The 68923-nt window shown below is 44.9% G+C and overlaps 4 long non-coding RNA genes across 7 annotated transcripts; 1 reads left to right on the forward strand and 3 right to left on the reverse strand.

Annotated features, from left to right (window-relative positions):
* Window positions 1–22261: 22261 nt before the first annotated feature.
* On the reverse strand, window positions 22262–22901 carry LOC140582338 (uncharacterized). The gene is made up of 3 exons (XR_011985270.1): window positions 22807–22901; window positions 22500–22597; window positions 22262–22433 (listed from the first exon to the last, which is right to left on the reverse strand). It is a non-coding gene; the product is annotated as an uncharacterized lncRNA (long non-coding RNA).
* A 2774-nt stretch (window positions 22902–25675) lies between these two features.
* LOC140582268 (uncharacterized) lies at window positions 25676–27034 on the reverse strand. The gene is made up of 2 exons (XR_011985198.1): window positions 26891–27034; window positions 25676–26491 (listed from the first exon to the last, which is right to left on the reverse strand). It is a non-coding gene; the product is annotated as an uncharacterized lncRNA (long non-coding RNA).
* Window positions 27035–27288: 254 nt separating this feature from the next.
* LOC140582267 (uncharacterized) lies at window positions 27289–42768 on the forward strand. 4 transcript variants are annotated; one of them, XR_011985196.1, is made up of 10 exons: window positions 27289–27711; window positions 27918–28016; window positions 28909–29140; window positions 32100–32578; window positions 36682–36794; window positions 36905–37069; window positions 37160–37352; window positions 37521–37591; window positions 37902–38018; window positions 42637–42768. It is a non-coding gene; the product is annotated as an uncharacterized lncRNA (long non-coding RNA). The 4 variants fall into 4 exon arrangements; XR_011985194.1 differs by having other exon boundaries at window positions 28909–32578; XR_011985197.1 differs by having other exon boundaries at window positions 28909–32578; window positions 37165–37352.
* A 10380-nt stretch (window positions 42769–53148) lies between these two features.
* LOC140582269 (uncharacterized) lies at window positions 53149–54764 on the reverse strand. Its single transcript, XR_011985199.1, has 2 exons — window positions 54564–54764; window positions 53149–53491 (listed from the first exon to the last, which is right to left on the reverse strand). It is a non-coding gene; the product is annotated as an uncharacterized lncRNA (long non-coding RNA).
* Between the last annotated feature and the right edge of the window lie 14159 nt (window positions 54765–68923).

Genomic DNA, 68923 nt, shown 5'->3' on the forward strand with positions numbered 1-68923 from the left:
CTCCTAGTAGGTGGTAGCCTACTGGATCTAAGCTGAATCTTCAGAGTAGCAACAACAAGTCTGTGGTCAGAATTCACAAACTGGGCACTTCTGTAGACCCTGCAGTTCTGCAGGAGCCTCCAGCGTCTGCCCACAAGGACGTGATCGATCTCCTTCGCTGCATCACCAGTATTGGAGTACCAAGTCCAATGATGCGGCTCAGGGCGTAGGAACCAGGATCCAGTGACCCGCAGCCCCTAACGTTTCGCAGAGTCAAGGAACATGGAGTCACTTTCACCCCGGTCTCCAGACCCATGGGGACCGATACAATCCTCATAGCCAGCCCTGTCAGTACCAGTGGTCGCATTGAAGTCACCCATGACCAAAGGAGTGTCACCTCGTGGGCACCCTTCAACCACCCAGCAAAACTGCGAGTAAAATGTCTCCCTTAACGAGAGATCACTCACTGCAGTCGGAGCATACACTGCAACAACAGACAAGACACCCTATGAGTGCCTTAGCCTGAGTCTCATAATACGCTCACGAGTATTGCTCACTGAAGGACAGAAAAACTAAGCAATTAGCAAACAGCAGTGCTGTGCTCACGAACTACTTAACTTTCTCATAACCCTTAATCTTATCCTATGTTATCTTCTGTCATACAATCTTATCATAACCTTAACTTATCCTATCTTAGTCTTAAAATATGTTATATATCATACAACCATATCTTAACCTTATCATAACTTATCCTATCTTAGTCTTAACTGATATGTAATGTTATACAATCTTATCTTAACCTTATGTTAACTGATCCATTTTTTTTTTAATATTCCCTCCACCACCCCCCCTCTGCGGAGGACTGCTTTATTTAAAATTCATCTAATCCTATGTTATACAATCTTAACCTTATCGTAACCTATCGTATGTTAATCTTACTCAAGTTTATCATAACCTTATCACAACTTAACATCTTAATCTTATACTGTGTTATCTTATCCTATCTTACTTATCGTATGCTATACAATCCTATCATTCTTATACTATGGTATCTTATATCATATAATCTTATCTTAACCTTATGGTAATTTATCCTGTCTTAGTCTTAACTTATATGCTATTTTATGTTATACAATCTTAACTTGACCTATCTTAACCTTATCCTATATAATCTTAACTTATCCTATGTTACCTTATGCTACAGAACTTGATCTTAACCTTAACATTTCCTATCCTAATACTGATAGCCCATCTCCACAGCAAACTCCTGAACCCCAGGGATGGCACTTAGCTGCTCCAGTGCATCAATAGGAAAGATGAACTCATCTTCATCAATCCTACGCCTCTTGGTTGCATCGGTACCCTCATTATCACCACATAAGTGGTGAGCTTCGCAGTTTTGATTCATCTCCTGCTTTGAGATGTTAATTGCATTTAAATATTGGTTCCAAAACTGCTGACACCAGTAATAAGTAAAGCACTTGGCGTCATGGGACATTTTAGAGTCGTTGGTTAGATAATACAGATACAACCGATTGAATCTTTCCAAGTGAGATGAGGCGGCTGCAGCCTGTGCTGGAGCCTGATGCAGAGGGGTGAGATGAACCATGGCTGGAGCTGAAAGTGGATCTGGAGGTGGGCTTTCAGGTGTGACTACACATGGTGACAAAGGAGAAGAGCCCATAAAAAGAGATGGGGATGGAGAGGAAATAAAAGAGGATGGGACTGGCGACGGAAACAAAAATGAAGAGGAGGAGAAGGTTGGTGAGCAGGGCTCAGGCTCTGACCCCTTCTGTTTTTTAGACCTCCTTCTTCGTCCTGACTGGCCTCCCGCCGTATTTTTACGGCGTCTTCTGCCCTGCTGACCCCTGCTGGTTGCCACTGGGATGGAAGCAGATCCAGTGGCGGCAGACATGGTCAGGTAGCTGGATGCCGACGGCCCAGTGCGGCATTTCGTCCAACGGGCAGCATTACTGCTACAGGTTCGTCCTTTGAGATTATAAAGACAGGGGACAGCATATTTAATTAAGATGAATCCTTATGTCACTGTACAACAAAACTACGTCACATACATCACAGATATCAGACTTGGCAGTCGGTATTGCACATTGAAAAAAATTCTGCCATCTTATTGGATACAGGAAACACATGCTTGGGAGACTTATGCGCTGGTCTTGGATTGGGCCGTCTGCGTTTCAGCAGGGGAACTTGACCTATAAAATCACGCCACACGTTTGTGCACAGATTCCCTGATATGCAGAACAATAGCGAAAAACAACACTGGAAGGTTCATGTGCACCAAATATAGCAGCCCACTCAATCCAAATGCTGGCATCAACAATAACTATTAAATCAAATAATTTATACATCTTATACAAAATTCCATAAATTGCATTATTTCTTCACTCTCAAGGTAACCAAAACTACGATTTCCGCTTTTTCTGATTACTACCATGTTTCCCCGAAAATAAGCCCTACCATGACTTTTCAGGATGCTCCTAATATAAGCCCTACTCCAAAAATAAGCCCTAGTTACTGTCCCATGTACTGTACTGTAACCAGGGGCGCCGTAAGGGGGAGGAAAGCTAGGACGATTCCAAGGGCCCCTGAGTGACAGGGGCCCTAAAAAATTAGGAAAATAACTGGATTGGTTTGGACTGGGGGGCCTAATATGATATGCTTTCATGGGGCCCAAAATCTCTAGCAACGCCCCTGACTGTAACTAGAATGAGATGCGATTATACTACGAGAAGGCTACATGGACAAGGGGTGCCCATTTAAGGACAGCGCTTTTGCTAGACAGGAGAGATTGGGGCCACTGGCTCTATAGGAAATTGAGTTGCGAGATATTCAGGATGGAATTTGGAGCTTGGAGATTTACGATGACATCCCCTGAAAATTAGCCCTAACGCGTCTTTTGGAGCAAAAATTAATATAAGACCCTGTCTTATTTTCGGGGAAACACGGTATATGGGGGCATATTCACCTGCTACTTTTTTCTCTGATGTTTAAACATAGCACAGCCACAGATTTTACTGATTGCATTATATAATACAATAGACATGCAGAAAGAGCCCCGTATCTTTACCGTTTCATGATAACAAATCACTGTTGGCTAAAGGTGAATTATTTTATTTTTTAGTATCACAAGACACGTACTTCCAAAACAAGATAATTATCACAGAACACAAGATTCAACAAGACTAGCCAACCACATTCTGACTTTCATTCGTTGAGTGCTGAGCTATTCTGGGCATCATTTTGCCATCCTTACCTTGGCTAACGGAACCGGGGATGTCTTCCGGGGAAAGCCGGACACTGACTGCTCCATTTGGCAGGAGCCAGTCAATTCTTTGGAGGCACACGGTAGTTTGGATGAGGGACATCTTTCGCGTCTTCTATCTTGCTGGGAAACTGCAAGTCTGGGCTGCTTTGAATGTTCAAATCAAAACTCTAAATGGAATTACAATTGTTATGATTCTGTTGCTAATTAAGGTACGGTGGCCGATTGGTGTCAGCGCGCTGCAAAGTCTTCAAACACTTTAATCAAATGACAAAACACACAATCTACATTTACAAAGGTGCTGAAACTTAGAAACACCACAAATTTATAAGACACGTTTTAAAACAGATAAGCGCTCAGGTAAGCGCTGCAAAACCGCTCACAACACAGTTGTGAAGTTTCCGGGTGACAAAGAAACAAGACGGACCAATTATGGCTGGGCTGTATATCGAATGTTTACGGAATATCGATATATTATCAAAACAAGATATAGAATGACACCATACAGTTTGTGTCTGTATAATTAATGTTTACACATATACTGTATATCATTGGGTCGTTTGTTAAAATCCCAGAAATTCATGTTAAACTCCCAGAATTCATAGCGATAATTAAGGGACCCATTCAATTAGTGGGGAATGGCGAAGAGTTATTCTTATCTCTTATGTGGTTTTAATTTTAAAACGGAATATATAGCACACTTTGAAAATTTAGCGCATTGCTATTCTCCCAGAAAATCTAGGTATATATCGATACACCTATTGAGATGTTCTGTTTTGTCGTACAGGTATCGATTTTAATTAATAGCTTAAGTGCAGGTTCCTGCAGCGCTTTATTTTGTGCTGTTTAACCCCGGACTGCCAATTGACTCTGAACGTGAAGTTGCTCCGAGCTCCCCAACGTCCCTCTTACTATGTTTTACTGGATTCTTTTCATCCAGCACAATTATTTTATTCATCTTTGTTCTTCTTTACTTTTGGTGTATATTTTTGTATTTTATATTATATTTACTTGTGATTTTATCCTTAACATGGCGTCGACAGGCTTTCTCCAAAGACATCTCATTGTATTCGCACAGTGACAGTAACGCTGTCTTATCTTGCGAGAGGAAGTAGCATAAGGCTGCGCTGCTAACGTTAGCATTAGCAAACCTAGCTGCCTAGCAGTGTTGGTAGTAAAGCGTTAGTATAATTCCACTACTTTTGTCTGTAAGGAATAATGTAACTAATTACCATTTACGCAAAGTAGTTAAATTTAAAAGGACTCTTTACCTTTGTCTTGCATGAAAATATTAACGGACAAAGACAGTATGTTCCCCTAATTTCCTGTTTCTGATGGAACGCCATATCCGACCTTACCATGGCGCAATGAATGGCTGATATTATAGGTACGGTGATAGATACAATTAGACAGTTGTATTGTCTGGCACTGTCATAGCTGCAACACTAAAGTAATATAACTACCCAGAGAGCACATGCACATGCATTGGCACTATGTCTCCGCGATGCTTGAAAATCCATCGGCAAACATCTCTGTGATGTAGAAACACTGCTACCGAACATTTGATTCCATATTCCCCCGATGTCTGCGCCATGTATTTCAACAATGATGCGATGTTGATGTGATCACTATGCAGCCTTTAGCCCGCTGTTATTTTCCTTTATTAGGTTATTATACAGGGCAGCTCAGGCGGGGGAGCAGGCGCTGATGCAGCCCGGTGCAGCACCCACCACACGTCGGAACTGCTCGCGATCCCAGCCGGCGACCCCCCAGGCAGCGATCTAGACACGCTCGATCCAGTCTCACCCTTAATATAATTACTTTTATATGCAGTAATTGGTAACTAGTCATTTTCAGTAACTTGCACGAGACTGCCAGTTGGCTGAATCCGAAATAGTTGTAGTGCTACGAGGCTGGATTGTTACAGGGACTGTGTTAAATGCAAATGCTGTTCTGATTGCGTTAAAATCAAACGTTTTTGCTCAGATTTCATGAATTTGGTGGTGTGCTCTTTATACTATGCCAAGTTTTCCTAAAAGCAGATTTTTTAAAAGGCAAAGAGCAGCGCATTGAATTGTAATGCCTGTATCTTGAAACGTAGCGTGTTGCCAGACTCTCCGATGCACAGCTCTATGGTCCATACAGAGGAGATGAGGAACATGCAGTTTGCAAAGTCACCAAATTACCTTTTGTTAGGTGGCTACGTTTACATGCTTTAATGCAATTAAGATGTTTTCATGTAAACAGATTAATCAGGGAGCTCATTTATAAATGTGACTGAAAAATATGAGAAGCATTCATACACATATTTATAGGAAGATTTTGGGATTTATAAAGAAAACGTTTTGTGAAAAAAACGCACATATCCCTGGGGAACCCAGACCACCTTATAATTATAGGAAAAATATGTCCATTGCCTAAAATTATCATACAGACCCAGTGAACTCAAAAACAGGTGTTTTGTAAAAATAAACGAGCTTGAAGGAGATGCTGTTTCGACAGGATCCTGTAGAGGGCACTGTGTATGCTAAATCGAAGGCTCCAGGAATGTATTCGGCATTTATAATAATAAACAATAATAATTCAAATATTTGTGTACACACGGCATTTGGCTCTGAAATTACACAGTTCTTTAACCTTCGTCCTCTGTAAGTATTATAATGTACTATACACTGTACAGTTAAAAAAAAAAAAAAACTGGCAATGCACCGAGACTGAAAATGCACAAAGATCGCAGAGTGAGATGATTGCACAGGTTTACCTGAGCTGTGTGCTGGGCCTGGTTGTGCAAGAGGCAGAGATTGTTAAAATAGGAACAATGACATAGGATTACGGGAAATACAGACAGCTGTAACTGAAAACACCACAATGTACAACTAACAGTCAGCATTTGTTTTATCATTTTAAATGAATGACATTATATATACCAAAATATTTATTCTGTACAAGGTTAGAGGTGTGCGTACGGACAAGTCAATGTAGGCCGCGACATGTGTGCCCCACATATAATAGGTATAACTAGACCCCTGTCTAAATATGTCACACGCGGCATCATTACGGCGTACAGTATTTAGCTTTGTTTGAGGACGTTGTGTGTGGCCAAATATGAAGAGAGGGAGTATTTATAGATCACGATGATTATTTTCCCAGTGATGATTTGTGGCTTATCAGCTGTTTCAGAGCCAAGAGTGATTCTGATGGGATTGAGTGATGAATTGGCCCTGGAACATACCAGCAGGAACCGGCAGACAGATCAGGGATATCCCAGCTCATTCTGAGCTCCATTAATCCTTAGGCTGTGGCTGGTTGACTGTCAAGACAGTGTTTTAAGTTTCTCTAGTGTGGATGTATGGGCCAACATTACAGTGCAATTTGCAACAATGCCCGGCTCTCCTAATGCTGTCCGTGCTCTTGTCTGCACTCAAACACATTGCAATGAATGATTAATGAGCTTTTTACTTTCTGGTGGGCTGGGCCGGTGGCTCCCTGTCCGGTGTCCTCTGGTGGGACCCCTCATGGGGGGGGGGGGGGGGGGCTGTTGTCCTGGTGCTGAAATATATGGGATTGAAATACTGCCCACATCTTTACAAAAGCAGTTTCAATCTCTGATGCTAGAACTACTAAGCCTGCGCAGATTTGTTCAGGCCTTCAGCTCCATTGTCCTCCTGCTTTTGTTGTGCAAACACACTAATTACCTGTGAACCCTGACACATTTGCATTTATTTACTCAGACTCCTAGTTCAAATACAAGGGAGCCCAAACCTATGTGTGTAATATGGAAACCTTCACAAAAGCCTGCCATATCTATACAAAATATCTCACACACTGACTGACCTGCAAATATGAAAGACACACATTCACAAAATATATGGAGAGACAAGTCTGTTTTATTTATAAAAAAATAGAGTGAAAATAGAATGAAAAGTTGCTAATATAATGAAATGAATAGAATGAAAACATGCTAAGACATCAGTCTCCAATGTATGTTTGTACACAAATGTCATAAGCTGAGTGAAGTCATGGTCCATTGTTGATAACATGCTCATACACATACAGAAAGAAGTAATGTCATTTCATTTTGATTGGCTGTCACTGAATTATAAAACCAAAAGTGAATTTTGTTTTTGTGTGATCTCTCCAGCTTTGCATGTTCTCTCCTCTGGCTGTTCATGTAAAAAAAATGTAAAAAAAAAAAAAATTATCAGTCCCTCAGTTCCAGGTTAATCTCTGTCTGTTTCAAAGTCTGTGTTTGCAGCGTTTGCAGACCCAGTGACTATCTTCCCTGCATTTGGCGCAGGTGAATTTGTGACACTTTACGCAGGCAAACCAGCTGCGATTTCTGCTGCAGCTCTCTTGTACTTGGCATTGAGTTGTCTGTACAGGTCCTCGCACAGCAGCAGCAAACACTGCAGCAGCGTTCCTCTCTGTCTCCATTGCCTTTTGCTGCATGAATCTGCAACGGAGTTCCTAGGCTAGAAGCGCAATCAGAAGGCAATTGGCACTTTTGCAGCGTTCCATTGACATGGCAAGTGATGACAGACCAATACTGTAATCAAGGGGCTTTTTTTGGCTTTTCAGTGGTATGGACAGCTGAAAAGCCAGCCAATTAGCACATCCATTTCAATGTGAGGGCAATTGGCACTTTTGCCAGCATTCCATTGTCATGGCAATGATGGCAGTATGGCAGACTGTATGCAATTAGGCCGGCTTTTCACAACATATAAATGCTGTAGGAGTGGCCAAAAGGTGTGACGCTGTCCATTATGACTGTGTATGTGAGGGAGTGGCATTGCTGTTTGCATAACTACAGCACAGTGCTGTGCATAAAAGCAGAGCGACCGAGGCGGGAGAATCATTTCTCCTTCGCATTTCTGAAGACGCACATCAGGATGGCCTCCGCATCACTGCCACGCAGGAAGAGCCTCTCAGCGCCTCTGGCTTTGACCCTGCTGCAGGAAATGGACGCAGCAGACTCTGACGGAGGCCAGGTTTCATTTGCCCGGCAGCTCACAGATGACTCATCGGAAGAGTCCGAAACGGAGATGGAACAAGAACCCGACATGCCTCCACGGAAGATGCGCCGTGGTACCGGGAAGCCCAGTCCGAGCCAGACGGCAAAAGGCGGCACTGTGTGGGTAGAGGAGGACATTGGAAGCGGAACGCCCAGTGCATCAGCACATCGCTCGCGCTTCACTGCGCACACTGGACCCACAGAGTCTGCTAAGGTTTGTCATCGCCAAAGCACATGTGATATTTATATAAACCCATGTATTATTTATATAAACCCATTTAGAGTGAGGTTCATGTAAATTTACCAGTCTCTATTTGTTTATCTTCCGACAGCGTAAAATTACAAGTGTGCTCCAAAGCTTCCTCTGCCTGTTAGACGTGGGAATGCTGCAGACCATCACAGAGTGTACGGTCCGTCACGCCCGCAGAACAGAGCCGGACTGGAAGCTGACAATTAATGAACTGATGGCATTCATTTCTATTCTGTTTGTGAGAGCAATCATGTGTCCCGTTGGCGCCATTGTGGATTGCTGGTCGGAAAACTTTCTAGTGCCAGTAATCAAAGAGACAATGTCCCGAGATAGATTCCTTTCAATTATGCAGCACCTTCGATTTGATGACAAGGACACGCGGGCAGAACGGGTGAAAACAGACAGATTTGCTGCGATCTCTGACATCTGGACACGCTTCACTAAGAACTGTGCTGAGAGATTCACTCCAGGAGAACACATGACCATAGATGAGCAGCTGTTCCCGACCAAGGTTCGTTGTCCATTCACACAGTATATCGCATCAAAGCCGGAGAAATGTGGGATCAAGTTCTGGATGGCGACGGATTTGGAAACCAAATACGTCTGCAACGTGTCCCCTTACTTGGGAAAGGACCCCAGTCGTCAGAAGGGGGACAGGCTGGCAGAGAACGTGGTCATGAGTCTGATGGAGCCATTTCTGGACGACGGGAGAAATGTCATAACGGACAATTTCTTCACCTCACTGTCGCTGTCACACAGACTGCTTCAGCGCAACACGACTCTACTGGACACGGTGAATAAAGTTCGCCGTGAACTTCCTCCATCGGTGCGCATGTATTCAGTATGAGCAGCAACACGCAGGTGGCCAGTAGCTGTATTTTACAACATGCTGGACCTGGCGGCGGTGAATGCCTACGTTCTGTACAAGGCATGCACAGGGTGGAAAGGCAAAAGAAGATTGTTTCTGAGTCTTCTAGCCAAGGAACTCCGTTGCCGATTCATGCAGCAAAAGGCAATGGAGACAGAGAGGAACGCTGCTGCAGTGTTTGCTGCTGCTGTGCGAGGACCTGTACGGACAACTCAGTGCCAAGTACAAGAGAGCTGCAGCAGAAATCGCAGCTGGTTTGCCTGCGTAAAGTGTCACAAATTCACCTGCGCCAAATGCAGGGAAGATAGTCACTGGGTCTGCAAACGCTGCAAACACAGACTTTGAAACAGACAGAGATTAACCTGCAACTGAGGGACTGATAATTTTTATTTTTTTTTTACATTTTTTTTTACATGAACAGCCAGAGGAGAGAACATGCAAAGCTGGAGAGATCACACAAAAACAAAATTCACTTTTGGTTTTATAATTCAGTGACAGCCAATCAAAATGAAATGACATTACTTCTTTCTGTATGTGTATGAGCTTGTTATCAACCATGGACCATGACTTCACTCAGCTTATGACATTTGTGTACAAACATACATTGGAGACTGATGTCGTAGCATGTTTTCATTCTTTTCATTTCATTCTATTAGCAACTTTTCATTCTATTTTCACTCTATTTTTTATAAATAAAATAGACTTGTCTTTCCATATATTTTGTGAATGTGTGTCTTTCATATTTGCAGGTCAGTCAGTGTGTGAGATATTTTGTATAGATATGGCAGGCTTTTGTGAAGGTTTCCATGTTACACACATAGGTTTGGGCTGCCATGGATTTGAACTAGGAGTCTGAGTAAATAAATGCAAATGTGTCAGGGTTCACAGGTAATTAGTGTGTTTGCACAACAAAAGTAGGAGGACAATGGAGCTGAAGGCCTGAACAAATCTGCGCAGGCTTAGTAGTTCTAGGGAATTTACGCAGATTTGTGCAGGTTTAGTAGTTCTAGCATCAGAGATTGAAACTGCTTTTGTAAAGAGATGGGCAGTATTTCAATCCCACCAGGAAAACTGCCCCCCCCCGCATGAGGGGTCCCAACAGACAGGGACGGATTACAGACCGGGCCAGCGGGGCCGCTGCCCAGGGGCCCTTGGGGTGCAGGGGGCCCGTGGGGCCCCTAGCCCAAAACAATTTGCAACGCTTATCAACAATGTATTTTCGTTTGTCTATTTTAGAGGGCCTACATTCTTTGATCCTCTGCCTACAAGGGCCCCTGACCCTATAGGGCCTCTGATGGAAACATGGAGGGAGGGCGTTTGGCTGCCAAGGGCCCTTGAATTGTGGTGGTGGTGCTGGTGGGGGGGGTCGGTGCTTTCAGGGGGCCCCCGGCCCTGCTATAGGAACTTTAAAGGGAAATGGGTGCATGGGAGCCTACTTTTAGAAGGCCCTCTTAGGCCCTCCTATTATGGTCCTGGCTTCTGGCTACCAGGGGGTCCTAGGGAGGATGGGGGCTTTGGGGGCTTTTAGAGGGCCCTCTGATTATGAGGGCCCAGCTAGGTGGCCCTAGGGAGGAGGGTGTAGTGTACCTTTAGAGGGCCATCTGATTACAAGGACCCCTACCATGGGGCCCCTGGCTTCTGGGGGGAGGGGGGCGTGTTAACAGCCTTACAGAAGGCCCTCTGACTAGGGAGTGGTAGCATGGTGGGATGGAGGCGGTTAACCTGCCCGCTGAGTGGCCCCCAGACCAGTGTAGCAGTGTAAGAGTTTGACCAGTGATCTGTAGTGGAGGCTAAACGCAAGTAAACACGGTTTACCCACCTCTGAAATTTCAGAATTAGAGTTTACCCACTTCTCAATTGATTTAAATGCACATCATAGTATAGTTTATGCACAAAATGTGATCACAGAATTCGTAGTTCACCCACCTCATATTTTACCACTACACCCTTGATCTCTCCGTTCTGTAAGGGGATATGGTACACAGGTGGATTCTGGCATGGTTCAGCTGGACACGGTACACATGTAGTCATTTACGTAGCAACTAGCCATCCCAGACAATGCTGGCGTTTTTTTTTTTTTTTTTTTTGAGGGGGGGGCCCTCGTGAACGTTTTGCCCAGGGGCCCACACAACCCATAATCCATCCCTGCCACCAGAGAACACCAGACGGGGAGCCACCGGCCCAGCCCACAACCCCCAGCCCTATCGCGAGCCGGGCCCAGAACCAAGAAGGTCTGGAAGGACACCCGCGCTCCCCCCCCCCACAGGCCCCCATCGCACCCCGCTCAGTGTGTGTACAAGGTTTGTACATGTTGGTGTGTGTGAATGAGTGTGTGAACTGAAGTGTGTGCAAACTAAAAACTGTGGTGCATAAAAAGTGGGGGGGTGGTCAGGGCAGGAGCTCCACCGCTGGCTGAATCCCATGCGCCCCATCCCAGGTGTATCAGGGCTGGATTGGCTGTATGGAGAACCGAGGTGCATTAAAATTGGGTGGTTGGGTGGCGGCACATTGGCCAATGGTAGGGTCTGTGGGCCAGGCCATGTGGCATAACCCAGCCCTTCGGCCCCCACCGCCCTGAACCGCCCCCCAGACCCTAGTGTATTGTGATGTGAGTGTAGGAGACAGGGGCACAACCGGGGCACGCGAGGCATGGGCCCCCTCTTAGGGGCCGGGTCCCCAACCGACCCCTCATCGATTCCTGTCCCTGTCCCCACCCGGCAAGCAGGGCGGTGGGACGAAGACCCGCCACGTGCAACGGGGCCCCAGACGGGCCCCCAGTACCAAGACACCCCACACACCCCGGCGGGCAGGAAGCCACTCCGTTTGGACAGGGAACCCGCGACCCCCCTGCTCCCGGGCAACCCACCCCAGCCCCTCTCCCCCCACCCCCCATCACAGTGCCCTCCAGCCCCCGGGACATTCCCATCTCTGGACCACCCCGGCAGCCCCCCCCCTCGGAAGCCAGCACGTCACCCCAGCTACCGAGCCTCGGCCCCGGACCAGCCCACACCAGCGCGGCGGTGCAGACGAGCCTGATGGCCCCCCCATCCCACATCCCCCTGAGTACACCCCCACCCAATGCCACCCCCCCAGGTCAGACCCGCACCCACTCAGGGACAGCGACCCCTGCCGGTGGGACACCAGAGACCCGCATTAGCCAGGACGCCCGGCCCCGGCCCCGAGGCCGGAGTGGCGAAGCCCCACTGCCCCCAATAGCACTGTGATGAAATTAATTATTGGGGTCCAAGTGTGTTCAAATTCTGTCAGTCGATGTTTTCTACAGGCAGACATTCTCTCCATAGAAATGTGATCTAGCAGTAGATTTTTAAATTGCATTTTGGTTAATTTCTCTTTTGACTTCCAGTTCACGAGGATCGTTTATTTGGCGATGGTTAGGACAGTGAGGAGCATGTGCGATGTTTCTTTTTTGCCCATATGAATTTTAGTGAGATCACCCAGCAGACAAAGTGAGGGGGGGGGCAGGGATGGTATCCTCCAAGTATATCGATAGTTCTGCACAAATCTTTAGCCAAAATTTGTTAACAGGTGCTCAGTACCACATAGTGTGCAAATAATTATCTGGAGAGTCATTCGTGCAGATTGTGCATCTGTCAGTATCCCTGATACCCATCTGGAACAGCCTTTGTCCTGTGTAGTGTGTTCTATGAGGAATGTTATACTGTATCAGCTGAACGCTGGCATTCTGAGTCATTCCAAATGTGTTTGTGTCCAAAAGTTAGAGTCTGTGTTGAGCAGTAAATATTTCTCCCATTTGTGGGTCGGGAGGGTGAAAGTAAGCTCAGACTCTGACAAGCTACATAAATTCTGGAGAGCAGTTTTTGGGATGGAAGTTAGAAAGTCTGTTATTGTTAGTGGCGGCTCTAAGTCTGTTACCCTGATGTTACATCCAGCCTGAATTATGGATTTAAGTTGAAGATATTCTGCATATTTGTTTTTGTCTATGCCATAAAGTTCGACCATTTTGTCAGATGATATGAAATTACTATCTTGAATATGTTCCATGTATCTTATTCCATTATCGTACCATGCTTTAAAGTTTATTGTTTTTTAATTTCGTAAAATATCAGGATTGTTCCAGATGGGTGTAAATCTTCATGGGATCAGTACAGATCTTTTTAATTTAAGAAATTCCCACCAGACTGTCAATGATGAGCTAATATTGTTGCTCTTAAAGCAGCAATGTTACTTAATGGTGGGGCTGATACAGGGCAAATCCTGGATTTGGACGTTATTAAATAATGTCTGTTCAGTGTCCAGCCAGATATGGTCTACTGGATGTTGTTTGATCCATTTTAGTATATATTGTTTTCTACTGGCAAGATAATAATTGTAGAAATTGGGAAGCTCAAGGTCACCTCGATTTTTGGCTTTTTGTATTGTTCTTTGAGTTATTCATGGTGGCTTAGATTTACATAAAAAATTAGGAATTATGGAGTCCAATTATTTAAACCAGGCATGGAGAGGATAAGTCGGAACCATTGAGAATATATAGTTAATTTTTGGTAAGAACATCATTTTAATTGTTGCTACTCTACCCATAAGTGAAATGGGTAGAGTACTCCACCTAGTGAGATCATCTTCTATTGTTTTAATATGGGAGTGTGATTTAACCGTATTAAATCAGACAGCTTGGCGGATATGTTAATGCCCAGGTATTTATTGTTCCCAGATTTTAGTGGAACCATTGGGTTGAACTGGAAGTCTTTAACTACAGAAAGTACAGTCGATTTATTCCAGTTAATAAAGTGGTCTGAGATGGATGAGAATTCATAGTCAAGAGTCCAGGTTTACAGGTTCTTCCATCTTACAGCAGGAGGGTCATGCTGTTCTGGATCTCTGTGCTTGACTGTGTGCCCCCCTCCCCCTTCTTTTGCCTCAGTTAGTACCGTGCATTCGGCCCCCTCAGCTTTCTGAGGTTTGCCCCCTCTAGGGGCCAGTCCATAGAATTACAGCAGGCTTACTCCTGTCAGAAATGGGTGCTGTACTTTGTTGAGCACAAGAGGCATCCTTCATGGAGAGATCATCCACATAAATCTGCTGATGGAGGCTCCTGAGTCTTTGGGAGAAGCTTATTTCCTGTGCTGGGGTTGTATTGTGTCTCATAACCACACTGTGAAGACTAAAACTTACCAGTATGTTGTTCTATCTGTACTTAGAATAAGGATCCTCAAGGGAGTTTTTGACGAAGCCAGACATCAAGGCTAACCGTGCATTTCGTATCTGGCTGGGCAGCGGTTCAATCACAACGGCAGTGAGGTGCAGCTGAAGAAGTATGTGAGATGTTGCCACCACTGTGTCTCAGCAAGTTGCCTGAGTCAGACGCCAGAGTCCGCATGAGAGCATCACAACCTCTAGACCATGGATGTCAAACTCCAGCCCTGGAGGGCCGGAGCCCTGTGTAGCTTAGTTCTTTCCCTGTTTCACCATAAACGATTCAGCTCAAGAGCTGTGTGGTAATTAGTACAAGGAGTTGAATCAGGTGTGTTAAATGAGGGTGAACCAAAAATTGTGCAGGACTGGAGTTTGACACCCCTGCTCTAGACCTTTCAAACTGGTCTATGTTGATTTTTAGTCAATGTAGGATATTCCTCTAACAAGTCGCTGGATGTGCTTGTGGTGACTAACCATTTCACTAAGTTGTCACAGGCCTATCTTTGTCCCATCTAGTCAGCTAAGACTGAGGTACATCAATTTACTAACAGCTTTTTCTGTGTCTGGCTTCCCTGAATGTCTTCACTCAGAAAAGGGCAAAAACTTTGAGAGTAGCTTGATCACTGAGGTGTGTTAACTTACTGGTGTTAAAAAATCACCATTTCACCCAATTGGAAATGGGAATGTGGAATGATTTAATCGTATGCTTGGAAACATGACCAGGGCTCTCCCACCAAAAGCCAAGCAACAATGGCCACAATTGTTGAGATCACTCATGTTCTTGTACAATGCCGTGGTACATGAGATGACTGGCTAGGCTCTGATCCAGCTGATGTTCTGCAGAAGATGTTTGGACTAAATAAGATCGGGAAAACTGAAATGCATTTCCATGTTAGTGCATGAAGTCATTCCTGTCTGCATTTTTTGTTGTTTGTTAAAATGCCACCACCCCCTCCCCCCCGCACCACAAATTGTGAAGAAGGCCACTTAAGATCTCCCTCCTACCCTCTCCAGGTCCACCGTGCAGCACCACCCCCAACAGAACATCCAAGAATGTAGTACTTAGCGTATTTCCTGGAAATGTATCACTGAGCTTTAACCTGGCTCAACTCAGTGGGGGACAAGAATTTTATTGCCGTAGTGCTGTTGCAGCCCCTGAACACGCAGGCATCACTATCGTAAAATGATCTTGTACGACACCCGAAGACAAGGATGTGCTCTTTGTACTAGTTATATGCTCTGTCAGAACTCCTGGGGAATCTTTCAGAAGGTGAGTGGGGACTGAATCTAACAGACATGTGATTTTGTTTTGTTTTGATTATAAGTTTTATTTAATTGTTTACTAATCTTGTGAGAAACAGAGAAGTGCAGAGAAAACCAGAGCATACCCGTATATGTTAAAGTTTTACAGTATCTTAGCTAAAATGTTTTGCATGTATGCATATAATCACTCTCAGGAATTCATAGTTTGAAATGAATGCATAACAGCATCCACTGTCATTCTTATGACAGTAAAAACTGTCAGTATGAGTATGTAGGGTACGTGGGAGATGTGGTCGTGCAACAGGAAGTCAGAGTTATTCTCCAGAAAGCACATTCTATTGAGCCATCAAGTCAAAAGCTATGAACTGTTTCAGATAAGAAACAGTGTGTGGTGCAAAGATGATTCTAGGATTCTTCTTCATTTCTGTTATTGCTGTTTTATCAGGTAAGATTCAGTCACTAAGTATGCTGCCTTCATACCAGAATAACTGTTATCTTTCAGTAACAATAATACGTAATACAGACAAATCCAATAACAGCTAAAATGTTTAAACAAAATAAATTTTAATGATTTATCTTGCTGCTTCCAGTTGCCATATATGCAATCTATTGCATAATTGCTACAGATTGAAATGGATAATGTTATGATTTCCATGATTTTCATTAAGAAAGATATTAATGTAGGCATTCATTCATATTTGCATAGTTAGTATTTTAGTAGAGTGTAAAACTATATAGCACAATGGAATACATGCAAAAATATACATTACAATTTATAGGACTTTAATTTTTCATATTTATAATTTATTCTCAGATTCACACCCTACCCCCATCCCACGCCTTCGCCGCTTCATACCCCCAGCATGAACGGGCGGGTCCTTGTACAGCGCCGTCTGGCTGCAGGAACGGACGGCTGTTTGTCTATGCTGGACTACCTCCACCTCCCCATTCCCCTCCCCTGTTGCAAGTCTCGACTTTGGTGTTGTGAGATGTGGTGACTATGTGCTTATTGCTGAGGTGTTTTTTTTCTCTGTTCCTATATTGTACTTCCTACTGGAGTACAGTCTGGGGGCTGTTTTTTTTAATCACCTCCACTCTCCTCGCGTAATCTTGTTTCTCTGAGTTTTCCTATAGTCCCCTGTCTTCCTGACCTGTCTACCCCCTACGTGTGTTGTATATGTATGGTCGGGTTGATAGCCAATATTTCGCTGGTACTTGTGACTAGTGACAAGGTGTATTGCAACAGCAATAAAGGGTTTCATCAATCAATCAATCAATACACTGATAAATTAGTAAAACAAAAAAATTGCTGAGGTCTCTTAATTTTTCCAGAGCTATATATACAGACACATTTATATAAGCATTTAGAAATGGAACAGGAAGCTGAGGTCCTCCTGCTGTAGGTTCAAAAAGCCTTTGTTTTTTAACATTCGCTACCTGCCGACACTTTTCTACTAGAGCTACAACCAAGTAGCCCTTTCGGCTGGTGCTACAGCTTACAGCAGGAGCGCCTCCACTTCTTTTTTGTTTTTCAGATGATATTCAAAGTCCCAACCTGGTGAGCGCCTGCATTTTTATAAGGATTGGTAGTATTTTTCTGACCCAGGGAACAATCCCTTTCTCTTTGTTTTAGTATCATGCAGTCATTTGTTTCATTTATGTCTTTAGAAATGCACAGGATGCAGCAACGGAAAAATTCTTCTATTAGGGTTAAACCACATATACTAGGTTTAAACCACACATGTATTAGGTTTAAACCAGCTGGGCCTCCTAAATCTATTGTTACATTTAAATGGGTAAATTTTCAAAAAGTTAAATTTGTTTTTTTAAGAACACGGCATTACTGTCAAATGAATTACAAAATGCTATTATTTTATATATTGTATTATATGCTTATATACACCTAATATTCTCTTTATGTATTGCTTGTGGTAAACTTAATCTAAATTGTATTTATACTTAGTATAAAATAGTATTTTCTTATAAATGTAATGAACAAACAAATAGATGTTGAATTATTAAAACAAGCTCTCTTGAATGAAGGCAGTATGCAGTCTTTAGTTTTTAGTTAAATTAGGATTTTCATAACAGCTCCTTCTCTTTCACTGGAGAAAGGATCAGAAGAAAAATTGATAAAATGAGAATGAAAACATATGCAGTTCATCTCCTTGGAAAATGACCATGATCGATTTTACCTCAATAAATAAGCCTGGTTTAAATAGAGAACTTAGTCAATTTAACTAGAAAGATAAGCTAACGTTGACTGTACCGGCCTCAGAAGGACAATGGTAAGTAATTCAACTTATAAAGACGTCACCTTGCATTAGTAGTTAAAACACTTAAATGAATAAATGAAGGTTGTAAAATAACACATTTTCAACAGGCTAGACTTCTGCTGGCTACTCACATTTACCAATGCACGACATACAGCACCATGACAGACAAACACAACGAACATGTTGCTCACAGAGAATGAATGATGCAACCAACTGGCTAAGCTGCTTCAAGCGCCGAGGTGGTTAAAATGGTACGGTCCACACTAGGGGTGTCTGAAATCGTTTTACATAAAATTTTCCTACAAGGTGAGGTTATTTTTTAAAATTTTCTTCTTTTTTTTTTTTTACAACAAAAGAAAAATGTTAAGATCCCCCTAAACTGCTATTTTTGTCTATTTGGGGGGGTCTGGGTCTTGATCGGGGGTACTGTACCCCCCAGTACCCCCCGTAATTCAAACCATGGACGTATCTTGATCTTGGAGCTCAGTTTGAATGGTTCTGAATGGTTTCCATGGCTCTTTCTACCATCTGCACTATCCTTATGATCAACCTGGGTTGCATTTCCTCACAGTTTTGTGCAATAACCTCATGCTGCCACCTTGGTGCATTGCCAGTCTTGGTGCATTGCCAGTCTTGGTGCATTGTCAGTGATATATATTTTTTTCTTTGTTTTAACTGCACATTCTGTAGTACATTGTAATACACACAGAGGATGGAAGTTATCATTGACAGTGTCTCACAAAAGGGTTACAAAAAAGAAAAAAACATTTCAAGGCAACATGATGTCATGACCTGCTCGTCCGATCCTCCTGTGTGCCACACCCCCCTCGTTACCTCGTGTTAATTCCGATTGTAATCACCTGTTACCTGATATGTTCAGCCTGTCCTGTGTATTTAGTCCACGTCTGAGTTAGTTTCCCCAGATCCGTCATTGATGTGCGTCACCGTCTGCCTTGTTTGTCCAAATAAACCCGCTTGCTTTTGCATTCTTGCCTACCTGCTTTCATCCTTCCCTGCAAACGTAACACATGAAGATAAGACAGAAGCAGGAATGGGCAATATCTCTGATACATGTATTTAAAATGCATATTTAAAATACAAAATTGTATTTTATAATTTGTATTTGACTTATTCATGAAAATGATTGTCATTTTTATCTAAATACTTTGAAATTAAGTATTTTTTTATTTTGAAAATACAAGAAATACTTTCCCCATGATGACATCATGTGCGCAAAATGTTTGTGTTACACAAGGAGGACGTTTTGGTTTTTAAACATTTTAACCCAGATAGCAAAATCTTTCTGGCCCGGATGTGGCCCACATCACGCATGATCATCTGGCCCACATACCGCATGGAATGACGGCGATTGAGCGGACCGCTCTCGGTTGCCGCATCAGGTTAACATGTGGGCCAGAGTTGGGCCTTATGTTAGCCACAAGTGGCCAGGCTCTGTCTGAGATCTGGCCCGGATCTGGCCCACATACTGCATGGAATGACAGCGATTGAGCGGACCGCTCCCCACACATAGCAAAATTGGTATGGCCCGGATCTGGCCCACACTATGCGCTTACACCCGGCTGAGCCACACAGAACACATGATCCCAGTTGTTTGAGTACAAGAATATGAGACTGTACTCATATTTAAACCCTGCTGATCATACACACATATAATGCACACGATTACATTCCACTGTTCAAATTGTTTTCTACTTGACTGGTTTAGCAACATTTGCACAATTTCTGGATGTCTAAAATACCCATTGCATGCTTTTTTGTGTTTAGTGTTGATATTTGTAATTTATTTATAAAAATTCTTGTACTCAAACAACTGGGATCATGTGTTCTGTGTGGCTCAGTGGGCTAATCCTGTGTGCCTGTAATCACATGATCACCAGTTCAAACCCAGCCTCTGCATGTCTGTGGGTCCTTGAGCAAGGCCCTTAACTCCCAGCTCCCTTCACAGACAACTTACTTACAAAGAGCAAGTTGAGGGAGACATAAAAGGCAATTTCCCCATGGGGGTTAATGAAGTGATGATTTTTATTATTATTTAACATTTATTAAAATGTTGAATTGTGAAATGCGGTTGCTTTTTATTTCCCCTGACATAAGTAAAACAAGGTACTAATACTAAAGAGAGTGTTTTAACTATTTGCATGGGCATTTCTGAGTAGAAAACAAAAAAATTAAGGTAGATCAACTTTATTTGAATGATGAGGTAACTTAATATTTCAATGAATATTAAATTAATATTAAGTAGGTATTACATGACTTGATTAAGGTACACATAGGCTGACATTTGGTGCCCGAGCTGAAACTGTTCTGGGCCAGAACAGGGCCACCAACATGTCTACATCTGGCTTTGTGCTGGCCCATGTGTGGGCCACCTCTGGCAAACCAGATCTGGGCCATCAAGGGGCCGTCATTCATTGCGGTATGTGGGCCGGGTGTAAGCGCATAGTGTGGGCCAGATCCGGGCCATACCAATTTTGCTATGTGTGGGGAGCGATCCGCTCAATCGCTATGTCATTCCATGCAGTATGTGGGCCAGATCCGGGCCAGATCTCAGACAGAGCCTGGCCACTTGTGGCTAACATAAGGCCCAACTCTGGCCCAGATGTTAACCTGATGTGGCAACCGAGAGCGGTCCGCTCAATCGCCGTCATTCCATGCGGTATGTGGGCCAGATGATCATGCGTGATGTGGGCCACATCCAGGCCAGAAAGATTTTGCTATCTGGGAATGAATGGGCATTAGAGCCAATAGCTGATCACTGGTGTTGAAGCCAAAGACTTACAAGCTCCATTTAGGGCTATTCGTGTTTAAAGTTTTTTAAAGAGTGAAGCGCTTAAATGTTGTTTGTCGGTTTCATTTTAAATGTTGTTGTTTGAGTTATTTCCATCTGTGGTGCAAAAAAAGGAAGCAGTATCATCAACTGAATTACAATTAAAGAGTAAGAGAGTCCAGCAGTCCATCGAGAGGTGGGATGGAAGTAGGAGCGACCAGGACAGATCTGACAGTAATGAATGGAATGGCAATGGAAAATGAGAAGATCAGAGGCTGGAGGAAGATACCAACCGTCAGAGGCTTGAGAGTCCACCAAGGGAAGAAGAGGCGTCTCCGGGACGACCAAAGGCAGCCTTGCACTGCCCAGGCATAGAGTCGGGTTGAGCACCACAGCGCTATGGATCCCAGTGTTTAATATGGAAGCCAGTGTTTCTTTACAGAGCCATACCTGCTGTGTACTATGCATTTTGCATTTGCCTGGCCCAGGATGAATAAGACCTCCAAATTCCAATTGGCAATGTGGCCTCTTATTCAAATCTATGTGTCTACTTGCTGACCATGCCCTGCTGTCATTTGACTGTTATGAAAGAAAAATCACACTAAGCCTGGGTAATTTCATCATCTTCATTACAGCGAGATTTGTGAAATTCATATATGAAATAAATGTGCTACAGCTGAAACATTTTGCTCATACATTATTTTGTATTTGCAAAATGTCTTTATTAGAAACTGCTCAGCACATGTCAGTACTATCCCCCACAGGGAAACTGTGTCAGGGTCTGTATATTAATAATCGATTTAATATTTTAAAATCGAATGAATCGCGATTATATAACGAATATACGATGGATAATTAAAAAAAATAAATATAAATCTTAAATTAGTTGCGTCTGCGACGTAAAGTGCGCCCTCACTGCAGTGGCGCAGGGGATTACGTCGCTAATCTTCAATTCGCGCCTGTTTGTTGTCATCTGAATAAACGCAGCAGTGCACAATGGAGGGCAACGAAGAAGGAGAAATTTGCAAGGCACTAGCCAGCATGAAATCAAAGGTTTGGGATTACTTCGGTTTTCACAAAGTAAATGGAAAGATTGACAAGTCCGTTGCAGTTTGCAGACATTGTAAATCTGAGTTAAAATACTTTGGAAATACAACGAACCTTAGCAACCATCTCCGCAGACGTCATGCCATTAATATAGACATACTTGCACCTAAAGCAGCTAGTATTTCTAGCCTGTTGCATTTCTGCACTTTGCTGTATTAAATAACCGCTGAAATATAATAGAATTCCCCACTGTGCTGCCCTCATTTCCCTTAAGCCTCCATAGAGGAAGGATGTGGGACACAGTGCTGAAGAAACTGGCTTTATTAGGAACGTGTTTGGTCCGGATGGCAACGGATTGACTCTGGGGGGGGTGGTCTTAGGCGCTGGGAGGTGCCTCCGGGGGGTCCTGGAGTAGTGCCGATACCGCACCCACAAAAGGTCAAATCTGTGGGGGGGGGGCTATTGTCAGATCTGTTGGGGGTGCCAGTCCGAGAACCTGAAAGTAAAGGGCAAATATAATTACAGAACCTTAAGAAAGGTCTATGTAAGGGCACATACTTACCTGTGGGTGTCGTCGCTGCTCCTTGTGTGTTTCCCCCGGGTTGCTGCCTGGTGTCTGGAACTCCTCTGGGTCCTTCAGGTCTTCACCGCCACCGTTCCCTGCAAAATAAAAGGATTAAAAAATAAAAGGGGAAATTAATAAACTTTAACTAAGGGGATTGGAACGTAAGTGGGACGTTGCGCTCTATGGATATGCCCAGATAGGACCGTGCAGAACTGTGTTTCCAGTTCACTGGGACACAGGATTGGGGCTTTGTAACCCCTTTCAAAAACCTAACCGTAACTCTAAGCCTAACTCTCATCCTCACCATTGCCTTCAGTGTAATGCACGTCACAGCCCATGCCGGCACAACGCCCAGCAAAGTGCTAGCCTAATAGACTAATAGGCCGAGCCCTCGTCATTTACGGCCGCCTCTAGGTGTGGTCTGGTGCTGCGTTATTTATACAGACTGTGGAGGTTACACTGCGGCTAATAGGCCGAGCCCTCGTCATTTACGGCCGCCTCTAGGTGTGGTCTGGTGCTGCGTTATTTATACAGACTGTGGAGGTTACACTGCGGCTAATAGGCCGAGCCCTCGTCATTTACGGCCGCCTCTAGGTGTGGTCTGGTGCTGCGTTATTTATACAGACTGTGGAGGTTACACTGCGGCTAATAGGCCGAGCCCTCGTCATTTACGGCCATCGCTAGGTGTCGTCTGGTGCTGCGTTATTTATACAGACTGTGGAGGTTACACTGCGGCTAATAGGCCGAGCCCTCGTCATTTACGGCCATCGCTAGGTGTCGTCTGGTGTCACGTCATTTATGCAGATTATGGACATTACACTGCGGCTAATAGGCCGAGCCCTCGTCGACCAAAGTTGGCAGCCCTGTGAACCTCTGAAATATATGTAAATAACCAGGAAAACCTTTTCCAGCCACTGAATTAGCTTTCATTAGCTTTTCATTCAGGCCACACACTGGTTTATGTTAAATTTGCTAGACAAAAAATAAAGATCAGGCTAAACAAAGATGCGACTCAGAAATGCCTGAGTGATTAGGTGTCCAAGGCCTGTGAGATACTGGCACCATATCCAAGGTGCCCCATCGCGGGGACCCAGATAAACAGCTTTTGGAAATGGATTCATGCATTTGATCTAACTCAGTACAGAAAATCACCTCCATGCATCCAGACAGGACATCAAGGGCTGTGCTGCATTTCATCGTAAGTTTGTTAAGGTATAGAGGCCTTCATAAATGTCTAGTTTTGCAAGAACAATGAGGTCAATCCTCTTTGAAAGCTGCCAGCTGGGAAAGCATGTTGGATTATTGGACAAGACACAGTAATAATTGCTTAAGTAAGTTGATTTATCGATCTGTTTTATAATAATACACTCGTCCTTTCTGAATAACCCCTCATTCTGCTGAATACAGTGATCTGATGCCCGTTGCTAATGTATGGGCTGCAGCACTTGATACACACTCACAGGATGTTAATTCATTGCATGGAGATTTTAGTTCACTTACATTTACTTCATACTGTGTGTGGTAAGTGCAATAACCTGAGGGAACATGATAATCTACTGAAACATGTCTAGGTCTGATTTAGACATGGAGCCAAGGCAAGAGAAAATGTTATTTACTGATTTTCAAAGTGTTCTCTCATCGGTAACACTTTACCTGAGGGGGCACAAATAATGTTGTATTATGCTGTTACTTCTGTATTAATTAACCACAAACTAAGTCTTAGTGATCAGCTTGATTTTGTCAGTGAATATGGCCGCTTGCACACGCTGCATCTAACTGCTGCTGTCATGGATTTTTAAAGGTCGCCGGGCAGGAAACCGCAACATCACGTTCATCTCAAACGGGAAAGTGCTGAACTTCAGCAGTGCGATGTCTGTTCTTGCAAAATATACGGATGATTTATGGTTCATAATATTTGATTTATTTTTATTATGAAAGAACGCAAATGACTGCTAATTACAAACTGGCATAAACTGTCATTTAACTCCCGTTAAAATGGAGTCATCATGGTATTTTATAAATATCGCACATAAGATGGGCTTTCTTATAATTTAATTCTGAACCTCTTATATTTAGTAATCTATGTTTTGTCTCCACCTTGTGGCCTCCCTGAAAAGTACACATTGTTTCTGGATCGCTTGTTCTGTGAACTGACGTGTCCAGTGGATATAAGAAATATGGCAGCAGCTTGATATACAGACATTAATAATAATAATAATAATAATAATAATTTCCCTTTGGGATAAATAAAGTATTTTTGAATTGAACTGGGATTTTAGTTCCTTCACCTTTCTCTTTCTCAGCTCGTTTTCGTTTACGAAGTTAATGTTGTAGTTTTTATGAACAGTCCGAAAATGCCGCTCCACATTTCCCTTCTTCGGAATAGCAACGGCAGACTGACAGATGAGGCAAACGCACTTTGAATATGACATGGTGGAAGAAAAAACAGTCCTCCCCCCATTCCATATGGAAGTGGTAGGTTTTTGGCTTCTTACTTGGTCCAGCTCCTCCATTCAGTTTTATACCCTTTCTTAAGTTTAGTAGAAATAAATTGGAGGCTAACTAGGTGATGCGGCCGCTTGCTGGAGTTTGGCAGCAGCTGGCGCGGTTGAACGCATCATCCATCCTCGATTTTTTATGCCATACGATCTACCCAGACCTCCTTTGTGATTGACCAGTGAGGGGGGTAAGGGTGCCTGTCCGACAGGGGCGTAACCAGACCTTTCACAGTGGGGTGGGGGTGGCGAGAGTGGGTGGGCACCTGCCCCTTCTGCCCGACAGGGGCGTAACCAGACCTTTCACAGTGGGGTGGGGGTGGCGAGAGTGGGTGGGCACCTGCCCCTTCTGCCCGACGGGGGAGTAACCAGACCTTTCACAGTGGGGTGGGTTATTATTTGATAAATAGAAATTTCATTATTTAATCCAATAAATTAATAATAATTTTATTTACTTTAATCCACTAACCCAGGGCAGTAATGAGATGTAATTATATTTTCCAATGTTTTTACTTTCTGTTATGTCTCCAGTTAAATGGTTATTATATACATTGATTGTCATTGTGTTTGTTATATTCAGCTGCAGCAATAAAGAGAATTTAATTTAATCCACCAGACTGTGGTTTCATTATGTTACTCAGTTATGCTTTGGGTGACGCTGAAGCAGGACATTAATAGGACAGAACAGAAAGCCTTTATTGTCATTTTACAGGGAGGAAATACAGTAAATAGGCATAAATATATAAAATGTACATATACAGGGGAGGGGGAAAGCCCCCCCCCCAAATCAGGATTACATTTAGTTACATTTTAGTCAGAGAGAAAAACTATAGAACTATATTTCATGTTTATTCAGCTCGCTGAACACAGGCATTTATTTTAGTTAAACATACATTTCAGAGTAAAAAGGATTATAAAGGTTAAAAGGCAGAGATTTTACCTTTTTGCCAGGAGAACCAGCAACACGTCACAGCGACACTGAGGAGTTTATATCAACATAAAACCCTGGATAGAGGGGCTCAGTGAATGAGGAGGTGAATCTGTACAGGGGGGTCAGTCCATAAAGGACAGAGTACCAGCCGCCCAGTCCAGATACACTCCTACTCTGCGGGAGCCTGAGGGCCGTATTAGTATGTCAGTCTGTTCATTATTGTGATTGACACAGTATCTTTCAGGACGACACCACAGACTCCATGACTTGTCATTGCCTCCAAGCAGATAGTTAAGTCTCTTTGCACTTAGACAGTCATTCACTCCTTTCCTCTCGATTCCGTTAAGTCACTCCTATCCAGGCTCGATCTCCATCCCACTCAGCCTCCCAGTAACAGCGGCCAGTCAGAATCTCTCTGCAGAGAACTTGGTGGATGCAGTCAAATCTCTCAGGATGATCAGGATATGGCTGCTCCTCTGCCTCCCCTTTCGCCTTCCTGTTCCCCCCTGACAGAGACAGGTATCTGTGTGCTGTGTTGGGGTCCAGCATCAGCTGGCAGGAGTCTGTAGGCAGGAGGAAGAATTATTAATACCATCAGGCAGCCTGTACTTTATGTCTCTGTACAATATAAAAACAGCACAGCTTCCCCGAACGAAACGGGAACTGAAGTTTATGAAATAGCTCAGGAAATGAGCTGGAAGGGAAGAGCCACCAAAATGCGGCGCGAGCTAAACTAACAGCTTGACTACGGGTAAATAAAATTACAAAGCAGTGACATTCATCAGACATATTCACCACAAGCATATTTACCACAAAAGGACACCAGATATTAATACTAAAAGTCAGTGTCTTTCCTTCTAACCGCTAAAGCCGGCGCGTGTGGCTTGAAAATGGTCATCAATAACAGAATAAATATTTAATAATATTACTTAAATAAAGTGATATTTAATAAAAGTTTGGACCTGGATTCCGATACAAACGCCTCCGGAGACGATTCCGGCGCCAGAGTTGCGCTCCATGAGGATCCAGTATTTGCAGCGATTGTCTGACATGGTCTTTAGTCACAGCAAAGCCGCTCTGAATGAATTTCACATGCATCGGCTTATTTCCGTGAAGCGTGTCTTACTGTATCTACTGATCCGGGAGAAACACTGCGGTGTCAAGCGCGGCGGAATAGGTTCTGCGCAAAGGCGACAAACTAATGATAATACCGTCTACAAACCATCAACAAAAGCGGATTAAACTACACAGATCGTGCATCATGAAAAATAGAAAGTTTATATCATTAATTCAGAAAAACAGAAAATTATTACTCAGAAAAACAGGATGATTATTACGTTAATTCGGAAAAGCAGAATTGATTATTTTTCAGATGAATGCAGGGTTCCCGCGGGGTCTTAAAAAGTCTAAAATTCAGAAAGTTAAATTTAAGGCCTTAAAATGTCTTACAAATGCCCAGATTTTCATCCTAGGTCTTAAATTTAATTTAGCCAAGTCTTAAAATTCTTACCTCCGTTCATTCCCAAAAAGCGTTGAAAATAAAATAGTAAATCGCTGTAAAACTAATCCGTTGGTTGTGTTTTCTGGTCTGCACCGGTGTCTGCGTGGTAATAAAACTACAAATCCCATTGCGTGATCACTGCAGCTAGGCAACCATCCAGTTTGAGAAGGGTCTGGCTGCAGAACGTGCACTTTCAGCCCCTGACGTCAGGTGCACGCTCAGCTACAACAGGAAGTGCAGGCGAATCAAGCGCTAACTTAGTTCTTGAGGCCAATGTGAACGGTATGTTGTTTTATTATTTGTATTACTGAATGACATAATTACAAGTTTGTTTCATGCCATACATTATTGCAATGTAAATGTTTTGATGTAGTAACTTTTTTCTCTAATGACTGGAGTGAATTTTTTCAGTTAAAAGGCAACTACTAGCCAGTTGGCTCACGTTATCTTAAATTATAATTAAAATAAACACATTTCTACTTTTACAGAGCTTTTCATGGAGTTACCTTGTGAATGTCTTAGTTTCCAGCATATAGTTTTTAGTTGTTCGTGTGGTCTTGAGGAGAACGTTTCTCGGTCTCCTTATGGTAAGGCAAGTTTTTATTATCATACACAGGAGTTATTTAATATGCTTTATAAAAACAAGATTTTAAAAAGTTAAGCCAAGTCAAAAAAGCAAAATAGAGATGAAAAAAAACTTATTTGAATAAAAATTGCTTAGAAAATCTAAAAAATCTGATTAAAAGTGCAGTATGTCCTGCCCCGCTCGTCTGCACGCACCCTCGTTAACCCCGTGTGGATTCCCCATGTTTATCAGATGTTTCCAGTTGTTTTCATTATCGTTGATGGGTCTGGAACGTAACTTCCGCGATAGGAGGGTTAACACTCCCACATGCTTTAAACACATGTGAACTTATTAAAACACACTTTGTAAACACATATGATATGTGGATGTTGGGCTAAGGATATGAGTGAGAAATTCTGGTATCATTCGAATGTTTCTAGTAATGCATCGTGTTGGTCTTTTACTCATAACGGTCTTAAAATGTCTTAAAAAAGGTCTTAAATTTAACTTACTGAAACCTGCAAGAACCCTGATTATAATCATTACGATATAGTCACATGACCTTTCACCACATGCAGATTCATTTCATTTCCACCACTCCATCTAGGTGCCTAACTTTTTTTTGTCACCGAGTGTATATCTCCAGAGTTGCAGCTCTGACTCTGTTTTACATCTGGCAGCATGCTGCAGCCTGCCCAGTAGCTGCAGTGACTAAATGGCTGCATATCTGATCATATCTGACCCGGCCCTAAAAACACATATGAATGGAATGGAAGTACTCCCTATGTTAACAACAGTATACATACTGTAAGGCTAAATTTATATAAACGTATATACACACACACATACTTACATACATACATATATGCTAAAAGCCCTGGATGAAGGCCCCCAATGTCCACGCTATGTTGCAGATGTGTGTCAACCAGGACAACCCTGCAACATCCAGAGTCTTGAGGAGCTCTGGGCGGATCTCATCCACCCTCGGGGCCCGGCCACCGAGGAGTTTTTTAACCACCTCAGCGACCTCCGCCCCAGAGAGAGGTGTGAAGGCGGAGCCAGAAGAACGTCAGCGTTCGTCTGCTCACTCTCAGTGGCGTAGAGCCGCCGCTCCTGGATGTAGCTGAGGACCGGGTCAGGCAGCAGGTACCGGACACCGCGGCCATGCCACAGCGCGCGGCGGATGTCTCTGGCCAACACGTCGATGGCCACCCACTCGCGCACCACGTGGATGTTGCGGTATTGCAACGGAGCCTTTCCAGCAATTTTAAAAGCCAGATATTCAAATGATGTAATCCCATGAAACTCAACAATTGCTGTTTCAACACAGTCACGGTGTATCACCGCTTGACCACCACCCCTGCCCGTCAGACGGGGTTTATATAGAAAACTATAAACCGGAGGTGTAAGTAGATTTAGGTGCAAGTTATCTTCAGGTTTCCCCCATGTTTCCACATGCAGCAACATGTCCAGATTTTTAGAAACAGTCAGGTCGTTGAGGAAAGTAGTCTTATCCGTCAGCGACCTACAGTTCAGGAGCGCACAGCGGAGAGTTAAGTCAGTATGTAGTCCTTCGTTACGCCAGTCTGGTTCCTGGGAGAGCAGTTCCTGCCGGTGATGCCTGGGAGCAGAGTGTTAAAGATCAGTTCAGCCAACAGGGGGTGTAACGGTCAAAGGAAAGGACTCATAGCTGAAAAATGGGGCCCTTCTTTCACCCTTAGGGCGAGCTCACCGTAGCACTTTGACTGTCTCCAGCCATTCGGCCTGCCTGCTCTCCCAGCTGTCCACCTCAATCCAGCTGTGGTCCTCTACCGCCAGCTTGGCCATTTCCACCCGATGGCTGGCCTCGATCAGGCCCTTCTTGTTGTAGCCATCGCCCACTGGTGATATGATCCCCTTCACAACTTCATAATGTCCTGGGGAAGCCAAGCACAGCACAGGTGTCCTATGTTGGTTCATGCTTTTTAACAAAGTAAGTTGCACATTTAAACTTTGTGGAGCTAAAAGTTAGCATGGCACGCTATGTACCAGTATTTAGTTTGTATGTCATACTTAATGTTCCCATTAAAAATGACAACTTTTTATATAAAAAATCAAGTTGGCATGAACGTTTTGTTAGTAGCTTATGACAGTCAGGTACAGTACATGTTTGTGACTGGGTTGTAGGAGCCACAAGACAGCAGCACCACATTGGTTTTCTTTGGTACCTGCAGAAAATGCATTGGGAAACAATACAAAATTACACTACATGTAGTCACATGCAGTTTTCTGAATGGGCAGAAGGACAGGGTCCAGTGACAGCACCAGTCTGCTAGTGACCTTCCAACTATCAGCCTAAGGTCTTAACCCAGTGAGTGATACACCAAAACAAGCCAGATGCTTCAGCTTCTTACTCCAACTTCTTAGTTTTATAATAATATTTCAGTACTTAATCCAACAATAATCTGTAATACTCCACTGAATATTTCCCTCAACAGAATTCTGAAAGTGATTTCCATAACAGAAATCTGTTTATAGATAAGGACATAATGCACCACACTACTGAGCAACCTTAAATTATGCATTTCAGTTGCGATCCAAATTACAGCACGAGCGACATTTTTGTGATTTTCAAAGTGACTGCTTATCCTATTTCGCAGTTATCGTGAACATGAATCGAACAGACTAAGTTTAATCGCATATCTCAGCGAAAGCTATCCCATATAAACAAAATAAGAGGTCTAACGCTTTACTACCAGAACATCAATCAAAGCGGAAGATAATAGGTCTTGTTCGCTTTTTGCCCAAACGGGATACAAGCCCAAATGAACCGATCATCTCCATTTGTAATCAACACATGTACAGCACTCCGTATATTTAAGCACTCGGGCAACAAAATACCTCATCAAAGCTCCGCGCAGTGTGAGCGCGCTTAACGCTAGCGATGGGACGTTTCCGAGACATTGTACTTGACCAGCAGTTACTATGTGACTGACGACACTGGAAGCTTGGAACACGTGCACGCACTTTTGAACCCAGTTCCAGTAAACCACACCCACAGTCGTGTGACGAAGCTTAACTGCATCTGCAGACGAATCAAAAAGAATATTACTTTAAATGGAAATATGTATTATGGTGTGAGGTTGTTTTTCAGGGGTTGAGCTTGGCCCCTTAGTTCCAGTGAAAGGAACTCTTATTGCAGCATTCAAAGCCATTTTGGACAATTTCATGCTCCCAACTTTGTGGGAACGGTTTGGGGAAGGCCCCTTCCAGTACCAACATGATTGTGCACCTTTGCACAAAGCAAGGTCCATAAGGACATGGGTGAGCAAGTCTGGTGTGGAGGAACTTCACTAGCCTGCACAGAGCCCTGACCTCAACCCAACAGAACACCTTTGGGATGAATTAGAGCAGAGACTGCAAACCAGGCCTTCATGTCCAACATGAGTGCCTGACCTCACAAATGCTCTCCTGGAAGAATGCTAAAAAATTCCCACAAACACACTCCTACACCTTGTGGACAGCCTTCCCAGAAGAGGTGAAGCTCTTATACAGGTAGCTGCAAAGGGTGGGCCAACTCCATGTATATTGACATAACTGTATTTTAATTTAAGCACTAGTGGAAAAAAATAATTTAAGCAGTAGTGGAAAAAACCATCAGTTTCATGTCTACAAAAAAATAATTAAAATCGTGATTTCATAAGTTCAGCAGAGTCCAGCACCATACACTCAAGTGTCAACATAAAACCCAAGTGTTACATTGTGTGTACACGATTTACATTTACTATGTTAGTGCCACCTATGTTGAGACAACATAGAATGTACTTGTTGGCAAAATAGTAAGATAATCTTCACTTTTTAGAACTTGCTGATTAAAGCCTTTATGTACTTAGAATGCCATCAACATCTACTGAATGGGGACAGTTGTCCAAGTCAATGTTCAACTCATTTAGGACTTTATTAAGAGCAATATGGGGATCCCCAACAAATGGGAAGGTAGAAATGGCAAGATGATGAAGTTACAGACGGGCAGAGTGGCAGTGGGGGGGCTGGCCTCAGTCATGCTTCCCTGCATGTTTCTGCAGAGGAGCCGACATAACATCTGCGTTCCTCTGCTCATTCTCAGCGGTGTAGAGGCGCCGCTGCCGGATGTAGCTGAGGACCGGTTGAGGCAGCAGGTTCTGCACAGTCTGACCACACTGCAGCATGCGGCGGATGTCTGCGCTCGACTCCTTGACCGTCGACTCGCACACCATGTGGATGTTGCGGTAATGTGGCCGGAGGAGGTCGGAGCCCCGAATAATGGCCTCCAGATCGGATCCATCGTGGGTGATGCACACCAGTCCAAAGTTGTTGATGATCTCCTCGATGTGCTCGAGCTTCCACAGCCCCGGCACCACAAAGGAGTTCAGCATGTCAGCACCACAGAGAAGCATCAACCGTGGCCCGTCACGAAGACAGGAAGCATCGACAGACATACACATGGATAATTCACTTGGCAGTGGATAACTGAAACTAAATTCCACCAGCTTGTGATCTGAGATTCCAATGAAAGAACCAGATGTACATACATTCTGTACACCGGTGGAACAAACAAGATCCAAGGTATGACCCTTATCATGTGTTGGAAAATCAATATGCTGCACAAAACTGAAAGAATTCAGTACTGAACACAGCTCACTAGCTGATGGACAGTCAGTATCCACATGAATATTAAAATCGCCAAGCAAAATCACAGCGGTAGACATGCCACAAACAAGACTAAGTATCTCATTGAGATCAAGGAAAAAATTAGGGTGAGGCTTCGGAGGTCTGTAGATTAATATGACGTGCAACGGAGCCTTTCCAGCAATTTTACAAGCCAGATATTCAAAGGATGTAATCCCATGAAACTCAACAATTGCTGTTTCAACACAGTCACGGTGTATCACCGCTAGACCACCACCCCTGCCCGTCAGACGGGGTTTACATAGAAAACTATAACCCAGAGGTGTAAGTAGATTTAGGTGCAAGTTATCTTCAGGTTTCTGCCATGTTTCCACAAGCAGCAACATGTCCAGATTTTTAGAAACAGTCAGGTCCATCAGATTGACTTGGGGTCAAAAACAAATCATAGTGAGGCTGAAATAATTGAAGGTGTCGTCAGAGCAATTAGTCCAGGCCTAAACCTCCGCGATATGCTGGAGATTAACAACCAGAGGAGTACGCTCAGTGACAGGATGCTACTCCTCACATCCAGAACTGACACTGTCATTAAGGACATTTTCACCAGTTAACTGGGGACCTCTTGGCAAATGGGGACCAAAAAACACATCCTCATTTGTTTAGCTATACTATCATGTTCAGTATGCTAAAAAACATCACTGGGCAAAAAATTTCACGTGTCCTGAAAAATGACGACAACCTGATTTGTGTACCAAAAGTGTGTGTGCCCCCCCCCCCCCCCCCCAGAGTGTGTAAAACGCAGCGCCCCAACAGGAATTCATGTGAACTGCACTTCCTTATTCTACGCACACATTTTGATCAGGTGATCCAAACAAACCAATAAAAATCTACTTTTTTGATTGGATGATCTAAACCAATGAAATTTTACTTTTGTACCGCAGGAAGCTTTAGGCTAATATTTAGCATTACGTAAATATATATATTTACACATTGCTAGTATGCCATGGTAATGTTATTTCTATCTCGCAGTACATCAATAAATAAAACAGTTTAATATAACTGTAGCATGCCAACCATAAACATTCTGATACAGTACAAAAATAAGGAACAGTATTAGCAAATTTACCTACGCCGATTTATACTTACTTGTAATGTTAGCAATCACTACCATGTAGTCTTCTTAGCAAACCACATTCAGATACAACAGAAAATTAAAAGCAACATATAGCAAATATGACTCTAATAATTCCATGTAACAGGTCACTACGCATACATAATAAGTATGCGTGGCAAATATTGTCATAGTGAAAAATAAGGAGCACTATAACAAATACGACTATGCTAATTCCACACAGGTTGCTAGCAGCGATAGCATGTAGCGTGCTTAGCAAACCACATTCTGATATATTATAAAATCAGGAGCAATATATGGTTAATATTACTATGCTAATTCCATGTATCAATTAAGCCACTAGCATGTACTAAGTACTAAACATTCTGAAAGCAAAGCAAATTTTTAATAATATATTATAAACATTTTGCTTTCAGAATATATATATATATATTTACATATATATATATATGTAATATGTACATGTATATATATGTACATATATGTAATATGTATATATATATATGTACATATATATATATGTACTCACCTAAAGGATTATTAGGAACACCATACTAATACGGTGTTTGACCCCCTTTCGCCTTCAGAACTGCCTTAATTCTATGTGGCATTGATTCAACAAGGTGCTGAAAGCATTCTTTAGAAATGTTGGCCCATATTGATAGGATAGCATCTTGCAGTTGATGGAGATTTGTGGGATGCACATCCAGGGCACGACGCTCCCGTTCCACCACATCCCAAAGATGCTCTATTGGGTTGAGATCTGGCGACTGTGGGGGCCATTTTAGTACAGTGAACTCATTGTCATGTTCAAGAAACCAATTTGAAAGGATTCAAGCTTTGTGACATGGTGCATTATCCTGCTGGAAGTAGCCATCAGAGGATGGGTACATGGAGGTCATAAAGGGATGGACATGGTCAGAAACAATGCTCAGGTAGGCCGTGGCATTTAAACGATGCCCAATTGGCACTAAGGGGCCAAAAGTGTGCCAAGAAAACATCCCCCACACCATTACACCACCACCACCAGCCTGCACAGTGGTAACAAGGCTCTACCATTTGAATGTCTCAACAAAAATCAAGACTCATCAGACCAGGCAACATTTTTCCAGTCTTCAACTGTCCAATTTTGGTGAGCTGGTACCCGGTGGGGTCTTCTGCTGTTGTAGCTCATCCGCCTCAAGGTTGTGCGTGCTGTGGCTTCACAAATGCTTTGCTGCATACCTCGGTTGTAACGAGTGGTTATTTCAGTCAAAGTTGCTCTTCTATCAGCTTGAATCAGTCGGCCCATTCTCCTCTGACCTCTAGCATCAACAAGGCATTTTCGCCCACAGGACTGCCGCATACTGGATGTTTTTCACTTTGCACACCATTCTTTGTAAACCCTAGAAATGGTTGTGCGTGAAAATCCCAGTAACTCAGCAGATTGTGAAATACTCAGACCGGCCCGTCTGGCACCAACAACCATGCCACGCTCAAAATTGCTTAAATCACCTTTCTTTCCCATTCTGACATTCAGTTTGGAGTTCAGGAGATTGTCTTGACCAGGACCACACCCCTAAATGCATTGAAGTAACTGCCATGTGATTGGTTGATTAGATAATTGCATTAATGAGAAATTGAACAGATGTTCCTAATAATCCTTTAGGTGAGTGTATATAGATGGATTAATATCAAATATAATTAAACTACCTGTTTTGAGTGGAAGTCCTATAATTTTAAATAGTTCTTTCGGCCGAAATATATATTACATGTACAAGAACAAGTGCGGAGGAATATTCATGTCAAACTGCGCAGTTAACAAGTGGATTAAGTGGATTTTGCGGCTATAATTTGGAAAGACGTCACTTTCGCGGGAAACATCGGAGGAAGCATTTCGCGCCAACAGGTAAAGTTGTTCCATTTCTTTTCTACATTACAATTTATAAAAATTCTTTTACCGAAAATAATATACATTTTGGAAATAATTCCCGCATTAATTACTTAGTAAGTAAGTAAGTAAAATGTATGGGAATTAGAAGCGTGACAATTGTAGTTTATGTAATGTTCTCTAAATGTCTTAAAAATAAGATGTTGAACAGACTATATATAGGCATATACCTGTCTTAAAAAACAGTGTATATCATAACCGATTATGAAATTCTTATTAACTTTAAATTATAAAGTGTAAGTGAGATACTGGATATGTAGCATATGACATTTAACCAATTTGAAACACTCGGTTCATGTACATGAGCTTCTGGCTTTGTTCATACTTAGATTATATATATATATATATATATATATATATATATATATATATATATATATAACCTATAACATTATGAAGGTGTTTTCCATTATTTTTAGTCTTGGAAAATGGGACTGGGCGATATATCGAATCTTTATCTTATATTCGATATCTTTTTACATACGATTTGGCTTGATAGTGTATCGTTATATCGATTTTATTTATTTATTGTAAATATAGACAATATGATTTGCCCTAAAATGGCAGGACGAACAGAGCAGGCAGTGCAAGAATAAATAACGCAATGATGGCGCAGGCAGTAATTAATGTACTGTGGTGCGCATGCGATGTTCAGCAGAGATGCATTTTTATGTTTTTCAGTTAGGAAACACTACTTAGAATAAATAAAAACCATAATTCATTCTGACTTTCTATCCTGACTTTTAAAAAGTATTTTAGAGATTTTTAAAAAATATTTAAATACATTGAATATCGATACAGTGACCTAAGATGTCAAGATATTGTTTTCAACTATATTGCCCAGCCCTGGATACCGTGTCCTGTCATGCATGATATTTTGAGTTTAATTGAGTGACAATTAATGTCTCTATTAAATGATGGAATAATATTTGTTTTTTATGAATATAATTTAAGTGATAACTGTAATCTGCATTGTTACAGAATGAACTCCATTAGGAGAAAAAGATGTCATCCATTGCAGGATGCCAAGTTGCATATCAGATTAAAGTCTGATAAGGCTGTGATTGAAGAGCGTTTTATTAATGTTTCTAAAGGTATGTATCAGAAATGTAGGCTGCTTATCTAATATTCTTGGGATGTGTAATATCGTGTCTGTTTAGACTGCATTTATAGATGAACATCTTTATCATTGTTTTGCTTGTAGGAAGAGGAGTGTTCAGCACAGTGGTCATTTACAAAGGAGACTTTGTAGTAGAATATAAAGGTGAACTGTTTTCGGGGAGAAAGAGAGTTTTGAACGAAAGAAAGGATATAGTGAGGCTGAAAGTGTTTTTTTCTATGATTTCCAATGGAAAGGGAAGAACTGGTGGTAAGCAGGAACTTGACAATTTTAAGAGTGTTAAAATACTTTTGCTGATATTGGTTCAGGTGTAGTCACCATATTTTGTCTTCTACACAGCATAGATGCATCTCAAGAGGATAAGACTTTAGGGAGGCTTGTCAATGATGAGCACAGAAATCCAAACTGTCGAATGAAAGTCGTAGATGTTGAAGGAAGTCCACATCTCTGTCTCTTTGCCGTTAGAGACATTTTGTCAGGAGAAGAGATTAATTATAATTACGGAGATTCAGATTGGCCTTGGAGAAGACAGGTATTTAGGTTTCCTCTTTTTTGCTTACTTAGGCCTTTTTACAACATTTCATAAATTACTGCTTGCAAGAGTTGCTCACAGTGTGATAATGGGTTGCATAGGAACAAATTAATTTTACTGTTTTATTCTAACTAGCTATAAATTAAAATACAGTATGCTGTTATAAAGGTGGCTGTATCATCCTCACCAAAAGAGAAAATGACAACCAGATAGCCCAGTTGGAGTCTGGCTACATAGAGGTGAATAAAATTTTGTTCAGTTACATATTTCGAATGTTCCTTAGTATTTGTTAAAACTACTTGATAATGATTAACACCAACACTTAACACATTCTCTCGCATGAATAATATGAAAAATATCAATTGTGGGCAATTAATGCCTGTTTGTCTTCTCTGTGTAAAATTTGCTGCTTTAAAATTCTTAATGGCTTAATTCCTGTGAAGAATATAGGCTATATGCAGTCCTGGATTGTTGTATTGAATTGTTAACACTGGAATTTTGTAGCTTTCTTTCTGATATAGTCATTCTTTTTCTGTTTTTCCTTAATAGACAATGGATGACTCGCACGCCACAAAAATTAAGTCACTAATGGACAAACAAATGACCCAGACTAGTGACAATTTTGGTGAACTTATGACTGCGGAGAGAAAAGGGAAGTCCTCTATGGTAATATATCTGTTTTACTTCGGATATCTGTGAAGGACATGTAAGACTATACTGTATAGCTATATAAATTGAGTTGATATTGGTGTGACGGAATTGTTCAAAATGAGGACATAACACACTGATTGGTTTGGACACTCAGAGGAGACGTAGAGATTTTATATGTCCCCATTTTGGAATTTGTCAAGTGTACAAGGGTCCTTATTTTTCACTATCTTGAGTGTGCAAATTTTCTGAACGTAGTTTCTTTTATGCACTACTTGAGTGTTTTCTTCTCAGAATTAGTCTTATACTGTTTACTGTATAAGCAAAGCAAAGACTTGCTAACTAGTTCTGCTTGATTAGTTGCTTGTGTGGTATCATGCTGATGATATGGATTAATATAAGCTTTTCTTTGACATGTCAGGTATCACATAATACATGCCCCCCAAAACACACCTCTTCGCTGGGTTTGCAATAATTCTCTCTGTGTAATAAATTACAGCCAAGTGCAAATATTATGGGGCGCCGTTTGTAAAGTTACGAAACATTTTTGTACTTGCCACTTTTTCAACATTTAGTGCAATTTTCTGACATTTAGCTAGAAGTCAATGGTGTTGTGGATCGTCATATTTTTTGCTGTGTAGATTATTTGCACAATTGTTCATCATATGTAAATATAAATGATATGTCTATATATAAATATTAAATATAAATGTTAAATGTAAACGTAAATATAAAAGTTAAATGTAAATATAAATGTTAAATATAAATGTTAAATGTTAACTTATATCTAAATGTTAAATGTAAAAGTTAAATGTAAATATAAATCTAAATGTTAAATGTAAAAGTTAAATGTAAATATAAATCTAAATGTTAAATGTAAATGTTAAATATAAATATAAATGTTAAATATAAATGTTAACTTATATCTAAATGTTAAATGTAAATGTAAATCTAAATGTTAAATGTAAATGTTAAATGTTAAATATAAATGTTAAATGTAGACTCTAAATGTTGAGAACATATGCAAATTCGCCACGCCCATCTGCATAGAAATGGGCGGTAACGACGAAATTAGCCCGCTAAGTGGTTGCAGGTTAGGGGCGATTGAGGACAATATGGCGAATTCGGCTCACTTAGATGCTATAGAACGCTGCATTACATGGCGTTGCTTCACAGCCGGGAGCAACATCATCTGCACTTTCCACTGTAACTGAATGTTTAATGGGCCGAGAAGGGGATCAGTAGTATCGTATAAATTGGCCTTAAATATTTCCCGCCATGCTTTAGCTGATGGCAGCAGGTCGTAAGATGCTGCTGCTGAACATTTTGTTCGGAAATGGCAAGAAATCGCTTGCAAAACGGCAGGTCCAATCGCGAGGACCATAATCCATTGAGATTATCGTCACTGCTACACTGCTACGCGTCACTCGTTCGCATGTCGTAAATACTGACGCGCGAACGTGCGATATGTTTCATGTGATGTGTTTAGTGATGTTCATCTGGCAAACAGAAAACGGAAGTAAGCAGCAAGGAAATATACTGTTTTTTGTTCTACCCGTTCAGTTAATAACCCAACAAGCTATAACGGGGCTGGTTTGGCACATTCTGCTGAGCTGCTCAGTGATTTTTAGCTCTTGCTAGCTGAGTTCTGGTTATATGCTGAAGACCTTGCAAGTGTTGCCTGTGATGATACACTGTGGGTTCATACAGACCATAAGAAATGTGTGAAAGACGTGTTACCCCATCTGGCCTGCTGTATGTGTAACCATGACCCCCTTCCTCTCTGAGCTGGACAAGAATTCAAATTCATTTGTGAGGGTCAGATTTCCTTTAACCCCCTGGGACCGGCGATCCCGCCGGCGGGATCTGACAGAATTCTCGCGAGACCGTTTAAATAACTCCGCGAGTTTTTGTCATATACACATTTTAAAAATACCCTCAGAAACTTTGGACGGTCTACTTTTCAAATATATATAGGTAGAAACTAAATATATTTTTACAGCTTCGTGATACGAATAGAAAGAACAAGAGTGACTGACTTAAGCGTCTGCGTCTCGAAGCGGCTCTGATCACCCACCCACTTGCAAATCGCGCTATTCGCATGATAATAACATGATAATCCGACAGTTAGTATTGGGTGAAGAAATATGTGAATACGCCCATTGTGACCGAAATAAACAAGAGCACATGTCTGGGTAGTGTTTACACTGATCGGCTACAATATAGCACACGGATACGTCTCTGCCGCTGAAGCTTTGCGCCAGTGTTACCACTTTCAGCAGCGAAGCTCATACCTGTGTTCATAGCTCAGTGGGCTAAGCCTGTGTGCCTGCAATCACGTGGTCGCCGATTCAAACGCAGCGTATTTAGAACGTGAATAGCGATCTTCCGCTGAGAGCGGTCCTACACGCTCCCGACGCAAGTAAAACAAAGAAAGGTGACACGATTTGCTTTTTTTGCCTATTTAACCTAATTTTAAAAACTTTAATACTTCTGACAACGGAAGTTTTGAAAAGAAGACAGATAACGGATTTAGTCAGTGTTTTTTTCATGATTCTACATAATGATTTCAGCGAGATATAAACTGAAATACACGAGAAAGATACGCGGTCGATGATGCCCTCGTCCCCAGAGCGTCAATAATAGTCACTGCATCATATTTATCGCTTTCTATATTTATATAGTCACAGTTTTTCATTTTTCATTCCATCTATCAATAAACTGTGAAAGGGATTTTATTGTTGCTACTTTTCTTGCGTTTCAAACTGCCTTTCCAAAGTGATGGGTGTGGGGTGCAGTGACATTCCAGACTGATGGGCCATTGACAGTATGCAAACTACTACAGGTGTGAGGACACCTATCTCATCAATATTCATTGTGAAGACCACTGACTTTGAGAAAAAGAGTGTCACTCCAAAGTTCTAACACTTTAGTAATCAAACCATATAAAATTTCTGAATGTCACTTTCACCTATGTGTAGCCAACCCCTGTGTCTATAAGCTTCAGAGCTCAAAAGTCTTACCTAGAAATGTCTATAATGTGATTTTTTACAATTTCTCAGCATGTCTGAAAATAGGTTTTTGAAAAGTATATGTTTAAAGTTGATTTTAACAAAAAATAGAATAATAACATTCTAAGAGGTCTCAGATTATTGGTGCTGAGTTTGTGCTGAATAAAAGCAAATGTATCACTTTGGGATAAATGTTTTTTAGATAGGTGAAATATTTAAAAATGTCAAGGCATGTCAGACTACCTCGAAAGTGGAAAAAAGGCCTCAGGCCCCAGGGGGTTAAGTATGATCCCTCATTTAGGGTGTCCAGCTGCATACCTGTCTGGACACCATATGTAATGAAGAAGCACCCCCCACCCTGGAAAAGTCATTCGAGGGGGGGACACACCTTACAGTTTCACTTTCCTTAAAAGTGAAAACACATCACATGAAACATATCGCGCGTCAGTATTTACCGACATGCGAACGAGCGACGCGTAGCAGTGACGATAATCTCAATGGATTACGGTCCTCGCGATTGGACCTGCCATTTTGCAAGCGAACCACTTAGCGGGCTAATTTAGTCGTTACCGCCCATTTCTATGCAGATGGACGTGGCGAATTTGCATATGTTCTCAACATTTAGAGTCTACATTTAACATTTATATTTAACATTTACATTTAACATTTACATTTAACATTTAGATATAAGTTAACATTTACATTTAACATTTAGATTTATATTTACATTTAACTTTTACATTTAACATTTAGATTTATATTTACATTTAACTTTTACATTTAACATTTAGATATAAGTTAACATTTAACATTTATATTTAACATTTATATTTACATTTAACTTTTATATTTACGTTTACATTTAACATTTATATTTGACATTTACATTTAATATTTATATATAGACATACCATTTATATTTACATATGATGAACAATTGTGCAAATAATCTACACAGCAAAAAATATGATGATCCACAACACCATTGACTTCTAGCTAAATGTCAGAAAATTGCACTAAATGTTGAAAAAGTGGCAAGTACAAAAATGTTTCGTAACTTTACAAACGGCGCCCCATAAAATATCTGCTCTATGTGCAGTATTATACATTACTTGTAATTCTCTGTGCAATATTCATCTTATTGGCATTTGTTGCTTAACAATACTGTATTGTTACCGTATTAATTATATTACCTTACCTTGTTAAACATTAGTACTTTTTGAAAAACTTTTTATTTAGTAGTTTCAGAAACGCATGGTTTAATGGACCTGTTATCATTGAGTGTAATAACACTAAAAGGCCTCTAATTCTAATAGTGAACACCTGTGCAACTTGGGGTGCGTGAAATGGCACTATTGTCATCTGACACTAATTTTAATTCTTAGCATCGTTACTTGTTTGCATGTTTTAGGCAAAGAAGAGGAAAAGCTATTGTCAGGTATTACTGTTGTGAAAAATGAGTGAGAAGTTTTGAAAATGGAAGATCGAATCAGCTTACTGGAAAAATAAAAATTAGCCATGTTTTCTTATGTCCCCAGTTTTATCTTGAAATTTAGAGATACTTGTTTTGGTATTTCCGTGTGTGAAATCTGTTTACATATTTCTTTCTGCTTTTGTCATTGTAGGCACGATTACAGAAACTGAAAAGGCACCATAACAAATGTCTAGAACACTATGTGATGGAAGACAATGAACGAAGGAGACTTGAAAAAGAACGGACCTTGCTATTATGTAAAGTTAGCTAGATTAATAAAAAGGTAAAAAGAACATGTTTCATTTTTTTATTTAATTTTTTTTATGAATTTTAGGTGCTGTAGGTTAAATTTCTATTCTCCTTACATAAGCTTGAATCTGGATCTGGATTGCCTTCTGCCTCTGATGACTTTGATCACTGCCTATCAGCTGAACAGGTGGAGGTATGTTCTAAGGACTCATTCAAGTAGACAATATACACTGTTTTGCATTGGTTAAAATGTCAGCCTTATGTAAAGTAAATAAAAGTATGTATGCATAGATCCATAACATGAAAACTCCAAATCAATTCATTTAGGGTCTAAAAGTATGTTCATAATGTGCATTGAATATTTTCTGCTTTTAGAGTAACAGTAATGGAAGCATCTCTGAAACGAGTTCACAGATTGAGAACTCTCCAGCGATGTCGAAGGTATAAAGTGTAATTAGATTAATAATAATAATAATAATAACAGGATTTCAATACTAACTAATTTAGAACATAGTTTTACTGCATGACGGACAGTTATTATTATAGGTATTGTCAGTGTTGGGTAATACCAGTTTTTACACATAACATAGTGTATTCTTTGATTATGATTATTTGTCATTTACACATAATAGTTTTACTCATTTTATATCTTAAAAATATCAGAGTAATGACCACAGACATAATTAGGATGGTAAATCCTTAATCTATGCGATTTTAAAAATAAATTCTCTGGCATTTGCAGTAAAATTCCTAACATTATTTTGACATATTTGTTTTATCTAGTGTGTTCTTTATTCTTTGCTGTATCTTTCTGGAGGCTCTAATTACTTCTTACTGTAAGGCTGAGTACCAATGCTAATTGTATAGAGTGATTACTTACAGTGTACAGTATGTATGAATGAGCGTTGGTTAATCCCGTCCCGTTCTGCAATATGAAGTGATGACGCAAAGCCACCAGCATTGTGGCTGATCGGACACACCCCTCTCACACACACTTCACACTCCTGCCATCTGGAAAAAGGTACCGAAGCATTCGGGCACACACATCCAGACTGTGTAACAGTTTTTTTCCACAAGCCATCCGTCTTCTCAACAAAAAGAGACTGGACTGATAAATGCACACACACACACACACACACACAAATATTATCACTAAGCTCACCTCATCTACCTCAAAACATTGAGACTGAACTGACTAATCAACACAAGCGCAAACACACTGACCTACACTACCAAACTATCATACACACCAACCTGTAAATGCTCTTTAGCACAATATTCAATACTGGATTACTTTTTGCACTAATTCCTAAATTCTTGCTGCTACGTTAAGGAACCTCTACTGTTTCTCCACTACCTCAACTCATCACCTCAACACCATATTATTATGTTATGTTATGTCGTGTTTATCGCACTTTTGTTGTTGCTCTTGTTTGCACACTCGAACGTGCACTATGTTGTAAAATTATTTTGTCAATCTGTCTTGTCTCTGCTAGCCAGCTAACTAGGCCTCTTAGTTAGCTAGTTTTAGTTTTTCTGTTAATTTATGTTGTAAATCTATGTTGCATGTAGCACCTTGGTCCTGGAGGAACGTTGTTTCGTTTCACTGTGTACTACCTGTACAGTATATGGTTGAAGTGACAATAAAGCCTACTTGACTTGACTTGACTTGACATTTTGAACATTGGCTTTTGGTTCTCTTTCATTTTTCTCTACCTACAGTTTCTGAAAATCTGTAAAATTTAAAATACTTCACACTTTTTACTTGTTTTCAGTTTACATGATAAAGTTAAGCTTACAGATACAGTAGTACCTCAGAACTCGAACATAATCCGTTCAGAACTCCGGATCGAATCCTAAAAAGTTTGAGTTGTGATCGAATTTTCCCCATAAGAAATAATGGAAAACCAATTAATTGGTTCCCGGCCCCAAAAAATGACACCTAAATATGTTTTTTTTTTTTTTTTTTGCATTTAACCACAAAATAAACCAGATAAAACAAGAAGAGCATATACTGTACTAAACACATCTAGGCACATTTATCAAAACAGTCATTTGTAAAGTAAGAAAATAAATGTATCCAAACAATGTGTCCTGCCTCGATCGTCCGGTCCTTCCGTGTGCCACGCCCCCTCATTAACCCCGTGTGGAATCCCCGTGTGATCAACTGTTTCTGGTTGTTGTCATTAGTCCTCTGTATTTTGTCCATGTTTCAGTTTGTTTTCCCAGCCCAGTCATTGTATTGTCCGTCTGCGGTTTGCCTGCCTTACCTGTAATTAAACCCCGTATTCCCTGATACCCTGACGTCTGTGCCTTTGTCTCCGTTCCATCCCCACTCTGCACAACAATGTTATTATAATTAAACGTATTAATGGTTTATTATCAATATTAAAATAATGAATAAGAAATCTTTATTTTTTTACAGTTTTTTTATTATATAATAATAATTACTGTTACTGTCTATCATTGTCTAAATGAATTTTTACTGTCTAAATACTTGTATTCAGCTAGTGTAAACATGCACGATGCTATCACAGCGAATGCGAGGCTGAGACTGAAACTTTACCCTTTGTTTCCGCTGAGAGACGTGAGGCGTGACTCATTTCCCCACGTGACTCATTTCCCCGCGCGTACAAGTTATCTTAGGTCGGCATTCACGGTTTGACTTCTGAGACTCAGATCGAGCTCTAGGTAATTTTTTTTCGAACTGGTTGGTTCGACTTTTAAGAAATTCGAGTTCTAATGAGTTCGAGAACTGAGGTACCACTGTATTCAGTTTACAATAGCCCAACATAAAGTTTGAAGTGTTTATTTTATTTCTGCAGTGTTTAAAATAAAGCCAGCTAGTTGGATTTTATTGCATGTTGAATCAGTTTTCCCTGCGTGGAACTGTCATAACAAAATACAAAATTGGTAGTTTCCTGATTTTATGCTTAAGATGGTATAATTGTAATTAACCTCATGTAATTTGAAGCACTAACCATTGAATTCTTATTTCTTTTGCAGGAGACTGTGATGAACACTTACAGTTTATCTGATGTTTCTGAATACACTGACTATAGTGATGCAGACTGTGTGCCAGATAGCGACGGAAGCTCCTCCGATGAGTCCAACCAAAGTAGTTCTCTATCTCCTGTTGTCAAGAAATCCCAAAGCGGCCAAAGATTTCCGGAATTATCAAGACAAAAAGAACAGATTCACAATGAGCCTACTAAGACGAGAAAGTCTTCTCAATTGTTAACCCAAGATTTCCCACATAGTGAAGAAAGTGTTTTTGCTTGTAACTCCATCAGCGTGTCATCATCTCAAAGTGTACAGGGCAAATACACCAAGAAGCAGTACTGCTTATTTTGTGGAAAACCATTTTCAAAAATCGCAAGACATTTAGAATCTGCCCATAGTTCTGAGAAAGAAGTTGCAAAAGTTTTACGATTTTCAAAGAATTCAAGAGAACGTCACATCCAGCTAAGCATTCTGAGGAAACGTGGCAATTTTACTCATAATGTAGATGCTGTCAGAGTAGGATCAGGAAACATGGTTGCTTGTTATCGTCCTACGAAGACCAGAAAAGCTAAAGATTACATACATTGCCTTCACTGTCAAGGTCTGTACTCTAAGGACACCCTTTGGAAACATATTAAAATCTGTCCGCAAAATCCAAATCCAGATCCATCGGAAGGTGGTAAAAAATATGTTCGATCATTATGTGCAATGTCTACACCAGTAGGTCTAGATGTTAACCAGAGCTTCAAGGACGTGCTTTGCAACATGGCATATAATGAAATTTCTTCCATAGTTAGGAGTGATAGATGTATCCTCCAGGTGGGTGTAACGAGACAGGCGGAGAGAAGCGAGGACCCAGAAATGCAAGAAATGCCGAAGTTTAATAGGACAAGCGATAACAAACAGGCGAAGCTTCCGTGCTCTTCGTTATGGGAAGCGCTGCCGTTCCCCGGCAGGGGAGCGGAGCCGCGCAGCCCGAGAGCTTCCCTTGGGGCAAGCCGAAGCAAACAAAACCAGAGGGCGTTGAGCAGGGAGCGTAGTCGGTGGGCAGGCAGGAAGGTCAGAAGCCAGGGAGTCAATCCGACGAAGATGCACAGGACGGCGAAACACACGGAGGGCAGGACACAGGGAGTCGGACTGGATGAAACAGGTAAGTCAGGAGCGGGTGCGGGGCTACGGAAGGAAGACACAGAAACAGGTAACTGGAACAGGTACGGGAGATCGGGGAGACGGAAGACTAGTAAACGCTCGGTATAGCTTCTTTTCATCGGCTTAATACTTCGCACTGGCAATGCGTGAGTTCTCCCCTTTTAACTAAGCCGTCATCCATGGATGAAAGAGCTACACCTGTCCCGTCACGCCCCCAGGAGGCGTGACAGAGCCCCCCCCTTGACGGCCGCCTCCCGGAGGCCGACGACGCTTGCAAGGACGTCCACGTGGTCTAGGCGCCGGCTTGGAGGGATGAGCTTGGTGAAATAACGCGGCCAGGGACGGATCCGTAACCTCGGCTGCTGGCACCCAGCTGCGTTCGTCGGGTCCAGCACCCTCCCAGTCCACCAGGTACTGTAGGCGGCCTTTTCTTCGACGGGAGTCCAGGATGTAGGTCACAACAGAGGTAGGTGCGGTGGTCGGAACGGGTAGAGGATCCTCATCGGCCGGAACCAGTGGTTGCAGGCGGCTGTACTTCACAGGCTTCAACAAGGAGATGTGAAAGGTGGGAGATATCCGATATACCCGGGGTAACTGCAGTTTAACCGTGACGGGCCCGATACGCTGCAGTATGCGGAAGGGCCCGATGTATCTGGCAGTAAATTTACGGCAGCCTGGTATCCTAAGGTTCCGGGTTGACAACCATACCCTCTGTCCCACCTGATAGGGAAATCCTGGGCGACGATGTTTGTCGGCTTGGGCCTTGGTCCGTTCGGCCTGGGACTGTAGTGCTTGTTGTATTGTTCTCCAGGCATGTCGGCTTTCCTGGAACCAGGTTTCCACCCTGGGTACTGCACTTGCTGGAGCATCCCAGGGGAACAGAGGTGGCTGGAACCCTAGAACACACTGGAATGGAGTGAGGTGGGTTACAGGACTGACCCGAGAGTTTAAGGAATACTCCGTCCAGACTAGATGTTGGGACCATTTGGTGGGGTCCTTGCGGACCAGCAGTCTCAGGGCTTTGGCCACCTCTCGGTTGGTGCGTTCGGCCAGTCCGTTGGACTGCGGGTGATAAGCCGTGGACAAACTAAGGGTGATAGACAATTTGCTGCAGAACTCTTTGAATACTCTGGAAGCAAACTGGGGACCTCGGTCTGACACTATGTCCTCAGGGATACCGGTGATTCTGAACAGTTCTTGAATGAGCACTTCCGAGAGTTCTACAGCTGAGGGTAATTTCGGAAGGGCAACAAGGCGACACATTTTAGAGAACCGATCCACGATAGTTAAAATTATGGTCTTACCAGACGAACGAGGAAGGTCGGTAATGAAATCCATTGCCACATGGGACCAGGGTCTGGTAGGGATAGGTAGAGGATGAAGGAGTCCGGCAGGACGTTGGTTGAGGGACTTACATTGGGCACAATCCGGGCAGCTCTCCACAAAGGCTTGGACCTCCTTGCGCCAGCTGGGCCACCAGTACCGACGCTCTACCAGTCGTTGAGTGGCCGCAATTCCCGGATGCCCTGTCCCTGGTTGGGCATGAACCCATCGCAACAGGTCTGGACGATAGGAGCGTGAGACGTAACACCTACCAGGAGGACATCCGGATGGGATTGCCCGATTCTCATTATCTGTTCGGATAGAGTCTTCCAAGCCCCAGGTAATTGAGGAGACAAAGCAGGAAGGACTGAGAACAGGCGATGCCAGATCTTCGCTCTCCGGGGGGTCGAATTGGCGTGACAGGGCATCGGCTTTGAGGTTCTTCTTACCCGGGAGGTAACTCACCCGGAAGACAAAACGGGAGAACCATTGAGCCCAGCGAGCTTGACGTGCAGACAGCCGTTTAGCAGATTGCAGGTACTCTAAGTTTCTGTGATCCGTTAGCACCAAGAACGGGTGTCTAGCACCCTCTAGCCAGTGTCGCCATTCTTCGAGGGCCAGCTTAATCGCCAGGAGCTCGCGTTCACCCACCTCGTAGTTGCGCTCTGCGGCCGTCAGCTTACGGGAGAAGTACGCACACGGGTGCCGTCTCCCTGTCTGTGGGTCGCGTTGTATCAGGACTGCTCCCACACCAGCCTCTGAAGCGTCCACCTCGACCTCAAAAGGCAGTTCTGGACGTGGCTGTTTGAGCACAGGAGCTGAACAAAAAGCCTCTTTCAGGCATTCGAATGCGCGTACCTCCACTGGCGTCCAAACGATCCGGGTAGGTCTCCCTCGGGTGAGGGAGGTGAGAGGGGCCGCCTTCTGGCTGAAGTTTCGGATGAACCTGCGATAAAAGTTGGCCAAACCTAGGAACCTTTGCAGTTCCTTCAGAGTCCGTGGTTGGGGCCAGTCCATGATGGCCGTGGTCTTTTGTTCATCCATGGCCACCTCTCTGGGACGGAGCACATAACCTAGAAACTTCACCTGTGTCTGATGGAACTCACATTTTTCACCTTTAACATACAGATGATGCTCCCGAAGCCGTTGTAGGACCTGTCTCACGTGCTGAACATGCATCTCCTCAGAAGGAGAGTAGATCAGTATGTCATCTATGTACACAACAACAAATTTATCGATCATGTCATGGAACACCTGATTCATGAATGATTGGAATATAGACGGGCTGTTCGCCAACCCGTACGGCATTACCCGATACTCATACTGCCCCCTACTGGTGATAAAGGACGTCTTCCATTCATCTCCCTCCTTGATTCGAACAAGATTATAAGCACTCCGCAAGTCCAATTTAGTGAATACAACGGCTTCTCTCAGTTGCTCTAAAGCGGAAGGAATTAGGGGAAGAGGCTCTCTTCTCTTTACTGTTATAGCGTTTAAAGCCCTGTAGTCCACCACCGGTCGCAGGCCCCCATCCTTCTTCTTGATGAAGAAAAATCCGGCTGTGACTGGTGAGGTTGATGGTTGAATGATACCCCGTTTCACTCCCTCTTGTATGTAGAGGTCCAGAGATTCTTGTTCCTGTAGGGAAACAGGGTACAATCTACCTCGAGGCAAAGTAGCTCCATCCAGCAGATCGATGGAGCAGTCACTGCCTCGATGTGGGGGAAGGCGGAAAGCCCTCTCTTTACTGAAGACATCCAAGTACTCGTAATAGTCCTGAGGGACAACCTCCAGATTTTCAGGCTCGGGACTTTCCACCCCTGTGGCTTTACAAGGGAGGGACAAACACTCACATAGACATCCATCAGACCATGCTTCTATCTCCCCGGTTCTCCAGTTCAGACGGGGGTTATGCCGGCGTAACCAGGGGAGGCCGAGGATCAGGGGATCTTTGGTTCGATCAAGCACAAACATTTCTATAGCTTCGGTATGGAAAACACCTACTCGCATCAGGAAAGGGTGAGTACGATGACGTATAGTCCCTTTTACCATGCGTTCACCGGTGACTCCATGAATAGTGATTGGATAGGTTAAGCTCCGTAGAGGAACGTGTAATCGTCTAGCTAGGTCCCCATCCAGGAAATTCCCTGCTGCCCCACTATCCACTAGAGCCCGTACCTTATATCTCTCTCCCCCACAGCTTAAGGTGACGGGTACAGAAAATTGAGTGATTGACGAGAGTGGGAAAGAGGAGACACCTACCCTCATGGGCCTTTCTTCATGCTGGGGTCTGATGGGACAGGCAGAAAGAATGTGCCCCGCTTCCCCACAGTACAGGCATAGTCCGCCCTGGGTTCTTCTCCTGCGTTCCGTGGAGGTAAGCGGGGACCGATCCACTTGCATAGGTTCAGGGGCTGCCAGGACCGCTCGTTCGGGGTTTGCTGGGGCTCTTCGGCGCCTACGATCTCTTACGGTGTTGTCCAGCCTCACTGCCTGACGAACGAGTTCATCAAAAGACGGTGATTCCCCTCGGGCAGATAGTTCGTCCTGCAGGTCGGGGTTGAGGGCGCGCAGGAAGATGACTTGGAGACAGTCGTCAGGCCAGCGAAGAGCAGCTGCTATAGTGCGAAATTCCAAAGAGAAATCCGCCGCCGTTCGATTTCCCTGACGGCACTCTAGGAGACGCCATCCAGGCCGTCGTCCAACGGCCGGATGGTCAAACACTTCCAGCAGCGCCTGGTGAAACTCGCGGACTGAATGCAGGATGGGACTATCATCTGTCCACAGCGCCGTAGCCCATTCACGGGCTCGCCCAGTTAACAAGGAGACGGTGAATCTCACTTCCGCCCCGGGGTTGGAGAACATCTCAGGGTGTTCTTCAACATAAAAACCCACCTGCATAAGAAAGCCTCTACACTGATCGGGATCACCGTCATATCTTTCCGGCATAGCGATCGGAGGTGCAGTGACGCGCGGTGGGGAAGCCGGAAGCGGGACTTGCGCAGCTTGCGCCGCGAGAAGTTGTTCGACAGCGCTTATCCGGGTCTCCAGGTTTCTCGCTGGGTCCATTTTGTAGGCGAAGTATTCTGTAACGAGACAGGCGGAGAGAAGCGAGGACCCAGAAATGCAAGAAATGCCGAAGTTTAATAGGACAAGCGATAACAAACAGGCGAAGCTTCCGTGCTCTTCGTTATGGGAAGCGCTGCCGTTCCCCGGCAGGGGAGCGGAGCCGCGCAGCCCGAGAGCTTCCCTTGGGGCAAGCCGAAGCAAACAAAACCAGAGGGCGTTGAGCAGGGAGCGTAGTCGGTGGGCAGGCAGGAAGGTCAGAAGCCAGGGAGTCAATCCGACGAAGATGCACAGGACGGCGAAACACACGGAGGGCAGGACACAGGGAGTCGGACTGGATGAAACAGGTAAGTCAGGAGCGGGTGCGGGGCTACGGAAGGAAGACACAGAAACAGGTAACTGGAACAGGTACGGGAGATCGGGGAGACGGAAGACTAGTAAACGCTCGGTATAGCTTCTTTTCATCGGCTTAATACTTCGCACTGGCAATGCGTGAGTTCTCCCCTTTTAACTAAGCCGTCATCCATGGATGAAAGAGCTACACCTGTCCCGTCACGCCCCCAGGAGGCGTGACAGTGGGACAGCATTTCTTCAATAAAATAGGATCAGACAAGGGCAAGCATGATTACATACGGCAGAAACTTAGAGAGATTGGTAGACTTCTGCAGGAAGCACAAAAGTGCACACCACTGCGCAAGATGGAAGATTTTGTTATACCGTCCAACTTCCCTCGTGGTTAAAGCCATGAAAGTAGTAGCTGGCTACGATGAAGAAACACATTCATACCAAATTCCATCACTGGCTATGAAACTTGGTCATTCTCTTAAGAAAATTGCAAGCATTGTTGAGAGCAATGCCACAATTGTTGGAGATAATGATCTAGCAAAATCTGCTCGTCGTTACGTTCAAGTACATCAGTCTAAGTGGAGTGAGTGCATTTCTAGCTGTGCCTTAACTACACTAAGGGAAGCAAAGTGGAACACACCTCAGTTGCTGCCCTTTACTCAAGATGTGAAACTGTTGCACTCACACCTGGAAAAAAAGCAAGAAGAAATGCTTAGGCTACTTAAGATTTGTCCTTCACGAGACAGCTACACTGGACTAACCAAGGTTACCCTCACACAGGTCATCCTTTTCAACTGGAGAAGAGAGGGTGAGGTCTCAAAAATGCACATGTCCATCTTTGCATCAAGAAACAAAAAAGAACTTCATGATGATCTTGCCATCTGCATGTCGGACTTTGAAAGAACACTTTATGCGTCTTGAGATTAGGGGCAAGAGAGGTAGGAAGGTTCCTGTTCTTTTAAAACCTTCCATGGTTCATTCCATGGAGCTCCTGATGGAGTTTAGAGAACAATGTGGTGTTCCAACAGAAAACCCTTTTTTGTTTGCTCGACCGGGGGCACTTTCTGCATACCGTGGCAGGGACTGCATACAGCAGTTTGCCAAAGAATGCGGTGCTAAACAACCGGAAGCATTGTCATCCACTAAACTTCGCAAACACATTGCCATGATGTCCAAAGTTTAAAATCTTGAAGAAAATGAAGCAGACCAATTGGCTGACTTTTTGGGCCATGACATCCGTGTCCATAGGGAATATTACCACTTGCCTGAAGGAACACTTCAGCTGGCAAAAATGAGCAAAGTGTTAATGGCAATGGAAAAAGGAACTCTTTCAGATTTCAAAGGGAAAAAATTGGATGAAATTGAAATCTACCTAGATGGTATGCTAGTATTGTTAAATGTATCTTTAAATGACTGTATAGTCATAAATATTTTTAAACTTAAAGATTTATTTAGAAAAGTTTATTAAATGTTTGTGTTTATAATTAGAAATATAAAGTATCTTTAAATAAGTATATTCAGAAATCTGTTTAAATTAAAAGGTTTATTAATACGTTTCTGAAATGTTTGTGATTATAAAATCGACCCAACAACCATTGATGAGTCATCTAGTTCTGAGGAAGAGGAACCTGACAAACAGAATGATGGTCTGCCTGAAGATCATAGGTCTGGTGATGTACAGAATTTGTCTGTTGACTCTACTCTGTCTCACAGTGAAGATGTGGATGTTGGTTGTGGTGGCGGCAAAGCATCATCCAAGCGAACATGGAATGTTGAGGAAGTAAAAGCTGTTGAGAGACATATGATGAACTTCATGAGAATTTGTAGAGTTCCTGGAAAGAAAGAGTGTCTCCAGTGTCTCAGTGCAGAACCTGGAAAAGCAGAACATGGACTGGGGTTAAATTCTATGTAAAAAATAGAATAACAGCATTAAAGAGAAAAGGTATGATGTATTTCAAATAACAAAAGAGTTTGTTAAGGTTGAATAATAATGGTCTTATTTTTTCAGAACAGTAGAGTTGAGAGCTATACGAGGCTTCATATGTTCACTCAGCCCTCACGTCTTTATATTTCAAACAGCAGCTATTTTTTTAAGTTTTAAAAGCAAGTTATGACTTTATGATTTTGAAATGTATATTCTTATGTCTTGTTTAATGAAAGATGCCATTTTATACCTGTGTGTATACTGTATATGTATACCTACATACGTACATATAGGATGGAAAAAACAGTAAATAAAAAGTTCTTGTTAGTCACAATTTTTTGTCCCTAGTTATCCATTTGTCACGATGGATAATAATACACTGCTTATTTTCTGCAGCATTTCCATTGCACATTAACACTTCATTCTCCTGATCAGTTCTGTAGATTCATGTGTCCCCCCCCCCCGTGTTATGAATAGCAAACAACTTAAAAACTGTTCCTAACAATCACAAAATGCATTTGATGCTTCTTGCAAACTGTAAACAGTGAGAATTACATTTTATTGTCAGTTCTTCTTGACAACTGTTTTTTGTCCTCATTTGTGAAAAATGTCCTCAGATTAGTGCTGAACCGGACTTTGTGTGTGTGTGTCACTATGTCTTCAAAATTCACCTAAAAAATACATGACCTCATTTGCAAGGGTTTTTTTCATACTTTTACAAATGGATTTTTTTGGAAATTTCAACTGATGGGCGTGTAGACGGCATGCGTATCAGCCGTATTTAGCAATAATTTTGGTTCCAAAGCACTGGGAAAACCTTGTCCCCAAGGTGAGGGTGTTCTGACATAGGTCCCCAAAAGTGATCTATGCGTGCGCGCGCGCGTATGTGTGTGTGTGTGTGTGTGTGTGTGTGTGTGATAAGGCAGTAGGACAGTGAGGTCAGTAGCAGGGAGGTGAGGTTGGTTCGGGGGTGTTTCTGGAAAGAGGCTTTTAAAAGTTTACAATTTTGAGAAACCTGCCTAACCTGATGTGGAAACCCCAGATATAAGGGGTGCTGCTTCAGCCTCCCACTTCAAACTGATTAGTTGATTAGACACTTTCCATTATGCCCGTGTTGTTTAAAGCCTCCTGCCTCCCCGTCTCCTCCTTTGCAGTGAGGGTCTAGCTGAAGGTGCCTGTCTGCTTTCTCCTGCTGAAGGTGCCTGTCTGCTTTCTCCTGCTGAAGGTGCCTGTCTGCTTTCTCCTGCTGAAGGCGCCTGTCTGCCTTCTGCTGCTGAAGGTGCCTGTCTGCTTCCTGCAGAAGGTGCCTGTCTGCTTCCTCCTGCTGAAGGTGCCTGTCTGCTTTCTCCTGCTGAAGGTGCCTGTCTGCTTTCTCCTGCTGAAGGCGCCTGTCTGCTTCCTGCTAAAGGTGCCTGTCTGCTTTCTCCTGCTGAAGGCGCCTGTCTGCTTCCTGCTAAAGGTGCCTGTCTGCTTCCTCCTGCTGAAGGTGCCTGTCTGCTTCCTGCTGCTGAAGGTGCCTGTCTGCTTCCTCCTGCTGAAGGTGCCTGTCTGCTTTCTCCTGCTGAAGGCGCCTGTCTGCTTCCTGCTAAAGGTGCCTGTCTGCTTTCTCCTGCTGAAGGCGCCTGTCTGCTTCCTCCTGCTGAAGGTGCCTGTCTGCTTCCTGCTGCTGAAGGTGCCTGTCTGCTATCTCCTGCTGAAGGTGCCTGTCTGCTTTCTCCTGCTGAAGGCGCCTGTCTGCTTCCTGCTGCTGAAGACACCTGTCTGCTTTCTCCTGCTGAAGGTGCCTGTCTGCTTTCTCCTGCTGAAGGTGCCTGTCTGCTTTCTCCTGCTGAAGGCGCCTGTCTGCTTTCTCCTGTTGAAGGTGCCTGTCTGCTTCCTGCTGCTGAAGACACCTGTCTGCTTTCTCCTGCTGAAGGCGCCTGTCTGCTTTCTCCTGCTGAAGGTGCCTGTCTGCTTCCTGCTGCTGAAGACACCTGTCTGCTTTCTCCTGCTGAAGGCGCCTGTCTGCTTCCTGCTGCTGAAGGTGCCTGTCTGCTTCCTGCTGAAGGTGCCTGTCTGCTTTCTCCTGCTGAAGGTGCCTGTCTGCTTCCTGCTGCTGAAGGTGCCTGTCTGCTTCCTCCTGCTGAAGGTGCCTGTCTGCTTTCTCCTGCTGAAGGCGCCTGTCTGCTTCCTGCTAAAGGTGCCTGTCTGCTTTCTCCTGCTGAAGGCGCCTGTCTGCTTCCTCCTGCTGAAGGTGCCTGTCTGCTATCTCCTGTTGAAGGTGCCTGTCTGCTTTCTCCTGCTGAAGGCGCCTGTCTGCTTCCTGCTGCTGAAGACACCTGTCTGCTTCCTGCTGCTGAAGGTGCCTGTCTGCTTCCTGCTGAAGGTGCCTGTCTGCTTTCTCCTGCTGAAGGCGCCTGTCTGCTTCCTGCTGCTGAAGGTGCCTGTCTGCTATCTCCTGTTGAAGGTGCCTGTCTGCTTTCTCCTGCTGAAGGCGCCTGTCTGCTTCCTGCTGCTGAAGACACCTGTCTGCTTTCTCCTGCTGAAGGCGCCTGTCTGCTTCCTGCTGCTGAAGGTGCCTGTCTGCTTCCTGCTGAAGGTGCCTGTCTGCTTTCTCCTGCTGAAGGTGCCTGTCTGCTTCCTGCTGCTGAAGGTGCCTGTCTGCTTTCTCCTGCTGAAGGTGCCTGTCTGCTTCCTGCTGCTGAAGGTGCCTGTCTGCTTCCTCCTGCTGAAGGCTCCTGTCTGCTTCCTGCTGAAGGTGCCTGTCTGCTTTCTCCTGCTGAAGGTGCCTGTCTGCTTCCTGCTGCTGAAGGTGCCTGTCTGCTTTCTGCTGCTGAAGGTACCTGTCTGCTATCTCCTGCTGAAGGCTCCTGTCTGCTTCCTGCTGAAGGTGCCTGTCTGCTTTCTCCTGCTGAAGGTGCCTGTCTGCTTCCTGCTGCTGAAGGTGCCTGTCTGCTTTCTGCTGCTGAAGGTACCTGTCTGCTTTCTCATGCTGAAGGTGCCTGTCTGCTTCCTGCTGCTGAAGGTGCCTGTCTGCTTTCTCCTGCTGAAGGCGCCTGTCTGCTATCTCCTGCTGAAGGCGCCTGTCTGCTATCTCCTGCTGAAGGTGCCTGTCTGCTTCCTGCTGCTGAAGGTGCCTGTCTGCTTCCTGCTGCTGAAGGTGCCTGTCTGCTTCCTGCTGAAGGTGCCTGTCTGCTTCCTGCTGAAGGTGCCTGTCTGCTTTCTGCTGCTGAAGGTGCCTGTCTGCTTTCTGCTGCTGAAGGTGCCTGTCTGCTTTCTCCTGCTGAAGGTGCCTGTCTGCTTTCTGCTGCTGAAGGTGCCTGTCTGCTTTCTCCTGCTGAAGGTGCCTGTCTGTTTCCTGCTGCTGAAGGTGTCTGTCTGCTTTCTGCCGCTGAAGGTGCCTGTCTGCTTTCTCCTGCTGAAGGTGCCTGTCTGCTTCCTGCTGCTGAAGGTGTCTGTCTGCTTTCTGCCGCTGAAGGTGCCTGTCTGCTATCTCCTGCTGAAGGTGCCTGTCTGCTTTCTCCTGCTGAAGGTGCCTGTCTGCTTCCTGCTGCTGAAGGCGCCTGTCTGCTTTCTCCTGTTGAAGGTGCCTTTCTGCTTCCTGCTGCTGAAGGTGCCTGTCTGCTTTCTCCTGTTGAAGGCTCCTGTCTGCTTCCTGCTGCTGAAGACACCTGTCTGCTTTCTCCTGCTGAAGGCGCCTGTCTGCTTCCTGCTGCTGAAGGTGCCTGTCTGCTTCCTGCTGAAGGTGCCTGTCTGCTTCCTGCTGCTGAAGGTGCCTGTCTGCTTTCTCCTGCTGAAGGTGCCTGTCTGCTTCCTGCTGCTGAAGGTGCCTGTCTGCTTCCTGCTGCTGAAGACACCTGTCTGCTTTCTCCTGCTGAAGGCGCCTGTCTGCTTCCTGCTGCTGAAGACACCTGTCTGCTTTCTCCTGCTGAAGGCGCCTGTCTGCTTCCTGCTGCTGAAGGTGCCTGTCTGCTTCCTGCTGAAGGTGCCTGTCTGCTTTCTCCTGCTGAAGGTGCCTGTCTGCTTCCTGCTGCTGAAGGTGCCTGTCTGCTTTCTGCTGCTGAAGGTACCTGTCTGCTTCCTGCTGCTGAAGGTGCCTGTCTGCTTTCTCCTGCTGAAGGTGCCTGTCTGCTTCCTGCTGCTGAAGGTGCCTGTCTGCTATCTCCTGCTGAAGGTACCTGTCTGCTATCTCCTGCTGAAGGCGCCTGTCTGCTATCTCCTGCTGAAGGTGCCTGTCTGCTTCCTCCTGCTGAAGGTGCCTGTCTGCTATCTCCTGCTGAAGGCGCCTGTCTGCTTTCTCCTGCTGAAGGCGCCTGTCTGCTTCCTGCTGCTGAAGGTGCCTGTCTGCTTCCTGCTGAAGGTGCCTGTCTGCTTCCTGCTGAAGGTGCCTGTCTGCTTCCTGCTGCTGAAGGTGCCTGTCTGCTTCCTCCTGCTGAAGGCGCCTGTCTGCTATCTCCTGCTGAAGGCGCCTGTCTGCTTCCTGCTGCTGAAGGTGCCTGTCTGCTTCCTGCTGCTGAAGGTGCCTGTCTGCTTCCTGCTGAAGGTGCCTGTCTGCTTCCTGCTGAAGGTGCCTGTCTGCTTTCTGCTGCTGAAGGTGCCTGTCTGCTTTCTGCTGCTGAAGGTGCCTGTCTGCTTTCTCCTGCTGAAGGTGCCTGTCTGCTTTCTGCTGCTGAAGGTGCCTGTCTGCTTTCTCCTGCTGAAGGTGCCTGTCTGCTATCTCCTGCTGAAGGTGCCTGTCTGCTTTCTCCTGCTGAAGGTGCCTGTCTGCTTCCTGCTGCTGAAGGTGCCTGTCTGCTTTCTCCTGTTGAAGGTACCTGTCTGCTTCCTGCTGCTGAAGGTGCCTGTCTGCTTTCTCCTGCTGAAGGTGCCTGTCTGCTTCCTGCTGCTGAAGGTGCCTGTCTGCTTTCTCCTGCTGAAGGTGCCTGTCTGCTTCCTGCTGCTGAAGGTGCCTGTCTGCTTTCTCCTGTTGAAGGTACCTGTCTGCTTCCTGCTGCTGAAGGTGCCTGTCTGCTTTCTCCTGCTGAAGGTGCCTGTCTGCTTCCTGCTGCTGAAGGTACCTGTCTGCTTTCTGCCGCTGAAGGTGCCTGTCTGCTATCTCCTGCTGAAGGTGCCTGTCTGCTTTCTGCTGCTGAAGGTGCCTGTCTGCTTTCTCCTGCTGAAGGTGCCTGTCTGCTTCCTGCTGCTGAAGGTGCCTGTCTGCTTTCTCCTGCTGAAGGTGCCTGTCTGCTTTCTCCTGTTGAAGGTACCTGTCTGCTTCCTGCTGCTGAAGGTGCCTGTCTGCTTTCTCCTGCTGAAGGTGCCTGTCTGCTTTCTCCTGCTGAAGGTACCTGTCTGCTTTCTGCTGCTGAAGGTGCCTGTCTGCTTTCTCCTGTTGAAGGTACCTGTCTGCTTCCTGCTGCTGAAGGTGCCTGTCTGCTTCCTGCTGAAGGTGCCTGTCTGCTTCCTGCTGAAGGTGCCTGTCTGCTTCCTGCTGCTGAAGGTGCCTGTCTGCTTCCTCCTGCTGAAGGCGCCTGTCTGCTATCTCCTGCTGAAGGCGCCTGTCTGCTTCCTGCTGCTGAAGGTGCCTGTCTGCTTCCTGCTGCTGAAGGTGCCTGTCTGCTTCCTGCTGAAGGTGCCTGTCTGCTTCCTGCTGAAGGTGCCTGTCTGCTTTCTGCTGCTGAAGGTGCCTGTCTGCTTTCTGCTGCTGAAGGTGCCTGTCTGCTTTCTCCTGCTGAAGGTGCCTGTCTGCTTTCTGCTGCTGAAGGTGCCTGTCTGCTTTCTCCTGCTGAAGGTGCCTGTCTGCTATCTCCTGCTGAAGGTGCCTGTCTGCTTTCTCCTGCTGAAGGTGCCTGTCTGCTTCCTGCTGCTGAAGGTGCCTGTCTGCTTTCTCCTGTTGAAGGTACCTGTCTGCTTCCTGCTGCTGAAGGTGCCTGTCTGCTTTCTCCTGCTGAAGGTGCCTGTCTGCTTCCTGCTGCTGAAGGTGCCTGTCTGCTTTCTCCTGCTGAAGGTGCCTGTCTGCTTCCTGCTGCTGAAGGTGCCTGTCTGCTTTCTCCTGTTGAAGGTACCTGTCTGCTTCCTGCTGCTGAAGGTGCCTGTCTGCTTTCTCCTGCTGAAGGTGCCTGTCTGCTTCCTGCTGCTGAAGGTACCTGTCTGCTTTCTGCCGCTGAAGGTGCCTGTCTGCTATCTCCTGCTGAAGGTGCCTGTCTGCTTTCTGCTGCTGAAGGTGCCTGTCTGCTTTCTCCTGCTGAAGGTGCCTGTCTGCTTCCTGCTGCTGAAGGTGCCTGTCTGCTTTCTCCTGCTGAAGGTGCCTGTCTGCTTTCTCCTGTTGAAGGTACCTGTCTGCTTCCTGCTGCTGAAGGTGCCTGTCTGCTTTCTCCTGCTGAAGGTGCCTGTCTGCTTTCTCCTGCTGAAGGTACCTGTCTGCTTTCTGCTGCTGAAGGTGCCTGTCTGCTTTCTCCTGTTGAAGGTACCTGTCTGCTTCCTGCTGCTGAAGGTGCCTGTCTGCTTTCTCCTGCTGAAGGTGCCTGTCTGCTTCCTCCTGCTGAAGGTGCCTGTCTGCTTTCTCCTGCTGAAGGTGCCTGTCTGCTTTCTCCTGCTGAAGGCGCCTGTCTGCTTCCTGCTAAAGGTGCCTGTCTGCTTTCTCCTGCTGAAGGCGCCTGTCTGCTTCCTGCTAAAGGTGCCTGTCTGCTTCCTCCTGCTGAAGGTGCCTGTCTGCTTCCTGCTGCTGAAGGTGCCTGTCTGCTTCCTCCTGCTGAAGGTGCCTGTCTGCTTTCTCCTGCTGAAGGCGCCTGTCTGCTTCCTGCTAAAGGTGCCTGTCTGCTTTCTCCTGCTGAAGGCGCCTGTCTGCTTCCTCCTGCTGAAGGTGCCTGTCTGCTTCCTGCTGCTGAAGGTGCCTGTCTGCTATCTCCTGCTGAAGGTGCCTGTCTGCTTTCTCCTGCTGAAGGCGCCTGTCTGCTTCCTGCTGCTGAAGACACCTGTCTGCTTTCTCCTGCTGAAGGTGCCTGTCTGCTTTCTCCTGCTGAAGGTGCCTGTCTGCTTTCTCCTGCTGAAGGCGCCTGTCTGCTTTCTCCTGTTGAAGGTGCCTGTCTGCTTCCTGCTGCTGAAGACACCTGTCTGCTTTCTCCTGCTGAAGGCGCCTGTCTGCTTTCTCCTGCTGAAGGTGCCTGTCTGCTTTCTCCTGCTGAAGGCGCCTGTCTGCTTCCTGCTGCTGAAGACACCTGTCTGCTTTCTCCTGCTGAAGGCGCCTGTCTGCTTCCTGCTGCTGAAGGTGCCTGTCTGCTTCCTGCTGAAGGTGCCTGTCTGCTTTCTCCTGCTGAAGGTGCCTGTCTGCTTCCTGCTGCTGAAGGTGCCTGTCTGCTTCCTCCTGCTGAAGGTGCCTGTCTGCTTTCTCCTGCTGAAGGCGCCTGTCTGCTTCCTGCTAAAGGTGCCTGTCTGCTTTCTCCTGCTGAAGGCGCCTGTCTGCTTCCTCCTGCTGAAGGTGCCTGTCTGCTATCTCCTGTTGAAGGTGCCTGTCTGCTTTCTCCTGCTGAAGGCGCCTGTCTGCTTCCTGCTGCTGAAGACACCTGTCTGCTTTCTCCTGCTGAAGGCGCCTGTCTGCTTCCTGCTGCTGAAGGTGCCTGTCTGCTTCCTGCTGAAGGTGCCTGTCTGCTTTCTCCTGCTGAAGGCGCCTGTCTGCTTCCTGCTGCTGAAGGTGCCTGTCTGCTATCTCCTGTTGAAGGTGCCTGTCTGCTTTCTCCTGCTGAAGGCGCCTGTCTGCTTCCTGCTGCTGAAGACACCTGTCTGCTTTCTCCTGCTGAAGGCGCCTGTCTGCTTCCTGCTGCTGAAGGTGCCTGTCTGCTTCCTGCTGAAGGTGCCTGTCTGCTTTCTCCTGCTGAAGGTGCCTGTCTGCTTCCTGCTGCTGAAGGTGCCTGTCTGCTTTCTCCTGCTGAAGGTGCCTGTCTGCTTCCTGCTGCTGAAGGTGCCTGTCTGCTTCCTCCTGCTGAAGGCTCCTGTCTGCTTCCTGCTGAAGGTGCCTGTCTGCTTTCTCCTGCTGAAGGTGCCTGTCTGCTTCCTGCTGCTGAAGGTGCCTGTCTGCTTTCTGCTGCTGAAGGTACCTGTCTGCTATCTCCTGCTGAAGGCTCCTGTCTGCTTCCTGCTGAAGGTGCCTGTCTGCTTTCTCCTGCTGAAGGTGCCTGTCTGCTTCCTGCTGCTGAAGGTGCCTGTCTGCTTTCTGCTGCTGAAGGTACCTGTCTGCTTTCTCCTGCTGAAGGTGCCTGTCTGCTTCCTGCTGCTGAAGGTGCCTGTCTGCTTTCTCCTGCTGAAGGCGCCTGTCTGCTATCTCCTGCTGAAGGCGCCTGTCTGCTATCTCCTGCTGAAGGTGCCTGTCTGCTTCCTGCTGCTGAAGGTGCCTGTCTGCTTCCTGCTGCTGAAGGTGCCTGTCTGCTTCCTGCTGAAGGTGCCTGTCTGCTTCCTGCTGAAGGTGCCTGTCTGCTTTCTGCTGCTGAAGGTGCCTGTCTGCTTTCTGCTGCTGAAGGTGCCTGTCTGCTTTCTCCTGCTGAAGGTGCCTGTCTGCTTTCTGCTGCTGAAGGTGCCTGTCTGCTTTCTCCTGCTGAAGGTGCCTGTCTGTTTCCTGCTGCTGAAGGTGTCTGTCTGCTTTCTGCCGCTGAAGGTGCCTGTCTGCTTTCTCCTGCTGAAGGTGCCTGTCTGCTTCCTGCTGCTGAAGGTGTCTGTCTGCTTTCTGCCGCTGAAGGTGCCTGTCTGCTATCTCCTGCTGAAGGTGCCTGTCTGCTTTCTCCTGCTGAAGGTGCCTGTCTGCTTCCTGCTGCTGAAGGCGCCTGTCTGCTTTCTCCTGTTGAAGGTGCCTTTCTGCTTCCTGCTGCTGAAGGTGCCTGTCTGCTTTCTCCTGTTGAAGGCTCCTGTCTGCTTCCTGCTGCTGAAGACACCTGTCTGCTTTCTCCTGCTGAAGGCGCCTGTCTGCTTCCTGCTGCTGAAGGTGCCTGTCTGCTTCCTGCTGAAGGTGCCTGTCTGCTTCCTGCTGCTGAAGGTGCCTGTCTGCTTTCTCCTGCTGAAGGTGCCTGTCTGCTTCCTGCTGCTGAAGGTGCCTGTCTGCTTCCTGCTGCTGAAGACACCTGTCTGCTTTCTCCTGCTGAAGGCGCCTGTCTGCTTCCTGCTGCTGAAGACACCTGTCTGCTTTCTCCTGCTGAAGGCGCCTGTCTGCTTCCTGCTGCTGAAGGTGCCTGTCTGCTTCCTGCTGAAGGTGCCTGTCTGCTTTCTCCTGCTGAAGGTGCCTGTCTGCTTCCTGCTGCTGAAGGTGCCTGTCTGCTTTCTGCTGCTGAAGGTACCTGTCTGCTTCCTGCTGCTGAAGGTGCCTGTCTGCTTTCTCCTGCTGAAGGTGCCTGTCTGCTTCCTGCTGCTGAAGGTGCCTGTCTGCTATCTCCTGCTGAAGGTACCTGTCTGCTATCTCCTGCTGAAGGCGCCTGTCTGCTATCTCCTGCTGAAGGTGCCTGTCTGCTTCCTCCTGCTGAAGGTGCCTGTCTGCTATCTCCTGCTGAAGGCGCCTGTCTGCTTTCTCCTGCTGAAGGCGCCTGTCTGCTTCCTGCTGCTGAAGGTGCCTGTCTGCTTCCTGCTGAAGGTGCCTGTCTGCTTCCTGCTGAAGGTGCCTGTCTGCTTCCTGCTGCTGAAGGTGCCTGTCTGCTTCCTCCTGCTGAAGGCGCCTGTCTGCTATCTCCTGCTGAAGGCGCCTGTCTGCTTCCTGCTGCTGAAGGTGCCTGTCTGCTTCCTGCTGCTGAAGGTGCCTGTCTGCTTCCTGCTGAAGGTGCCTGTCTGCTTCCTGCTGAAGGTGCCTGTCTGCTTTCTGCTGCTGAAGGTGCCTGTCTGCTTTCTGCTGCTGAAGGTGCCTGTCTGCTTTCTCCTGCTGAAGGTGCCTGTCTGCTTTCTGCTGCTGAAGGTGCCTGTCTGCTTTCTCCTGCTGAAGGTGCCTGTCTGCTATCTCCTGCTGAAGGTGCCTGTCTGCTTTCTCCTGCTGAAGGTGCCTGTCTGCTTCCTGCTGCTGAAGGTGCCTGTCTGCTTTCTCCTGTTGAAGGTACCTGTCTGCTTCCTGCTGCTGAAGGTGCCTGTCTGCTTTCTCCTGCTGAAGGTGCCTGTCTGCTTCCTGCTGCTGAAGGTGCCTGTCTGCTTTCTCCTGCTGAAGGTGCCTGTCTGCTTCCTGCTGCTGAAGGTGCCTGTCTGCTTTCTCCTGTTGAAGGTACCTGTCTGCTTCCTGCTGCTGAAGGTGCCTGTCTGCTTTCTCCTGCTGAAGGTGCCTGTCTGCTTCCTGCTGCTGAAGGTACCTGTCTGCTTTCTGCCGCTGAAGGTGCCTGTCTGCTATCTCCTGCTGAAGGTGCCTGTCTGCTTTCTGCTGCTGAAGGTGCCTGTCTGCTTTCTCCTGCTGAAGGTGCCTGTCTGCTTCCTGCTGCTGAAGGTGCCTGTCTGCTTTCTCCTGCTGAAGGTGCCTGTCTGCTTTCTCCTGTTGAAGGTACCTGTCTGCTTCCTGCTGCTGAAGGTGCCTGTCTGCTTTCTCCTGCTGAAGGTGCCTGTCTGCTTTCTCCTGCTGAAGGTACCTGTCTGCTTTCTGCTGCTGAAGGTGCCTGTCTGCTTTCTCCTGTTGAAGGTACCTGTCTGCTTCCTGCTGCTGAAGGTGCCTGTCTGCTTTCTCCTGCTGAAGGTGCCTGTCTGCTTTCTCCTGCTGAAGGTGCCTGTCTGCTATCTCCTGCTGAAGGTGCCTGTCTGCTTTCTCCTGCTGAAGGTACCTGTCTGCTTCCTGCTGCTGAAGGTGTCTGTCTGCTTTCTGCCGCTGAAGGTGCCTGTCTGCTATCTCTTGCTGAAGGTGCCTGTCTGCTTTCTCCTGCTGAAGGTGCCTGTCTGCTATCTCCTGCTGAAGGTGCCTGTCTGCTTTCTCCTGCTGAAGGTACCTGTCTGCTTTCTGCTGCTGAAGGTACCTGTCTGCTTTCTCCTGCTGAAGGCGCCTGTCTGCTTTCTCCTGCTGAAGGTGCCTGTCTGCTATCTCCTGTTGAAGGTACCTGTCTGCTTCCTGCTGCTGAAGGTACCTGTCTGCTTCCTGCTGCTGAAGGTGCCTGTCTGCTTCCTGCTGCTGAAGGTGCCTGTCTGCTTTCTCCTGCTGAAGGTGCCTGTCTGCTATCTCCTGTTGAAGGTACCTGTCTGCTTCCTGCTGCTGAAGGTACCTGTCTGCTTCCTGCTGCTGAAGGTGCCTGTCTGCTTTCTCCTGCTGAAGGTGCCTGTCTGCTTCCTGCTGCTGAAGGTGCCTGTCTGCTTTCTCCTGTTGAAGGTACCTGTCTGCTTCCTGCTGCTGAAGGTGCCTGTCTGCTTTCTCCTGTTGAAGGTACCTGTCTGCTTCCTGCTGCTGAAGGTGCCTGTCTGCTTTCTCCTGTTGAAGGTACCTGTCTGCTTCCTGCTGCTGAAGGTGCCTGTCTGCTTTCTCCTGCTGAAGGTACCTGTCTGCTTTCTGCTGCTGAAGGTGCCTGTCTGCTTTCTCCTGTTGAAGGTACCTGTCTGCTTCCTGCTGCTGAAGGTGCCTGTCTGCTTTCTCCTGCTGAAGGTGCCTGTCTGCTTTCTCCTGCTGAAGGTGCCTGTCTGCTATCTCCTGCTGAAGGTGCCTGTCTGCTATCTCCTGCTGAAGGTGCCTGTCTGCTTTCTCCTGCTGAAGGTGCCTGTCTGCTTTCTGCTGCTGAAGGTGCCTGTCTGCTTTCTCCTGCTGAAGGTGCCTGTCTGCTATCTCCTGCTGAAGGTGCCTGTCTGCTTTCTGCTGCTGAAGGTGCCTGTCTGCTTTCTGCCGCTGAAGGTACCTGTCTGCTTTCTCCTGCTGAAGGTGCCTGTCTGCTATCTCCTGCTGAAGGTGCCTGTCTGCTTTCTGCTGCTGAAGGTGCCTGTCTGCTTTCTCCTGCTGAAGGTGCCTGTCTGCTTTCTCCTGCTGAAGGTGCCTGTCTGCTTTCTGCTGCTGAAAGTGCCTGTCTGCTTTCTCCTGCTGAAGGTGCCTGTCTGCTTTCTCCTGCTGAAGGTGCCTGTCTGCTTCCTGCTGCTGAAGGCGCCTGTCTGCTTCCTGCTGCTGAAGGTGTCTGTCTGCTTTCTGCTGCTGAAGGTGCCTGTCTGCTTTCTCCTGCTGAAGGTGCCTGTCTGCTTCCTGCTGAAGGTGCCTGTCTGCTTTCTCCTGCTGAAGGTGCCTGTGTGCTTCCTGCTGCTGAAGGTGCCTGTCTGCTTTCTCCTGCTGAAGGTGCCTGTCTGCTTCCTGCTGAAGGTGCCTGTCTGCTTTCTCCTGCTGAAGGCGCCTGTCTGCTTTCTCCTGCTCAAGGTGCATGTCTGCTTCGTGCTGCATCTGCTTGTGCTGCATCTCCTTCACGCACACTTTCAGCATGCCCCAAGTCTTCTGTGGCACCTCGGACATGACCAGTAACCATAACTTTGTGGGCTACATGAAAGGAGAGTCTATATAACAATTTTCTTTGCCAGTTTAATCCCATCTGTTTAAAATTATGATTTCTGCAGTTTCTTTGTTTTATTATGGGTTGGATGGTAGTCTCAACGTACCCATGATACATTGTTTTTATGGGCAGCAAAATTAAAATGTTTATAAGACTTCCGGTCGATAGGGGGATGTGAAAGGAACAAGGTAGAGGAGCTCCCGCTAACTTTTTCAAAATCCCCACTCCTCAATCTTTCAATCCATAACTAAAGTGTTATATTTTGCTCGGTTTCATTTTTTTCTTCTTTTATTCTCGGTTTTTGTTTTTTAATTGCGCTTAAATTGAAAAGGAGAACGCGACACCTGGCTTAAATATGGCGGCCATCACCTTACTTTTAGAGGAGCACAGAGAAACACTAGCGACCGAGTTCAGAACGTCTTTTAGTTCAATGGAAACTAAACTCGACGAAGTTCGGTCTGCAGTGCAAGACCATGGGCAACGGCTCGGGTCTCTCGAGCTTGTCTCGGAGGATCTAAGCCAGCGTGTTAAAGAACTAGAGAATGTTTGCTCCGGCCTCAGCGACAGCAATACTAAACTACTGGCCAAAGTTACCGATTTGGAGAGCCGAAGCAGACGACAAAACTTGCGCATCTTGGGGCTGGCGGAATCTGAAGGTGGCGTCCTACAGAGTTTTTTGCGGGTCTACTGTGCGACGTTTTTGGAAATGGTACGCTACCCACCCCGCCGGAGATTGATAGAGCCCATCGGTCACCTGTAGCAAAGCCGGATCCAGGACGGAGACCACCGCCTGTTATCATCCGCCTCCATCGCTATCAGACAAAGGATACTCTGATCCGAGAAGCCCGACGGAGGGGGAAGCTCAAGTACCATGGTCAGCAGATCCGCATCGTGGAGGACTATTGCCCGGAGGTTTTGGGTCAACGCGTAGAATACAGAGAAGTGATGGCCGAGTTGTATAAACGCGGACTCAAACCTGCCTTGTTGTACCCTGCACAACTCCGCATCACCCTTCTCAACGGTGACAGGAAGTGGCTACGCTCGGTCGCCGAGGCGAGGAAATTTGTGGATGGCCTACCTACTACGTTGGAATCTTCGTGAACGTCTGCTTGGATCGTATTAAACTGAATATTACTGCCTTCTTCGTGTTTGCCTTTATGGTACAGAATTTGGATGTCTATGGCGGACTCGCTCAGATTGCTGTGGTGGCTACCACGTTTATCCGCATGGTAGTTACGTGAGCACTTCACTCTGCCTGAATTTATTTACTTTTTTTTTCTTTCTCTCCCTGTTGTTTTCGGATTGTGCAAAGATGCTTATAGGCAGTCTTGAACCTAATGGTTTGTATTTCTGTTATTTTGGTACATTGTTAATATACTTTGCCAATTTTCAGCAGTATGTAAACTTGGTAATATATTTTGCGTTGGTTTTGTTATGGATATGTTTTTTCAAGAAGTTCATAGTTAACCTTGGAGTGTATTTGAGTACCCAAAATTTATTTGGGAGCTGGAGATTTTTTGAGCGAGACAGGAAGAGTTTCTTTGTGAGGGTACACAATAGGTGTCTTGGTGAACTTGCTGCTAGTTTTTTTGGCAGCCTTCCTGTTGATGGGTAGGGGGGTGGGTAGTGGGTGCGGGGGGGGGGGGGACATCCTCTAGTGCCAGTCAAATCTCAGGAGATCGTTTTGGTTATGTCAGGACTATTTTGTTATCCATATCTGGAACCTTGTCTTTCAATGTACATGTTAACCTGCTTTTTTAAGATGAAGAATGGGTAGTCATTTAAACTTGGTGAGTTGGAATGTCAAGGGTTTAAACCACCCCGTTAAAAGAAGGAAGGTGTTCTCACACCTCAAACACTATATAACACCAAAGTAATACTGGCCAATGTATATGCCCCCAATGCTGATAATGTAGATTTTTTTGAGCGTGTTTTCTCTCTACTACCGGATCTGAGCTCATACTCTCTCATACTTGGTGGTGATTTTAACTGTTGGCTGGATCCTGTGCTAGATCGATCTTCTGCTAACCCTGTTACAATTAGTAAATCTGCTTCATTTATTCAGTCCTTTTTATCTAATTATGGTGTCTCTGATGTATGGCGTTTTCTCCATCCTAATGATAGAGGGTACTCGTTCTTCTCACAGGTCCACCATACTTATTCTAGGATTGATTATTTCCTAATTGATAGTCAGTTGATCTCACTAGTTCTCTCTTGTGATTACCGGGGCATAGTAATATCTGATCATGCCCCTGTTGTGTTATCCATGACCTTTCCCGATGTCTCCCGATACAAGAGACATCTCAACTCTCCTGACAGATAAGAACTTTTTGAAATTCATGGCAGAGCAAATAATATTCTTTTACCAAACAAATTCTACACCTGGGATCTCCACCCTGGTAATATGGGATACATTAAAAGCCTACCTTAGGGGACAAATTATTTCTTATACCGTTAACCTGAAGAAAAAGGCACATGCAGAGCGGCTTGAGTTGGCCAGTCAAATTAAAGAAATAGATCAGCTTTATGCTAAGTTCAAAAATCCTGAGCTGTATGATAAACGAGTGGAGCTCCAGGCTAAATTTGACCTCCTCTCGACATATTCAATTGAACGCCAGCTTTTGAGGAGTAAGAGTTTGTTTTATATTCATAGTGATAAATCGGGCAAGATGCTAGCCAACCAGCTGAAAGGTGTCCAGGCAAAACGGCATATCACAAAAATTCGATTGGATAATGGTAACATCACTTCTGACTATTCTAAAATTAATGATACTTTCCGGACTTTCTACTCTCAACTCTATACTTCTGAAGCTCCACAAGATAGTACTCTGATGGAGAATTTTTTAAACTCTTTGAATATTCCTATGCTTTCCTCTGACAATAGGATGAGATTAGATGAACCTATTTCACAGGAGGAAATAGAGGCAGCCATTTCTTCTCTGCAGTCTGGTAAATCCCCAGGATCTGAC

The sequence above is a fragment of the Paramormyrops kingsleyae genome, chromosome 24, assembly GCF_048594095.1.
Source record: "Paramormyrops kingsleyae isolate MSU_618 chromosome 24, PKINGS_0.4, whole genome shotgun sequence".
NCBI classification, from domain to species: Eukaryota; Metazoa; Chordata; class Actinopteri; order Osteoglossiformes; family Mormyridae; genus Paramormyrops; species Paramormyrops kingsleyae.